This window comes from Macaca nemestrina, chromosome 17 (genome assembly GCF_043159975.1).
Source record: "Macaca nemestrina isolate mMacNem1 chromosome 17, mMacNem.hap1, whole genome shotgun sequence".
Classification (NCBI taxonomy): domain Eukaryota; kingdom Metazoa; phylum Chordata; class Mammalia; order Primates; family Cercopithecidae; genus Macaca; species Macaca nemestrina.
The window spans coordinates 23,773,120-23,834,067 of NC_092141.1; the positions used below are offsets into that span (position 1 = coordinate 23,773,120).

General features: G+C 54.1%; 1 long non-coding RNA gene across 3 annotated transcripts; it reads left to right on the top strand.

Moving 5' to 3' along the window:
- The first annotated feature begins 29,466 nt into the window (after positions 1 to 29,466).
- Positions 29,467 to 58,564, top strand: LOC139359490 (uncharacterized). Of its 3 annotated transcripts, XR_011615528.1 has the most exons (4): positions 29,467 to 29,703; positions 52,504 to 52,629; positions 54,174 to 54,473; positions 57,272 to 58,564. It is a non-coding gene; the product is annotated as an uncharacterized lncRNA (long non-coding RNA). The 3 variants fall into 3 exon arrangements; XR_011615527.1 differs by lacking the exon at positions 52,504 to 52,629 and having other exon boundaries at positions 29,471 to 29,703; XR_011615526.1 differs by lacking the exon at positions 29,467 to 29,703 and having other exon boundaries at positions 52,262 to 52,629.
- Positions 58,565 to 60,948: the final 2,384 nt, after the last annotated feature.

A 60,948-nucleotide genomic window follows, 5' to 3' on the forward strand; every position in this document is an offset into this window, starting at 1 on the left:
TCTTTTCAGAGCTCCTCTGTGAGAAAAGAAGCCACACCACGACACAGGCTGAAAGAGGAAGCCAGGAATGGGAGATGGCCACAATCCCAGTCACTGGAACGCTGGCCTCACTGGACAAGCCACCCGTTTGGCACCCCTCTCCTTCAGCCCGTGGCAGTGGCACGGTGCTGTACCCGGCCTGGGCTCTGGCCTCTGCTCCGTCCTCCCTCTGGCTGTGTATCCCCTGTTTCTCCGGGGCTGACGTGCTTCCTGGTCTGGCTGGATGTCTTCCAGAAGGATCACTTCTCAGTCCATCAGGGAGACGCGTCCTGGAGATCCCTGTCATGATTGTTTCTCTCTGCAAACCTGCTTGGGTTTGCCCGATTTCCAGCGGGGGAGGGGGAGCTTCAGGGCCCCTGCTGGGGACTCAGGACTCCGCTTGGGATCCGATAATGGACACTCCGGGTGAGAAAGCATGGGCTGAGCACATCTCCTGAGGCACGCAGGGTCTCGCTGCAGCCCACAATCATCCCACAGGCCTCAAGGCCTGCTGTCCACTGAAAGTTCACGGCCGCATCTGAGCCCTCTGCCTCCCTCCTCCTTTGAAAGACAGGTCCTTGTCTTCTGGGACAGGTGCTGTCGCATTTCCTCTGCACACCCAGTCTCATTCCTGAGAAGGAGACTCCCCTCTGCTCCTGGGTGGACTGGCCCCCTGAAACTTTTGGCCCGCTGCTAGATCCCAGGCGTTCTTTGATTTTCCCTGGCATTCATGGAAAGGTCACCTGTGCCCCCCTTCCACCGGGCACATGCCTGGACACCATTGTCTCCTTCGGTATCGCCCCGTGGGCCCTCAGTGACACACGTTCACACCATCTGCTCTAGGCTACGCCGGTGCCACGCGTTGGCTCCACCTCGGATTGGCCCCTGGACCTGTTGACACGTGTCCTGGGAAGCGGGATCAGCCTGATGGAGCCCCAGGCCCTTGAGAATCACGGCAGGTCACCGCTCTTTGAAAGGAGGGAGGCAGAGGGCTCACGGGTCAGTGAACTTGCAGCTGACTCCATGCCTTGAGGTCCATGGGATGATTGTGGGCTGCAGCCAGGCCCTGCCTGCCTCAGTCGATGTGCTCAGCCCATCCATTCTCACTCGGAGGGGTCCAGAATTGGATCTGATGGGGGGTCAAGAGATGACCCCAGCAGGCGCCCTGAAGCTGCCGCTCCCCCAGTGGAAATCGGCTCAAGGAGGTCCTGATGACGGGACCCCTGGGGGTTTGATCCTGGGAGGCCGCCCGCGGCCGTCTGTCCCACGCGGCCCCCTACTGATCCCCGGATGCAGCCGCTGGCAAGGCGGCAGCAGGAGAGCCCCTGGAGCCCAGCGGTCACCGTCCTTTAAAGGGGACGCAGCCTGACTGCCGGCAGCGGAGCGCGGGGCGGCCCAGCCAATGCGCATGCGCGAGGGGCGAGCGGGTGCCCGCGTCACAGTGGTTCCCACGGTTGTCAGAGAAACCGCTCCCTGAGGCCTGGCAAACAGGAGCCCTCCGTGGCAGTGCTTGGCTGGCGGGGCTCCGGGGCTCCAGCCTGACCTCTCCACGGGGTGGACAGGACGTTCTCCGGATGCCAGGAGTCGTGGCAAAGGGCTGACCAGGACGTTGAAAGCACAGGCGGGGTCCGGGGGAAGCAGCGCCGCATCCCAGCCTCAGGCCCGCCCGGACGCTGTTCGGGTGAGTCTCCCCAGAAGTCGTGCCCCCGTGATCTCGAGGACGGGTCGGCCTGCAGGCCCGCGGGCTGCTCTCTCAACCGAAGGTCGTTCTGGTCGAGAGCCGAACCCCCTAGCGTCAGCGGCTGCCTGGGGGTGTTTGTTTCCGCGCCACTGCTGTAGGGCTCTCTCTGTGTGTGTATGAGTTTGTGTGTCTCCCATTTTTGCTTCTCTGCCTGTCTCTCACGCTCTGTGAGTTTCTTGCCCTCCCTCTGTCGGCTGGTGTGTGTCTGTGTGTGTGTGTGTGTGTGTGTGTGTGTGAGATTGTGTGTTTGGAGGAAAGTGCCCTGTGCGCCCAAAAGCGATTTCTTGCCTTTCGCCTGTCTTTGGTGAGCCTCCCTCGGCGTCTGTGCCTGGGTCATGTGTCCGCTTGTCAAGCGTTTTCGCGGCGGTTCCACTTTGGGTTTGTGAAGGCCTGGAGCACGTGAGGAGATGCGTGACTCCCGGAGCAGTTGAAATCTCATCCCCATCCGGTGCGGCCTCTTTTCATTGATCAAGACAAACACACTGCAGCCTCGGACAAAAGCCGCAGGGAGCTCATCCTCCTGCAGGAGAGCAGGAGGCCCCCATCACAGAAGAGGCTTGTATCTTTTCAGAGCTCCTCTGTGAGAAAAGAAGCCACACCACGACACAGGCTGAAAGAGGAAGCCAGGAATGGGAGATGGCCACAATCCCAGTCACTGGAACGCTGGCCTCACTGGACAAGCCACCCGTTTGGCACCCCTCTCCTTCAGCCCGTGGCAGTGGCACGGTGCTGTACCCGGCCTGGGCTCTGGCCTCTGCTCCGTCCTCCCTCTGGCTGTGTATCCCCTGTTTCTCCGGGGCTGACGTGCTTCCTGGTCTGGCTGGATGTCTTCCAGAAGGATCACTTCTCAGTCCATCAGGGAGACGCGTCCTGGAGATCCCTGTCATGATTGTTTCTCTCTGCAAACCTGCTTGGGTTTGCCCGATTTCCAGCGGGGGAGGGGGAGCTTCAGGGCCCCTGCTGGGGACTCAGGACTCCGCTTGGGATCCGATAATGGACACTCCGGGTGAGAAAGCATGGGCTGAGCACATCTCCTGAGGCACGCAGGGTCTCGCTGCAGCCCACAATCATCCCACAGGCCTCAAGGCCTGCTGTCCACTGAAAGTTCACGGCCGCATCTGAGCCCTCTGCCTCCCTCCTCCTTTGAAAGACAGGTCCTTGTCTTCTGGGACAGGTGCTGTCGCATTTCCTCTGCACACCCAGTCTCATTCCTGAGAAGGAGACTCCCCTCTGCTCCTGGGTGGACTGGCCCCCTGAAACTTTTGGCCCGCTGCTAGATCCCAGGCGTTCTTTGATTTTCCCTGGCATTCATGGAAAGGTCACCTGTGCCCCCCTTCCACCGGGCACATGCCTGGACACCATTGTCTCCTTCGGTATCGCCCCGTGGGCCCTCAGTGACACACATTCACACCATCTGCTCTAGGCTACGCCGGTGCCACGCGTTGGCTCCACCTCGGATTGGCCCCTGGACCTGTTGACACGTGTCCTGGGAAGCGGGATCAGCCTGATGGAGCCCCAGGCCCTTGAGAATCACGGCAGGTCACCGCTCTTTGAAAGGAGGGAGGCAGAGGGCTCACGGGTCAGTGAACTTGCAGCTGACTCCATGCCTTGAGGTCCATGGGATGATTGTGGGCTGCAGCCAGGCCCTGCCTGCCTCAGTCGATGTGCTCAGCCCATCCATTCTCACTCGGAGGGGTCCAGAATTGGATCTGATGGGGGGTCAAGAGATGACCCCAGCAGGCGCCCTGAAGCTGCCGCTCCCCCAGTGGAAATCGGCTCAAGGAGGTCCTGATGACGGGACCCCTGGGGGTTTGATCCTGGGAGGCCGCCCGCGGCCGTCTGTCCCACGCGGCCCCCTACTGATCCCCGGATGCAGCCGCTGGCAAGGCGGCAGCAGGAGAGCCCCTGGAGCCCAGCGGTCACCGTCCTTTAAAGGGGACGCAGCCTGACTGCCGGCAGCGGAGCGCGGGGCGGCCCAGCCAATGCGCATGCGCGAGTGGCGAGCGGGTGCCCGCGTCACAGTGGTTCCCACGGTTGTCAGAGAAACCGCTCCCTGAGGCCTGGCAAACAGGAGCCCTCCGTGGCAGTGCTTGGCTGGCGGGGCTCCGGGGCTCCAGCCTGACCTCTCCACGGGGTGGACAGGACGTTCTCCGGATGCCAGGAGTCGTGGCAAAGGGCTGACCAGGACGTTGAAAGCACAGGCGGGGTCCGGGGGAAGCAGCGCCGCATCCCAGCCTCAGGCCCGCCCGGACGCTGTTCGGGTGAGTCTCCCCAGAAGTCGTGCCCCCGTGATCTCGAGGACGGGTCGGCCTGCAGGCCCGCGGGCTGCTCTCTCAACCGAAGGTCGTTCTGGTCGAGAGCCGAACCCCCTAGCGTCAGCGGCTGCCTGGGGGTGTTTGTTTCCGCGCCACTGCTGTAGGGCTCTCTCTGTGTGTGTATGAGTTTGTGTGTCTCCCATTTTTGCTTCTCTGCCTGTCTCTCACGCTCTGTGAGTTTCTTGCCCTCCCTCTGTCGGCTGGTGTGTGTCTGTGTGTGTGTGTGTGTGTGTGTGTGTGTGTGTGAGATTGTGTGTTTGGAGGAAAGTGCCCTGTGCGCCCAAAAGCGATTTCTTGCCTTTCGCCTGTCTTTGGTGAGCCTCCCTCGGCGTCTGTGCCTGGGTCATGTGTCCGCTTGTCAAGCGTTTTCGCGGCGGTTCCACTTTGGGTTTGTGAAGGCCTGGAGCACGTGAGGAGATGCGTGACTCCCGGAGCAGTTGAAATCTCATCCCCATCCGGTGCGGCCTCTTTTCATTGATCAAGACAAACACACTGCAGCCGCGGACAAAAGCCGCAGGGAGCTCATCCTCCTGCAGGAGAGCAGGAGGCCCCCATCACAGAAGAGGCTTGTATCTTTTCAGAGCTCCTCTGTGAGAAAAGAAGCCACACCACGACACAGGCTGAAAGAGGAAGCCAGGAATGGGAGATGGCCACAATCCCAGTCACTGGAACGCTGGCCTCACTGGACAAGCCACCCGTTTGGCACCCCTCTCCTTCAGCCCGTGGCAGTGGCACGGTGCTGTACCCGGCCTGGGCTCTGGCCTCTGCTCCGTCCTCCCTCTGGCTGTGTATCCCCTGTTTCTCCGGGGCTGACGTGCTTCCTGGTCTGGCTGGATGTCTTCCAGAAGGATCACTTCTCAGTCCATCAGGGAGACGCGTCCTGGAGATCCCTGTCATGATTGTTTCTCTCTGCAAACCTGCTTGGGTTTGCCCGATTTCCAGCGGGGGAGGGGGAGCTTCAGGGCCCCTGCTGGGGACTCAGGACTCCGCTTGGGATCCGATAATGGACACTCCGGGTGAGAAAGCATGGGCTGAGCACATCTCCTGAGGCAGGCAGGGTCTCGCTGCAGCCCACAATCATCCCACAGGCCTCAAGGCCTGCTGTCCACTGAAAGTTCACGGCCGCATCTGAGCCCTCTGCCTCCCTCCTCCTTTGAAAGACAGGTCCTTGTCTTCTGGGACAGGTGCTGTCGCATTTCCTCTGCACACCCAGTCTCATTCCTGAGAAGGAGACTCCCCTCTGCTCCTGGGTGGACTGGCCCCCTGAAACTTTTGGCCCGCTGCTAGATCCCAGGCGTTCTTTGATTTTCCCTGGCATTCATGGAAAGGTCACCTGTGCCCCCCTTCCACCGGGCACATGCCTGGACACCATTGTCTCCTTCGGTATCGCCCCGTGGGCCCTCAGTGACACACGTTCACACCATCTGCTCTAGGCTACGCCGGTGCCACGCGTTGGCTCCACCTCGGATTGGCCCCTGGACCTGTTGACACGTGTCCTGGGAAGCGGGATCAGCCTGATGGAGCCCCAGGCCCTTGAGAATCACGGCAGGTCACCGCTCTTTGAAAGGAGGGAGGCAGAGGGCTCACGGGTCAGTGAACTTGCAGCTGACTCCATGCCTTGAGGTCCATGGGATGATTGTGGGCTGCAGCCAGGCCCTGCCTGCCTCAGTCGATGTGCTCAGCCCATCCATTCTCACTCGGAGGGGTCCAGAATTGGATCTGATGGGGGGTCAAGAGATGACCCCAGCAGGCGCCCTGAAGCTGCCGCTCCCCCAGTGGAAATCGGCTCAAGGAGGTCCTGATGACGGGACCCCTGGGGGTTTGATCCTGGGAGGCCGCCCGCGGCCGTCTGTCCCACGCGGCCCCCTACTGATCCCCGGATGCAGCCGCTGGCAAGGCGGCAGCAGGAGAGCCCCTGGAGCCCAGCGGTCACCGTCCTTTAAAGGGGACGCAGCCTGACTGCCGGCAGCGGAGCGCGGGGCGGCCCAGCCAATGCGCATGCGCGAGTGGCGAGCGGGTGCCCGCGTCACAGTGGTTCCCACGGTTGTCAGAGAAACCGCTCCCTGAGGCCTGGCAAACAGGAGCCCTCCGTGGCAGTGCTTGGCTGGCGGGGCTCCGGGGCTCCAGCCTGACCTCTCCACGGGGTGGACAGGACGTTCTCCGGATGCCAGGAGTCGTGGCAAAGGGCTGACCAGGACGTTGAAAGCACAGGCGGGGTCCGGGGGAAGCAGCGCCGCATCCCAGCCTCAGGCCCGCCCGGACGCTGTTCGGGTGAGTCTCCCCAGAAGTCGTGCCCCCGTGATCTCGAGGACGGGTCGGCCTGCAGGCCCGCGGGCTGCTCTCTCAACCGAAGGTCGTTCTGGTCGAGAGCCGAACCCCCTAGCGTCAGCGGCTGCCTGGGGGTGTTTGTTTCCGCGCCACTGCTGTAGGGCTCTCTCTGTGTGTGTATGAGTTTGTGTGTCTCCCATTTTTGCTTCTCTGCCTGTCTCTCACGCTCTGTGAGTTTCTTGCCCTCCCTCTGTCGGCTGGTGTGTGTCTGTGTGTGTGTGTGTGTGTGTGTGTGTGTGTGTGAGATTGTGTGTTTGGAGGAAAGTGCCCTGTGCGCCCAAAAGCGATTTCTTGCCTTTCGCCTGTCTTTGGTGAGCCTCCCTCGGCGTCTGTGCCTGGGTCATGTGTCCGCTTGTCAAGCGTTTTCGCGGCGGTTCCACTTTGGGTTTGTGAAGGCCTGGAGCACGTGAGGAGATGCGTGACTCCCGGAGCAGTTGAAATCTCATCCCCATCCGGTGCGGCCTCTTTTCATTGATCAAGACAAACACACTGCAGCCGCGGACAAAAGCCGCAGGGAGCTCATCCTCCTGCAGGAGAGCAGGAGGCCCCCATCACAGAAGAGGCTTGTATCTTTTCAGAGCTCCTCTGTGAGAAAAGAAGCCACACCACGACACAGGCTGAAAGAGGAAGCCAGGAATGGGAGATGGCCACAATCCCAGTCACTGGAACGCTGGCCTCACTGGACAAGCCACCCGTTTGGCACCCCTCTCCTTCAGCCCGTGGCAGTGGCACGGTGCTGTACCCGGCCTGGGCTCTGGCCTCTGCTCCGTCCTCCCTCTGGCTGTGTATCCCCTGTTTCTCCGGGGCTGACGTGCTTCCTGGTCTGGCTGGATGTCTTCCAGAAGGATCACTTCTCAGTCCATCAGGGAGACGCGTCCTGGAGATCCCTGTCATGATTGTTTCTCTCTGCAAACCTGCTTGGGTTTGCCCGATTTCCAGCGGGGGAGGGGGAGCTTCAGGGCCCCTGCTGGGGACTCAGGACTCCGCTTGGGATCCGATAATGGACACTCCGGGTGAGAAAGCATGGGCCGAGCACATCTCCTGAGGCAGGCAGGGTCTCGCTGCAGCCCACAATCATCCCACAGGCCTCAAGGCCTGCTGTCCACTGAAAGTTCACGGCCGCATCTGAGCCCTCTGCCTCCCTCCTCCTTTGAAAGACAGGTCCTTGTCTTCTGGGACAGGTGCTGTCGCATTTCCTCTGCACACCCAGTCTCATTCCTGAGAAGGAGACTCCCCTCTGCTCCTGGGTGGACTGGCCCCCTGAAACTTTTGGCCCGCTGCTAGATCCCAGGCGTTCTTTGATTTTCCCTGGCATTCATGGAAAGGTCACCTGTGCCCCCCTTCCACCGGGCACATGCCTGGACACCATTGTCTCCTTCGGTATCGCCCCGTGGGCCCTCAGTGACACACGTTCACACCATCTGCTCTAGGCTACGCCGGTGCCACGCGTTGGCTCCACCTCGGATTGGCCCCTGGACCTGTTGACACGTGTCCTGGGAAGCGGGATCAGCCTGATGGAGCCCCAGGCCCTTGAGAATCACGGCAGGTCACCGCTCTTTGAAAGGAGGGAGGCAGAGGGCTCACGGGTCAGTGAACTTGCAGCTGACTCCATGCCTTGAGGTCCATGGGATGATTGTGGGCTGCAGCCAGGCCCTGCCTGCCTCAGTCGATGTGCTCAGCCCATCCATTCTCACTCGGAGGGGTCCAGAATTGGATCTGATGGGGGGTCAAGAGATGACCCCAGCAGGCGCCCTGAAGCTGCCGCTCCCCCAGTGGAAATCGGCTCAAGGAGGTCCTGATGACGGGACCCCTGGGGGTTTGATCCTGGGAGGCCGCCCGCGGCCGTCTGTCCCACGCGGCCCCCTACTGATCCCCGGATGCAGCCGCTGGCAAGGCGGCAGCAGGAGAGCCCCTGGAGCCCAGCGGTCACCGTCCTTTAAAGGGGACGCAGCCTGACTGCCGGCAGCGGAGCGCGGGGCGGCCCAGCCAATGCGCATGCGCGAGTGGCGAGCGGGTGCCCGCGTCACAGTGGTTCCCACGGTTGTCAGAGAAACCGCTCCCTGAGGCCTGGCAAACAGGAGCCCTCCGTGGCAGTGCTTGGCTGGCGGGGCTCCGGGGCTCCAGCCTGACCTCTCCACGGGGTGGACAGGACGTTCTCCGGATGCCAGGAGTCGTGGCAAAGGGCTGACCAGGACGTTGAAAGCACAGGCGGGGTCCGGGGGAAGCAGCGCCGCATCCCAGCCTCAGGCCCGCCCGGACGCTGTTCGGGTGAGTCTCCCCAGAAGTCGTGCCCCCGTGATCTCGAGGACGGGTCGGCCTGCAGGCCCGCGGGCTGCTCTCTCAACCGAAGGTCGTTCTGGTCGAGAGCCGAACCCCCTAGCGTCAGCGGCTGCCTGGGGGTGTTTGTTTCCGCGCCACTGCTGTAGGGCTCTCTCTGTGTGTGTATGAGTTTGTGTGTCTCCCATTTTTGCTTCTCTGCCTGTCTCTCACGCTCTGTGAGTTTCTTGCCCTCCCTCTGTCGGCTGGTGTGTGTGTGTGTGTGTGTGTGTGTGTGTGAGATTGTGTGTTTGGAGGAAAGTGCCCTGTGCGCCCAAAAGCGATTTCTTGCCTTTCGCCTGTCTTTGGTGAGCCTCCCTCGGCGTCTGTGCCTGGGTCATGTGTCCGCTTGTCAAGCGTTTTCGCGGCGGTTCCACTTTGGGTTTGTGAAGGCCTGGAGCACGTGAGGAGATGCGTGACTCCCGGAGCAGTTGAAATCTCATCCCCATCCGGTGCGGCCTCTTTTCATTGATCAAGACAAACACACTGCAGCCGCGGACAAAAGCCGCAGGGAGCTCATCCTCCTGCAGGAGAGCAGGAGGCCCCCATCACTGAAGAGGCTTGTATCTTTTCAGAGCTCCTCTGTGAGAAAAGAAGCCACACCACGACACAGGCTGAAAGAGGAAGCCAGGAATGGGAGATGGCCACAATCCCAGTCACTGGAACGCTGGCCTCACTGGACAAGCCACCCGTTTGGCACCCCTTTCCTTCAGCCCGTGGCAGTGGCACGGTGCTGTACCCGGCCTGGGCTCTGGCCTCTGCTCCGTCCTCCCTCTGGCTGTGTATCCCCTGTTTCTCCGGGGCTGACGTGCTTCCTGGTCTGGCTGGATGTCTTCCAGAAGGATCACTTCTCAGTCCATCAGGGAGACGCGTCCTGGAGATCCCTGTCATGATTGTTTCTCTCTGCAAACCTGCTTGGGTTTGCCCGATTTCCAGCGGGGGAGGGGGAGCTTCAGGGCCCCTGCTGGGGACTCAGGACTCCGCTTGGGATCCGATAATGGACACTCCGGGTGAGAAAGCATGGGCTGAGCACATCTCCTGAGGCAGGCAGGGTCTCGCTGCAGCCCACAATCATCCCACAGGCCTCAAGGCCTGCTGTCCACTGAAAGTTCACGGCCGCATCTGAGCCCTCTGCCTCCCTCCTCCTTTGAAAGACAGGTCCTTGTCTTCTGGGACAGGTGCTGTCGCATTTCCTCTGCACACCCAGTCTCATTCCTGAGAAGGAGACTCCCCTCTGCTCCTGGGTGGACTGGCCCCCTGAAACTTTTGGCCCGCTGCTAGATCCCAGGCGTTCTTTGATTTTCCCTGGCATTCATGGAAAGGTCACCTGTGCCCCCCTTCCACCGGGCACATGCCTGGACACCATTGTCTCCTTCGGTATCGCCCCGTGGGCCCTCAGTGACACACGTTCACACCATCTGCTCTAGGCTACGCCGGTGCCACGCGTTGGCTCCACCTCGGATTGGCCCCTGGACCTGTTGACACGTGTCCTGGGAAGCGGGATCAGCCTGATGGAGCCCCAGGCCCTTGAGAATCACGGCAGGTCACCGCTCTTTGAAAGGAGGGAGGCAGAGGGCTCACGGGTCAGTGAACTTGCAGCTGACTCCATGCCTTGAGGTCCATGGGATGATTGTGGGCTGCAGCCAGGCCCTGCCTGCCTCAGTCGATGTGCTCAGCCCATCCATTCTCACTCGGAGGGGTCCAGAATTGGATCTGATGGGGGGTCAAGAGATGACCCCAGCAGGCGCCCTGAAGCTGCCGCTCCCCCAGTGGAAATCGGCTCAAGGAGGTCCTGATGACGGGACCCCTGGGGGTTTGATCCTGGGAGGCCGCCCGCGGCCGTCTGTCCCACGCGGCCCCCTACTGATCCCCGGATGCAGCCGCTGGCAAGGCGGCAGCAGGAGAGCCCCTGGAGCCCAGCGGTCACCGTCCTTTAAAGGGGACGCAGCCTGACTGCCGGCAGCGGAGCGCGGGGCGGCCCAGCCAATGCGCATGCGCGAGTGGCGAGCGGGTGCCCGCGTCACAGTGGTTCCCACGGTTGTCAGAGAAACCGCTCCCTGAGGCCTGGCAAACAGGAGCCCTCCGTGGCAGTGCTTGGCTGGCGGGGCTCCGGGGCTCCAGCCTGACCTCTCCACGGGGTGGACAGGACGTTCTCCGGATGCCAGGAGTCGTGGCAAAGGGCTGACCAGGACGTTGAAAGCACAGGCGGGGTCCGGGGGAAGCAGCGCCGCATCCCAGCCTCAGGCCCGCCCGGACGCTGTTCGGGTGAGTCTCCCCAGAAGTCGTGCCCCCGTGATCTCGAGGACGGGTCGGCCTGCAGGCCCGCGGGCTGCTCTCTCAACCGAAGGTCGTTCTGGTCGAGAGCCGAACCCCCTAGCGTCAGTGGCTGCCTGGGGGTGTTTGTTTCCGCGCCACTGCTGTAGGGCTCTCTCTGTGTGTGTATGAGTTTGTGTGTCTCCCATTTTTGCTTCTCTGCCTGTCTCTCACGCTCTGTGAGTTTCTTGCCCTCCCTCTGTCGGCTGGTGTGTGTCTGTGTCTGTGTGTGTGTGTGTGTGTGTGTGTGTGTGTGTGTGTGTGAGATTGTGTGTTTGGAGGAAAGTGCCCTGTGCGCCCAAAAGCGATTTCTTGCCTTTCGCCTGTCTTTGGTGAGCCTCCCTCGGCGTCTGTGCCTGGGTCATGTGTCCGCTTGTCAAGCGTTTTCGCGGCGGTTCCACTTTGGGTTTGTGAAGGCCTGGAGCACGTGAGGAGATGCGTGACTCCCGGAGCAGTTGAAATCTCATCCCCATCCGGTGCGGCCTCTTTTCATTGATCAAGACAAACACACTGTAGCCGCGGACAAAAGCCGCAGGGAGCTCATCCTCCTGCAGGAGAGCAGGAGGCCCCCATCACAGAAGAGGCTTGTATCTTTTCAGAGCTCCTCTGTGAGAAAAGAAGCCACACCACGACACAGGCTGAAAGAGGAAGCCAGGAATGGGAGATGGCCACAATCCCAGTCACTGGAACGCTGGCCTCACTGGACAAGCCACCCGTTTGGCACCCCTCTCCTTCAGCCCGTGGCAGTGGCACGGTGCTGTACCCGGCCTGGGCTCTGGCCTCTGCTCCGTCCTCCCTCTGGCTGTGTATCCCCTGTTTCTCCGGGGCTGACGTGCTTCCTGGTCTGGCTGGATGTCTTCCAGAAGGATCACTTCTCAGTCCATCAGGGAGACGCGTCCTGGAGATCCCTGTCATGATTGTTTCTCTCTGCAAACCTGCTTGGGTTTGCCCCGATTTCCAGCGGGGGAGGGGGAGCTTCAGGGCCCCTGCTGGGGACTCAGGACTCCGCTTGGGATCCGATAATGGACACTCCGGGTGAGAAAGCATGGGCTGAGCACATCTCCTGAGGCAGGCAGGGTCTCGCTGCAGCCCACAATCATCCCACAGGCCTCAAGGCCTGCTGTCCACTGAAAGTTCACGGCCGCATCTGAGCCCTCTGCCTCCCTCCTCCTTTGAAAGACAGGTCCTTGTCTTCTGGGACAGGTGCTGTCGCATTTCCTCTGCACACCCAGTCTCATTCCTGAGAAGGAGACTCCCCTCTGCTCCTGGGTGGACTGGCCCCCTGAAACTTTTGGCCCGCTGCTAGATCCCAGGCGTTCTTTGATTTTCCCTGGCATTCATGGAAAGGTCACCTGTGCCCCCCTTCCACCGGGCACATGCCTGGACACCATTGTCTCCTTCGGTATCGCCCCGTGGGCCCTCAGTGACACACGTTCACACCATCTGCTCTAGGCTACGCCGGTGCCACGCGTTGGCTCCACCTCGGATTGGCCCCTGGACCTGTTGACACGTGTCCTGGGAAGCGGGATCAGCCTGATGGAGCCCCAGGCCCTTGAGAATCACGGCAGGTCACCGCTCTTTGAAAGGAGGGAGGCAGAGGGCTCACGGGTCAGTGAACTTGCAGCTGACTCCATGCCTTGAGGTCCATGGGATGATTGTGGGCTGCAGCCAGGCCCTGCCTGCCTCAGTCGATGTGCTCAGCCCATCCATTCTCACTCGGAGGGGTCCAGAATTGGATCTGATGGGGGGTCAAGAGATGACCCCAGCAGGCGCCCTGAAGCTGCCGCTCCCCCAGTGGAAATCGGCTCAAGGAGGTCCTGATGACGGGACCCCTGGGGGTTTGATCCTGGGAGGCCGCCCGCGGCCGTCTGTCCCACGCGGCCCCCTACTGATCCCCGGATGCAGCCGCTGGCAAGGCGGCAGCAGGAGAGCCCCTGGAGCCCAGCGGTCACCGTCCTTTAAAGGGGACGCAGCCTGACTGCCGGCAGCGGAGCGCGGGGCGGCCCAGCCAATGCGCATGCGCGAGTGGCGAGCGGGTGCCCGCGTCACAGTGGTTCCCACGGTTGTCAGAGAAACCGCTCCCTGAGGCCTGGCAAACAGGAGCCCTCCGTGGCAGTGCTTGGCTGGCGGGGCTCCGGGGCTCCAGCCTGACCTCTCCACGGGGTGGACAGGACGTTCTCCGGATGCCAGGAGTCGTGGCAAAGGGCTGACCAGGACGTTGAAAGCACAGGCGGGGTCCGGGGGAAGCAGCGCCGCATCCCAGCCTCAGGCCCGCCCGGACGCTGTTCGGGTGAGTCTCCCCAGAAGTCGTGCCCCCGTGATCTCGAGGACGGGTCGGCCTGCAGGCCCGCGGGCTGCTCTCTCAACCGAAGGTCGTTCTGGTCGAGAGCCGAACCCCCTAGCGTCAGCGGCTGCCTGGGGGTGTTTGTTTCCGCGCCACTGCTGTAGGGCTCTCTCTGTGTGTGTATGAGTTTGTGTGTCTCCCATTTTTGCTTCTCTGCCTGTCTCTCACGCTCTGTGAGTTTCTTGCCCTCCCTCTGTCGGCTGGTGTGTGTGTGTGTGTGTGTGTGTGTGTGTGTGTGTGAGATTGTGTGTTTGGAGGAAAGTGCCCTGTGCGCCCAAAAGCGATTTCTTGCCTTTCGCCTGTCTTTGGTGAGCCTCCCTCGCGTCTGTGCCTGGGTCATGTGTCCGCTTGTCAAGCGTTTTCGCGGCGGTTCCACTTTGGGTTTGTGAAGGCCTGGAGCACGTGAGGAGATGCGTGACTCCCGGAGCAGTTGAAATCTCATCCCCATCCGGTGCGGCCTCTTTTCATTGATCAAGACAAACACACTGCAGCCGCGGACAAAAGCCGCAGGGAGCTCATCCTCCTGCAGGAGAGCAGGAGGCCCCCATCACAGAAGAGGCTTGTATCTTTTCAGAGCTCCTCTGTGAGAAAAGAAGCCACACCACGACACAGGCTGAAAGAGGAAGCCAGGAATGGGAGATGGCCACAATCCCAGTCACTGGAACGCTGGCCTCACTGGACAAGCCACCCGTTTGGCACCCCTCTCCTTCAGCCCGTGGCAGTGGCACGGTGCTGTACCCGGCCTGGGCTCTGGCCTCTGCTCCGTCCTCCCTCTGGCTGTGTATCCCCTGTTTCTCCAGGGCTGACGTGCTTCCTGGTCTGGCTGGATGTCTTCCAGAAGGATCACTTCTCAGTCCATCAGGGAGACGCGTCCTGGAGATCCCTGTCATGATTGTTTCTCTCTGCAAACCTGCTTGGGTTTGCCCGATTTCCAGCGGGGGAGGGGGAGCTTCAGGGCCCCTGCTGGGGACTCAGGACTCCGCTTGGGATCCGATAATGGACACTCCGGGTGAGAAAGCATGGGCTGAGCACATCTCCTGAGGCAGGCAGGGTCTCGCTGCAGCCCACAATCATCCCACAGGCCTCAAGGCCTGCTGTCCACTGAAAGTTCACGGCCGCATCTGAGCCCTCTGCCTCCCTCCTCCTTTGAAAGACAGGTCCTTGTCTTCTGGGACAGGTGCTGTCGCATTTCCTCTGCACACCCAGTCTCATTCCTGAGAAGGAGACTCCCCTCTGCTCCTGGGTGGACTGGCCCCCTGAAACTTTTGGCCCGCTGCTAGATCCCAGGCGTTCTTTGATTTTCCCTGGCATTCATGGAAAGGTCACCTGTGCCCCCCTTCCACCGGGCACATGCCTGGACACCATTGTCTCCTTCGGTATCGCCCCGTGGGCCCTCAGTGACACACGTTCACACCATCTGCTCTAGGCTACGCCGGTGCCACGCGTTGGCTCCACCTCGGATTGGCCCCTGGACCTGTTGACACGTGTCCTGGGAAGCGGGATCAGCCTGATGGAGCCCCAGGCCCTTGAGAATCACGGCAGGTCACCGCTCTTTGAAAGGAGGGAGGCAGAGGGCTCACGGGTCAGTGAACTTGCAGCTGACTCCATGCCTTGAGGTCCATGGGATGATTGTGGGCTGCAGCCAGGCCCTGCCTGCCTCAGTCGATGTGCTCAGCCCATCCATTCTCACTCGGAGGGGTCCAGAATTGGATCTGATGGGGGGTCAAGAGATGACCCCAGCAGGCGCCCTGAAGCTGCCGCTCCCCCAGTGGAAATCGGCTCAAGGAGGTCCTGATGACGGGACCCCTGGGGGTTTGATCCTGGGAGGCCGCCCGCGGCCGTCTGTCCCACGCGGCCCCCTACTGATCCCCGGATGCAGCCGCTGGCAAGGCGGCAGCAGGAGAGCCCCTGGAGCCCAGCGGTCACCGTCCTTTAAAGGGGACGCAGCCTGACTGCCGGCAGCGGAGCGCGGGGCGGCCCAGCCAATGCGCATGCGCGAGTGGCGAGCGGGTGCCCGCTTCACAGTGGTTCCCACGGTTGTCAGAGAAACCGCTCCCTGAGGCCTGGCAAACAGGAGCCCTCCGTGGCAGTGCTTGGCTGGCGGGGCTCCGGGGCTCCAGCCTGACCTCTCCACGGGGTGGACAGGACGTTCTCCGGATGCCAGGAGTCGTGGCAAAGGGCTGACCAGGACGTTGAAAGCACAGGCGGGGTCCGGGGGAAGCAGCGCCGCATCCCAGCCTCAGGCCCGCCCGGACGCTGTTCGGGTGAGTCTCCCCAGAAGTCGTGCCCCCGTGATCTCGAGGACGGGTCGGCCTGCAGGCCCGCGGGCTGCTCTCTCAACCGAAGGTCGTTCTGGTCGAGAGCCGAACCCCCTAGCGTCAGCGGCTGCCTGGGGGTGTTTGTTTCCGCGCCTCTCTGCTGTAGGGCTCTCTCTGTGTGTGTATGAGTTTGTGTGTCTCCCATTTTTGCTTCTCTGCCTGTCTCTCACGCTCTGTGAGTTTCTTGCCCTCCCTCTGTCGGCTGGTGTGTGTGTGTGTGTGTGTGTGTGTGTGTGTGTGTGTGAGATTGTGTGTTTGGAGGAAAGTGCCCTGTGCGCCCAAAAGCGATTTCTTGCCTTTCGCCTGTCTTTGGTGAGCCTCCCTCGGCGTCTGTGCCTGGGTCATGTGTCCGCTTGTCAAGCGTTTTCGCGGCGGTTCCACTTTGGGTTTGTGAAGGCCTGGAGCACGTGAGGAGATGCGTGACTCCCGGAGCAGTTGAAATCTCATCCCCATCCGGTGCGGCCTCTTTTCATTGATCAAGACAAACACACTGTAGCCGCGGACAAAAGCCGCAGGGAGCTCATCCTCCTGCAGGAGAGCAGGAGGCCCCCATCACAGAAGAGGCTTGTATCTTTTCAGAGCTCCTCTGTGAGAAAAGAAGCCACACCACGACACAGGCTGAAAGAGGAAGCCAGGAATGGGAGATGGCCACAATCCCAGTCACTGGAACGCTGGCCTCACTGGACAAGCCACCCGTTTGGCACCCCTCTCCTTCAGCCCGTGGCAGTGGCACGGTGCTGTACCCGGCCTGGGCTCTGGCCTCTGCTCCGTCCTCCCTCTGGCTGTGTATCCCCTGTTTCTCCGGGGTTGACGTGCTTCCTGGTCTGGCTGGATGTCTTCCAGAAGGATCACTTCTCAGTCCATCAGGGAGAGGCGTCCTGGAGATCCCTGTCATGATTGTTTCTCTCTGCAAACCTGCTTGGGTTTGCCCCGATTTCCAGCGGGGGAGGGGGAGCTTCAGGGCCCCTGCTGGGGACTCAGGACTCCGCTTGGGATCCGATAATGGACACTCCGGGTGAGAAAGCATGGGCTGAGCACATCTCCTGAGGCAGGCAGGGTCTCGCTGCAGCCCACAATCATCCCACAGGCCTCAAGGCCTGCTGTCCACTGAAAGTTCACGGCCGCATCTGAGCCCTCTGCCTCCCTCCTCCTTTGCAAGACAGGTCCTTGTCTTCTGGGACAGGTGCTGTCGCATTTCCTCTGCACACCCAGTCTCATTCCTGAGAAGGAGACTCCCCTCTGCTCCTGGGTGGACTGGCCCCCTGAAACTTTTGGCCCGCTGCTAGATCCCAGGCGTTCTTTGATTTTCCCTGGCATTCATGGAAAGGTCACCTGTGCCCCCCTTCCACCGGGCACATGCCTGGACACCATTGTCTCCTTCGGTATCGCCCCGTGGGCCCTCAGTGACACACGTTCACACCATCTGCTCTAGGCTACGCCGGTGCCACGCGTTGGCTCCACCTCGGATTGGCCCCTGGACCTGTTGACACGTGTCCTGGGAAGCGGGATCAGCCTGATGGAGCCCCAGGCCCTTGAGAATCACGGCAGGTCACCGCTCTTTGAAAGGAGGGAGGCAGAGGGCTCACGGGTCAGTGAACTTGCAGCAGACTCCATTCCTTGAGGTCCATGGGATGATTGTGGGCTGCAGCCAGGCCCTGCCTGCCTCAGTCGATGTGCTCAGCCCATCCATTCTCACTCGGAGGGGTCCAGAATTGGATCTGATGGGGGGTCAAGAGATGACCCCAGCAGGCGCCCTGAAGCTGCCGCTCCCCCAGTGGAAATCGGCTCAAGGAGGTCCTGATGACGGGACCCCTGGGGGTTTGATCCTGGGAGGCCGCCCGCGGCCGTCTCTCCCACGCGGCCCCCTACTGAACCCCGGATGCAGCCGCTGGCAAGGCGGCAGCAGGAGAGCCCCTGGAGCCCAGCGGTCACCGTCCTTTAAAGGGGACGCAGCCTGACTGCCGGCAGCGGAGCGCGGGGCGGCCCAGCCAATGCGCATGCGCGAGTGGCGAGCGGGTGCCCGCTTCACAGTGGTTCCCACGGTTGTCAGAGAAACCGCTCCCTGAGGCCTGGCAAACAGGAGCCCTCCGTGGCAGTGCTTGGCTGGCGGGGCTCCGGGGCTCCAGCCTGACCTCTCCACGGGGTGGACAGGACGTTCTCCGGATGCCAGGAGTCGTGGCAAAGGGCTGACCAGGACGTTGAAAGCACAGGCGGGGTCCGGGGGAAGCAGCGCCGCATCCCAGCCTCAGGCCCGCCCGGACGCTGTTCGGGTGAGTCTCCCCAGAAGTCGTGCCCCCGTGATCTCGAGGACGGGTCGGCCTGCAGGCCCGCGGGCTGCTCTCTCAACCGAAGGTCGTTCTGGTCGAGAGCCGAACCCCCTAGCGTCAGCGGCTGCCTGGGGGTGTTTGTTTCCGCGCCTCTCTGCTGTAGGGCTCTCTCTGTGTGTGTATGAGTTTGTGTGTCTCCCATTTTTGCTTCTCTGCCTGTCTCTCACGCTCTGTGAGTTTCTTGCCCTCCCTCTGTCGGCTGGTGTGTGTCTGTGTGTGTGTGTGTGTGTGTGTGTGTGAGATTGTGTGTTTGGAGGAAAGTGCCCTGTGCGCCCAAAAGCGATTTCTTGCCTTTCGCCTGTCTTTGGTGAGCCTCCCTCGGCGTCTGTGCCTGGGTCATGTGTCCGCTTGTCAAGCGTTTTCGCGGCGGTTCCACTTTGGGTTTGTGAAGGCCTGGAGCACGTGAGGAGATGCGTGACTCCCGGAGCAGTTGAAATCTCATCCCCATCCGGTGCGGCCTCTTTTCATTGATCAAGACAAACACACTGCAGCCGCGGACAAAAGCCGCAGGGAGCTCATCCTCCTGCAGGAGAGCAGGAGGCCCCCATCACAGAAGAGGCTTGTATCTTTTCAGAGCTCCTCTGTGAGAAAAGAAGCCACACCACGACACAGGCTGAAAGAGGAAGCCAGGAATGGGAGATGGCCACAATCCCAGTCACTGGAACGCTGGCCTCACTGGACAAGCCACCCGTTTGGCACCCCTCTCCTTCAGCCCGTGGCAGTGGCACGGTGCTGTACCCGGCCTGGGCTCTGGCCTCTGCTCCGTCCTCCCTCTGGCTGTGTATCCCCTGTTTCTCCGGGGTTGACGTGCTTCCTGGTCTGGCTGGATGTCTTCCAGAAGGATCACTTCTCAGTCCATCAGGGAGAGGCGTCCTGGAGATCCCTGTCATGATTGTTTCTCTCTGCAAACCTGCTTGGGTTTGCCCCGATTTCCAGCGGGGGAGGGGGAGCTTCAGGGCCCCTGCTGGGGACTCAGGACTCCGCTTGGGATCCGATAATGGACACTCCGGGTGAGAAAGCATGGGCTGAGCACATCTCCTGAGGCAGGCAGGGTCTCGCTGCAGCCCACAATCATCCCACAGGCCTCAAGGCCTGCTGTCCACTGAAAGTTCACGGCCGCATCTGAGCCCTCTGCCTCCCTCCTCCTTTGCAAGACAGGTCCTTGTCTTCTGGGACAGGTGCTGTCGCATTTCCTCTGCACACCCAGTCTCATTCCTGAGAAGGAGACTCCCCTCTGCTCCTGGGTGGACTGGCCCCCTGAAACTTTTGGCCCGCTGCTAGATCCCAGGCGTTCTTTGATTTTCCCTGGCATTCATGGAAAGGTCACCTGTGCCCCCCTTCCACCGGGCACATGCCTGGACACCATTGTCTCCTTCGGTATCGCCCCGTGGGCCCTCAGTGACACACGTTCACACCATCTGCTCTAGGCTACGCCGGTGCCACGCGTTGGCTCCACCTCGGATTGGCCCCTGGACCTGTTGACACGTGTCCTGGGAAGCGGGATCAGCCTGATGGAGCCCCAGGCCCTTGAGAATCACGGCAGGTCACCGCTCTTTGAAAGGAGGGAGGCAGAGGGCTCACGGGTCAGTGAACTTGCAGCAGACTCCATGCCTTGAGGTCCATGGGATGATTGTGGGCTGCAGCCAGGCCCTGCCTGCCTCAGTCGATGTGCTCAGCCCATCCATTCTCACTCGGAGGGGTCCAGAATTGGATCTGATGGGGGGTCAAGAGATGACCCCAGCAGGCGCCCTGAAGCTGCCGCTCCCCCAGTGGAAATCGGCTCAAGGAGGTCCTGATGACGGGACCCCTGGGGGTTTGATCCTGGGAGGCCGCCCGCGGCCGTCTCTCCCACGCGGCCCCCTACTGAACCCCGGATGCAGCCGCTGGCAAGGCGGCAGCAGGAGAGCCCCTGGAGCCCAGCGGTCACCGTCCTTTAAAGGGGACGCAGCCTGACTGCCGGCAGCGGAGCGCGGGGCGGCCCAGCCAATGCGCATGCGCGAGTGGCGAGCGGGTGCCCGCGTCACAGTGGTTCCCACGGTTGTCAGAGAAACCGCTCCCTGAGGCCTGGCAAACAGGAGCCCTCCGTGGCAGTGCTTGGCTGGCGGGGCTCCGGGGCTCCAGCCTGACCTCTCCACGGGGTGGACAGGACGTTCTCCGGATGCCAGGAGTCGTGGCAAAGGGCTGACCAGGACGTTGAAAGCACAGGCGGGGTCCGGGGGAAGCAGCGCCGCATCCCAGCCTCAGGCCCGCCCGGACGCTGTTCGGGTGAGTCTCCCCAGAAGTCGTGCCCCCGTGATCTCGAGGACGGGTCGGCCTGCAGGCCCGCGGGCTGCTCTCTCAACCGAAGGTCGTTCTGGTCGAGAGCCGAACCCCCTAGCGTCAGCGGCTGCCTGGGGGTGTTTGTTTCCGCGCCACTGCTGTAGGGCTCTCTCTGTGTGTGTATGAGTTTGTGTGTCTCCCATTTTTGCTTCTCTGCCTGTCTCTCACGCTCTGTGAGTTTCTTGCCCTCCCTCTGTCGGCTGGTGTGTGTCTGTGTGTGTGTGTGTGTGTGTGTGTGTGAGATTGTGTGTTTGGAGGAAAGTGCCCTGTGCGCCCAAAAGCGATTTCTTGCCTTTCGCCTGTCTTTGGTGAGCCTCCCTCGGCGTCTGTGCCTGGGTCATGTGTCCGCTTGTCAAGCGTTTTCGCGGCGGTTCCACTTTGGGTTTGTGAAGGCCTGGAGCACGTGAGGAGATGCGTGACTCCCGGAGCAGTTGAAATCTCATCCCCATCCGGTGCGGCCTCTTTTCATTGATCAAGACAAACACACTGCAGCCGCGGACAAAAGCCGCAGGGAGCTCATCCTCCTGCAGGAGAGCAGGAGGCCCCCATCACAGAAGAGGCTTGTATCTTTTCAGAGCTCCTCTGTGAGAAAAGAAGCCACACCACGACACAGGCTGAAAGAGGAAGCCAGGAATGGGAGATGGCCACAATCCCAGTCACTGGAACGCTGGCCTCACTGGACAAGCCACCCGTTTGGCACCCCTCTCCTTCAGCCCGTGGCAGTGGCACGGTGCTGTACCCGGCCTGGGCTCTGGCCTCTGCTCTGTCCTCCCTCTGGCTGTGTATCCCCTGTTTCTCCGGGGTTGACGTGCTTCCTGGTCTGGCTGGATGTCTTCCCGAAGGATCACTTCTCAGTCCATCAGGGAGAGGCGTCCTGGAGATCCCTGTCATGATTGTTTCTCTCTGCAAACCTGCTTGGGTTTGCCCCGATTTCCAGCGGGGGAGGGGGAGCTTCAGGGCCCCTGCTGGGGACTCAGGACTCCGCTTGGGATCCGATAATGGACACTCCGGGTGAGAAAGCATGGGCTGAGCACATCTCCTGAGGCAGGCAGGGTCTCGCTGCAGCCCACAATCATCCCACAGGCCTCAAGGCCTGCTGTCCACTGAAAGTTCACGGCCGCATCTGAGCCCTCTGCCTCCCTCCTCCTTTGCAAGACAGGTCCTTGTCTTCTGGGACAGGTGCTGTCGCATTTCCTCTGCACACCCAGTCTCATTCCTGAGAAGGAGACTCCCCTCTGCTCCTGGGTGGACTGGCCCCCTGAAACTTTTGGCCCGCTGCTAGATCCCAGGCGTTCTTTGATTTTCCCTGGCATTCATGGAAAGGTCACCTGTGCCCCCCTTCCACCGGGCACATGCCTGGACACCATTGTCTCCTTCGGTATCGCCCCGTGGGCCCTCAGTGACACACGTTCACACCATCTGCTCTAGGCTACGCCGGTGCCACGCGTTGGCTCCACCTCGGATTGGCCCCTGGACCTGTTGACACGTGTCCTGGGAAGCGGGATCAGCCTGATGGAGCCCCAGGCCCTTGAGAATCACGGCAGGTCACCGCTCTTTGAAAGGAGGGAGGCAGAGGGCTCACGGGTCAGTGAACTTGCAGCAGACTCCATGCCTTGAGGTCCATGGGATGATTGTGGGCTGCAGCCAGGCCCTGCCTGCCTCAGTCGATGTGCTCAGCCCATCCATTCTCACTCGGAGGGGTCCAGAATTGGATCTGATGGGGGGTCAAGAGATGACCCCAGCAGGCGCCCTGAAGCTGCCGCTCCCCCAGTGGAAATCGGCTCAAGGAGGTCCTGATGACGGGACCCCTGGGGGTTTGATCCTGGGAGGCCGCCCGCGGCCGTCTCTCCCACGCGGCCCCCTACTGAACCCCGGATGCAGCCGCTGGCAAGGCGGCAGCAGGAGAGCCCCTGGAGCCCAGCGGTCACCGTCCTTTAAAGGGGACGCAGCCTGACTGCCGGCAGCGGAGCGCGGGGCGGCCCAGCCAATGCGCATGCGCGAGTGGCGAGCGGGTGCCCGCGTCACAGTGGTTCCCACGGTTGTCAGAGAAACCGCTCCCTGAGGCCTGGCAAACAGGAGCCCTCCGTGGCAGTGCTTGGCTGGCGGGGCTCCGGGGCTCCAGCCTGACCTCTCCACGGGGTGGACAGGACGTTCTCCGGATGCCAGGAGTCGTGGCAAAGGGCTGACCAGGACGTTGAAAGCACAGGCGGGGTCCGGGGGAAGCAGCGCCGCATCCCAGCCTCAGGCCCGCCCGGACGCTGTTCGGGTGAGTCTCCCCAGAAGTCGTGCCCCCGTGATCTCGAGGACGGGTCGGCCTGCAGGCCCGCGGGCTGCTCTCTCAACCGAAGGTCGTTCTGGTCGAGAGCCGAACCCCCTAGCGTCAGCGGCTGCCTGGGGGTGTTTGTTTCCGCGCCACTGCTGTAGGGCTCTCTCTGTGTGTGTATGAGTTTGTGTGTCTCCCATTTTTGCTTCTCTGCCTGTCTCTCACGCTCTGTGAGTTTCTTGCCCTCCCTCTGTCGGCTGGTGTGTGTGTGTGTGTGTGTGTGTGTGTGTGTGTGTGTGTGTGAGATTGTGTGTTTGGAGGAAAGTGCCCTGTGCGCCCAAAAGCGATTTCTTGCCTTTCGCCTGTCTTTGGTGAGCCTCCCTCGGCGTCTGTGCCTGGGTCATGTGTCCGCTTGTCAAGCGTTTTCGCGGCGGTTCCACTTTGGGTTTGTGAAGGCCTGGAGCACGTGAGGAGATGCGTGACTCCCGGAGCAGTTGAAATCTCATCCCCATCCGGTGCGGCCTCTTTTCATTGATCAAGACAAACACACTGCAGCCGCGGACAAAAGCCGCAGGGAGCTCATCCTCCTGCAGGAGAGCAGGAGGCCCCCATCACAGAAGAGGCTTGTATCTTTTCAGAGCTCCTCTGTGAGAAAAGAAGCCACACCACGACACAGGCTGAAAGAGGAAGCCAGGAATGGGAGATGGCCACAATCCCAGTCACTGGAACGCTGGCCTCACTGGACAAGCCACCCGTTTGGCACCCCTCTCCTTCAGCCCGTGGCAGTGGCACGGTGCTGTACCCGGCCTGGGCTCTGGCCTCTGCTCCGTCCTCCCTCTGGCTGTGTATCCCCTGTTTCTCCGGGGTTGACGTGCTTCCTGGTCTGGCTGGATGTCTTCCAGAAGGATCACTTCTCAGTCCATCAGGGAGAGGCGTCCTGGAGATCCCTGTCATGATTGTTTCTCTCTGCAAACCTGCTTGGGTTTGCCCCGATTTCCAGCGGGGGAGGGGGAGCTTCAGGGCCCCTGCTGGGGACTCAGGACTCCGCTTGGGATCCGATAATGGACACTCCGGGTGAGAAAGCATGGGCTGAGCACATCTCCTGAGGCAGGCAGGGTCTCGCTGCAGCCCACAATCATCCCACAGGCCTCAAGGCCTGCTGTCCACTGAAAGTTCACGGCCGCATCTGAGCCCTCTGCCTCCCTCCTCCTTTGAAAGACAGGTCCTTGTCTTCTGGGACAGGTGCTGTCGCATTTCCTCTGCACACCCAGTCTCATTCCTGAGAAGGAGACTCCCCTCTGCTCCTGGGTGGACTGGCCCCCTGAAACTTTTGGCCCGCTGCTAGATCCCAGGCGTTCTTTGATTTTCCCTGGCATTCATGGAAAGGTCACCTGTGCCCCCCTTCCACCGGGCACATGCCTGGACACCATTGTCTCCTTCGGTATCGCCCCGTGGGCCCTCAGTGACACACATTCACACCATCTGCTCTAGGCTACGCCGGTGCCACGCGTTGGCTCCACCTCGGATTGGCCCCTGGACCTGTTGACACGTGTCCTGGGAAGCGGGATCAGCCTGATGGAGCCCCAGGCCCTTGAGAATCACGGCAGGTCACCGCTCTTTGAAAGGAGGGAGGCAGAGGGCTCACGGGTCAGTGAACTTGCAGCAGACTCCATGCCTTGAGGTCCATGGGATGATTGTGGGCTGCAGCCAGGCCCTGCCTGCCTCAGTCGATGTGCTCAGCCCATCCATTCTCACTCGGAGGGGTCCAGAATTGGATCTGATGGGGGGTCAAGAGATGACCCCAGCAGGCGCCCTGAAGCTGCCGCTCCCCCAGTGGAAATCGGCTCAAGGAGGTCCTGATGACGGGACCCCTGGGGGTTTGATCCTGGGAGGCCGCCCGCGGCCGTCTCTCCCACGCGGCCCCCTACTGAACCCCGGATGCAGCCGCTGGCAAGGCGGCAGCAGGAGAGCCCCTGGAGCCCAGCGGTCACCGTCCTTTAAAGGGGACGCAGCCTGACTGCCGGCAGCGGAGCGCGGGGCGGCCCAGCCAATGCGCATGCGCGAGTGGCGAGCGGGTGCCCGCGTCACAGTGGTTCCCACGGTTGTCAGAGAAACCGCTCCCTGAGGCCTGGCAAACAGGAGCCCTCCGTGGCAGTGCTTGGCTGGCGGGGCTCCGGGGCTCCAGCCTGACCTCTCCACGGGGTGGACAGGACGTTCTCCGGATGCCAGGAGTCGTGGCAAAGGGCTGACCAGGACGTTGAAAGCACAGGCGGGGTCCGGGGGAAGCAGCGCCGCATCCCAGCCTCAGGCCCGCCCGGACGCTGTTCGGGTGAGTCTCCCCAGAAGTCGTGCCCCCGTGATCTCGAGGACGGGTCGGCCTGCAGGCCCGCGGGCTGCTCTCTCAACCGAAGGTCGTTCTGGTCGAGAGCCGAACCCCCTAGCGTCAGCGGCTGCCTGGGGGTGTTTGTTTCCGCGCCACTGCTGTAGGGCTCTCTCTGTGTGTGTATGAGTTTGTGTGTCTCCCATTTTTGCTTCTCTGCCTGTCTCTCACGCTCTGTGAGTTTCTTGCCCTCCCTCTGTCGGCTGGTGTGTGTGTGTGTGTGTGTGTGTGTGTGTGAGATTGTGTGTTTGGAGGAAAGTGCCCTGTGCGCCCAAAAGCGATTTCTTGCCTTTCGCCTGTCTTTGGTGAGCCTCCCTCGGCGTCTGTGCCTGGGTCATGTGTCCGCTTGTCAAGCGTTTTCGCGGCGGTTCCACTTTGGGTTTGTGAAGGCCTGGAGCACGTGAGGAGATGCGTGACTCCCGGAGCAGTTGAAATCTCATCCCCATCCGGTGCGGCCTCTTTTCATTGATCAAGACAAACACACTGCAGCCGCGGACAAAAGCCGCAGGGAGCTCATCCTCCTGCAGGAGAGCAGGAGGCCCCCATCACAGAAGAGGCTTGTATCTTTTCAGAGCTCCTCTGTGAGAAAAGAAGCCACACCACGACACAGGCTGAAAGAGGAAGCCAGGAATGGGAGATGGCCACAATCCCAGTCACTGGAACGCTGGCCTCACTGGACAAGCCACCCGTTTGGCACCCCTCTCCTTCAGCCCGTGGCAGTGGCACGGTGCTGTACCCGGCCTGGGCTCTGGCCTCTGCTCCGTCCTCCCTCTGGCTGTGTATCCCCTGTTTCTCCGGGGTTGACGTGCTTCCTGGTCTGGCTGGATGTCTTCCAGAAGGATCACTTCTCAGTCCATCAGGGAGAGGCGTCCTGGAGATCCCTGTCATGATTGTTTCTCTCTGCAAACCTGCTTGGGTTTGCCCCGATTTCCAGCGGGGGAGGGGGAGCTTCAGGGCCCCTGCTGGGGACTCAGGACTCCGCTTGGGATCCGATAATGGACACTCCGGGTGAGAAAGCATGGGCTGAGCACATCTCCTGAGGCAGGCAGGGTCTCGCTGCAGCCCACAATCATCCCACAGGCCTCAAGGCCTGCTGTCCACTGAAAGTTCACGGCCGCATCTGAGCCCTCTGCCTCCCTCCTCCTTTGAAAGACAGGTCCTTGTCTTCTGGGACAGGTGCTGTCGCATTTCCTCTGCACACCCAGTCTCATTCCTGAGAAGGAGACTCCCCTCTGCTCCTGGGTGGACTGGCCCCCTGAAACTTTTGGCCCGCTGCTAGATCCCAGGCGTTCTTTGATTTTCCCTGGCATTCATGGAAAGGTCACCTGTGCCCCCCTTCCACCGGGCACATGCCTGGACACCATTGTCTCCTTCGGTATCGCCCCGTGGGCCCTCAGTGACACACGTTCACACCATCTGCTCTAGGCTACGCCGGTGCCACGCGTTGGCTCCACCTCGGATTGGCCCCTGGACCTGTTGACACGTGTCCTGGGAAGCGGGATCAGCCTGATGGAGCCCCAGGCCCTTGAGAATCACGGCAGGTCACCGCTCTTTGAAAGGAGGGAGGCAGAGGGCTCACAGGTCAGTGAACTTGCAGCTGACTCCATGCCTTGAGGTCCATGGGATGATTGTGGGCTGCAGCCAGGCCTTGCCTGCCTCAGTCGATGTGCTCAGCCCATCCATTCTCACTCGGAGGGGTCCAGAATTGGATCTGATGGGGGGTCAAGAGATGACCCCAGCAGGCGCCCTGAAGCTGCCGCTCCCCCAGTGGAAATCGGCTCAAGGAGGTCCTGATGACGGGACCCCTGGGGGTTTGATCCTGGGAGACCGCCCGCGGCCGTCTCTCCCACGCGGCCCCCTACTGAACCCCGGATGCAGCCGCTGGCAAGGCGGCAGCAGGAGAGCCCCTGGAGCCCAGCGGTCACCGTCCTTTAAAGGGGACGCAGCCTGACTGCCGGCAGCGGAGCGCGGGGCGGCCCAGCCAATGCGCATGCGCGAGTGGCGAGCGGGTGCCCGCGTCACAGTGGTTCCCACGGTTGTCAGAGAAACCGCTCCCTGAGGCCTGGCAAACAGGAGCCCTCCGTGGCAGTGCTTGGCTGGCGGGGCTCCGGGGCTCCAGCCTGACCTCTCCACGGGGTGGACAGGACGTTCTCCGGATGCCAGGAGTCGTGGCAAAGGGCTGACCAGGACGTTGAAAGCACAGGCGGGGTCCGGGGGAAGCAGCGCCGCATCCCAGCCTCAGGCCCGCCCGGACGCTGTTCGGGTGAGTCTCCCCAGAAGTCGTGCCCCCGTGATCTCGAGGACGGGTCGGCCTGCAGGCCCGCGGGCTGCTCTCTCAACCGAAGGTCGTTCTGGTCGAGAGCCGAACCCCCTAGCGTCAGCGGCTGCCTGGGGGTGTTTGTTTCCGCGCCACTGCTGTAGGGCTCTCTCTGTGTGTGTATGAGTTTGTGTGTCTCCCATTTTTGCTTCTCTGCCTGTCTCTCACGCTCTGTGAGTTTCTTGCCCTCCCTCTGTCGTCTGGTGTGTGTCTGTGTGTGTGTGTGTGTGTGTGTGTGTGTGAGATTGTGTGTTTGGAGGAAAGTGCCCTGTGCGCCCAAAAGCGATTTCTTGCCTTTCGCCTGTCTTTGGTGAGCCTCCCTCGGCGTCTGTGCCTGGGTCATGTGTCCGCTTGTCAAGCGTTTTCGCGGCGGTTCCACTTTGGGTTTGTGAAGGCCTGGAGCACGTGAGGAGATGCGTGACTCCCGGAGCAGTTGAAATCTCATCCCCATCCGGTGCGGCCTCTTTTCATTGATCAAGACAAACACACTGCAGCCGCGGACAAAAGCCGCAGGGAGCTCATCCTCCTGCAGGAGAGCAGGAGGCCCCCATCACAGAAGAGGCTTGTATCTTTTCAGAGCTCCTCTGTGAGAAAAGAAGCCACACCACGACACAGGCTGAAAGAGGAAGCCAGGAATGGGAGATGGCCACAATCCCAGTCACTGGAACGCTGGCCTCACTGGACAAGCCACCCGTTTGGCACCCCTCTCCTTCAGCCCGTGGCAGTGGCACGGTGCTGTACCCGGCCTGGGCTCTGGCCTCTGCTCCGTCCTCCCTCTGGCTGTGTATCCCCTGTTTCTCCGGGGCTGACGTGCTTCCTGGTCTGGCTGGATGTCTTCCAGAAGGATCACTTCTCAGTCCATCAGGGAGACGCGTCCTGGAGATCCCTGTCATGATTGTTTCTCTCTGCAAACCTGCTTGGGTTTGCCCGATTTCCAGCGGGGGAGGGGGAGCTTCAGGGCCCCTGCTGGGGACTCAGGACTCCGCTTGGGATCCGATAATGGACACTCCGGGTGAGAAAGCATGGGCTGAGCACATCTCCTGAGGCAGGCAGGGTCTCGCTGCAGCCCACAATCATCCCACAGGCCTCAAGGCCTGCTGTCCACTGAAAGTTCACGGCCGCATCTGAGCCCTCTGCCTCCCTCCTCCTTTGAAAGACAGGTCCTTGTCTTCTGGGACAGGTGCTGTCGCATTTCCTCTGCACACCCAGTCTCATGCCTGAGAAGGAGACTCCCCTCTGCTCCTGGGTGGACTGGCCCCCTGAAACTTTTGGCCCGGTGCTAGATCCCAGGCGTTCTTTGATTTTCCCTGGCATTCATGGAAAGGTCACCTGTGCCCCCCTTCCACCGGGCACATGCCTGGACACCATTGTCTCCTTCGGTATCGCCCCATGGGCCCTCAGTGACACACGTTCACACCATCTGCTCTAGGCTACGCCGGTGCCACGCGTTGGCTCCACCTCGGATTGGCCCCTGAACCTGTTGACACGTGTCCTGGGAAGCGGGATCAGCCTGATGGAGCCCCAGGCCCTTGAGAATCACTGCAGGTCACCGCTCTTTGAAAGGAGGGAGGCAAAGGGCTCACGGGTCAGTGAACTTGCAGCTGACTCCATGCCTTGAGGTCCATGGGATGATTGTGGGCTGCAGCCAGGCCCTGCCTGCCTCAGTCGATGTGCTCAGCCCATCCATTCTCACTCGGAGGGGTCCAGAATGGGATCTGATGGGGCGTCATGAGATGACCCCAGCAGGCGCCCTGAAGCTGTCCCTCCCCTGGTGGAAATCGGCTGAAGGAGGTCCTGAAGATGGGACTCCTGATTATTCGCATCTAATTATTCTCAGGAGACATTAATACAGCAATTTTGTAAATTTCCCATTAATTGTTAATCCATGGAAAAAAATTGGACAATGTTTTAAAATTTGAAATGCTTCATATAGTACAAATATCTTCCCACATGTGATTCAGTTTGTATTCATTAAAGCCAGAGAAGTTAATCATTACAAATTGCCAGTGGAAAAAAAAAAAAATCATTCATCATTGAAGTAGCATAGAATGTTTAAAGAGACAAGAATTTGTTATTTGCTTTGGGACAGTTTATGATTTCCAAAGGTTTTTTTTTTGTTTTGTTTTGTTTTGTTTTGTTTTTTTGCTCATGGCTTTCTTTCTCTCTCTTTCTTTCTCATTTCAGTTTCTTTTTATTTCTCCTGCTTAGAAATGTTGAGAGAAATTTGGATGCGGAACGTGGAGGTGGAGGAATATGATGTGGAGGCTTCTCTTGGTCAACACTGCAGGTGCCCAGCAAAGACACTGGTAGTCCACATCCCGGAGGTGTCTCTGAGCCCTAGTGGGCATTGCAGCTGATGATGAAACTTTTGGTGTGGCAGAAGAGTCTCCACAAACTTTGGAAGGTATCCGCTGCTTCCTCCATAGCCGTGTATCCCTGCTGAGGGTGGACTTCTGGGCGGGGGAAGTCCCCCTCATGGGCCAGGGCTGGCTGGCTGGTGACTCTTGCACAGCGCAGCCCCGGCGGTGGTGCAGGCTGCGCGGGCCCCTGGGTTGGGTGAGCCACAGTTGTCCGGATTTACCCAACTCCCTGGGAACACCCAGGTTAATTCCAGGCCCAAGATGGACCTCAGGCCCCACCTGGACACAAGTCCCTAGGTAGATGCATAGGCTCTGGGGAACCTCAAGCCTTAGGTGAAGTTCTAGGCTACAGGTAGACATCTTGCTCCAGTTGGACATCTGGTCCCAGGTGGACATCAGTCTCCAGGTGGAAACAAAGTCTCAAGTTGGACATCAGGCACCAGGAGGATTTCAGCCCTCCAGCGAACACCAGCTCCCAGGCTGACATCAGGGTACAAATGAACACTGGGCATCTGATGTACATCAGGCCCCAAGTTGACACCAAGGGCCCAGATGGACATGTGGCCCCATATGAACACTAGTCCCCAGTCAGCTAGGGCCTGGGTCCACCTGGAGCCTGATGTTTAGCTAGAGACTGGATATCCACCTGAGGCCTAGGTATCTACCCAGGGACTGAAGTCAAACTGGGGCCTGATATCCACCTGGGGACTAGGTATCCACCGGGGGTTGATGTCCACCTCGGGCCAGACGACCTTCTGGGGTCTGATGTTCACCTCAGGTCTGGGTGTCCATCTGGGGCCTGGTGCTGATTTGGATTCCAGCGTCTACCTGGAACCTGGGGCCAGGTTGTTCACTTGGAGCCTGGAGTTTTCCTCTGGGGCCTGGTAGCCACCTGGGCCCTGAGTGTCCACATAGGTTCTGATTTCCACTTTTGGCCTGAGTGTTCTTCTAGGGCCTGAGTGCCACCTGGGTCCTGATGTTCACCAGGAACCTAGGTATCCACTTGGGGCCTGATGTTCACCTGGGGCCTGATGTCCATGTGAGACCTGATATTCACTAAGAGCCTGGGCATCCACCTGTGGCCTGATGTTCAGATGGTGACTAGGAATTCCCCTAAGGCTTGATGTCCACTTGGGGCATAGATAACCACCTGTAGCCTAGTGTCCACCTGGAGCCTAGGTATCAACCTGGGGCATAATGGGCATAATGTCCTTTTGGGGGCCCACTGTCCACCTGAAGACTGGTGTCTGCCTAGGACCTGGCATCCACCTGGGGTCTGGTGTCTGCCTGGGGCCTAGTGTTCACCTGAAGACTGAGTATGAACCTTGGACCTGATGTATGCCTGGGGACTATTTATCCACCTGGGGACTAGCATTCATCTGGGGCCTCATGTCCACCTAAGCCCTGGGTGTCAACCTGGTGCCTAATGGCCACCAGGGATCTATGTACTCACTTGGGGCCTGGTGCTCCCATAGGGCCTAGGTGTACACCTGGGGAATGATGTCCAGGTGGAGGTGGATGTCTTCCTTGGTGTTGGTGTTCACCTGGGGACAAAGGTGTCCCTGGGGACCCGTGTTCACCTGGAGCCTCATGTGCACTTTGGACCTGCTGTCTACCTAGGGCCTGATGTCCATGTTAAGGCTGGTTGTCCACATGGGGCCTAATGTCCACCTAAGACCCAGTGTTCACCTAGGGCCTGGGTGTCCACCTGGAGCCTGATGTTGAGCTGGAGGCTATGCATCCACCTGAGACCTAGGTATCCACCCAGGGTGTAGTGTCAAACTGGGCCCTTATTTCCACCTGAGGACTATCTACCTGAGGCTTGATGTCCACCTGGAGCCCCACCCGGGGCCTGGTGTTCATCTGGGGCCCAGTGCCCACCTGGAACCTGGGTATCAACTTGGGTCTTGGGTGTCCACTTGGAGAGTGATGTGCACCTGGGGCCTGAGTTTCTACCTAGGGCCTGATGATCACCTGAGGCCCAGGTGTCCACCTGGGGTCTGATGTCCACCTGAAGCCTAGGTAACCACCTAGGGCATGGTGTTACCTGTGCCTTGGTTTCCACCTGAGCCCGGTGTACAGCTGAGGCCTGGATGTCCACCCGAGGCCTGATGTACACCTCAAGCCCAGTGTCCACTTGTGGCCTGATGTCAACTTGGAAGCTGATATCCACCTGGGGACGGATGTGCTCCTGGGGCCTCATATCCAACTGGGACCAGATGTTCACCTAAGACCTGGAGTTAATCTGGGACCTGATGGTCACCAGGGTCCCAGGTGTCTACCTAGGGCCTAGTGTCCAACTAGGGCCTGATGTCCACCTCGAGTCTAGTATCCACCTTGGCCCTGATGCTACCTGAGGCTTGGGTGTCTACCTAGAACCTGAATGCCCAATTGGGCCCTGATGTCCACCTGGGGCCTGGTGTCCTGTTAGGGCTTGATAGCTACCTAACGCCTGGGTATCCTCCCGGAGCCTGATGCTCACCTGTAGGCTGGTGTCCTTATGGGGCCTGGGTGTCCACCTGTGAGCCTGATGTACACCTTATGTACCAGAAAAATGGTATATACCTGGGGCCTGATATACACCTGGAACCTGTGTGTCCACTTGACCCCTGATGTCCACCTGGGGCCTGGTGTTTACCTGGCGCCTATATCCACCTGGGGTCTGAGTATCCCCATAGGCCTGGGTATTCTCCTGGAAACTGGTGGCAACCTGGGGCTTAGCTATACACCTGAGACCTGTTATCTGTCAGGGACCTATGTCCACCTTGGGCCTGGTTTTCATCTGAAGCCTCGTGTTCACCTGGGCCGTGGGTGTCAACCTGGGGGTTGATGTTCACCAGGGGCCTTTTTATCCACCTGAGATTTAATGTCTACTTGGGGCCTGATTTCCACCTGGGGTCTGGGAGACCACCTGGGAACTGATGTTCAGCTGGGCCTGGAGTTCACTTGGGGCCTGTTGTCCACCTGGGGCGTGGGTGTCAACCTAGAGCCTGATGTCCACCTCAGGCCTGATGTCTACTTGTGGCCTAAGTGTGCATCTGGGGCCTGTTGTTTGCATGTGTCCAGGATATTCTTCTGGGGCTTGGGTGACTACTTGGTCTCTGATGTCTCCCTGAGGCCTGGGGTGTCCACCTAGAGCTAGATATCCACCTGGCACCTGCATATCCTCCAGTGAGCTGATGTCCACCTACTACCTGGTGTCGATCTGGGGCCTGAAGATCAACCTGGGTCCTGATGTACACCTTGAGTCCAGTGTCCACCTGAGGCCTGATGTTTCCAAGGTGTCTGAAATTCACCTGGGACATGATACAAACCTGGCTCCTGGATTTTTATGTGGGGCCTCATTACATCAAGGGCTTTGGTGCTCCCCTGAGCCTGTGTGTCTCTCAGGGACCTGATGTTTCTCGTGGGTCTAGATTTCCACTTGGGCCTTCTGTCCACATGGGACCTGATGTGCTCCTGAGGTTTGATATTCAGCTGGGGACCAAGTATTCACCTGGAGACTGGTGTTCAGCTGAGGACTGATGTCCAGCTGAGGACTGATGTCCAGCTGGGACCTTATGTTTACTTGGGATTTGGTGTCCACCTGAGGCTTAGGTGTCCCTCTGGGGCCTGAAGGAAATTTGGGGCCTGGTATCTACCTGGGGCCGGATGTTCATCTGTGGACTATCTATCTGGGGATGGATGTCTCCCTGTGGCTTATTGTTCATGCTGGGCATGAGGTCCATTTGAGGCAATGGTATTGACTTGGGGCCTGATGTGGATCTGGGGCTTCAATCTAAGATCAACTTGATTTTTTTTTTGTAAGTGACTTGGTCTTTACACTTGAAGATTCACACATCACATAATTTTTAAGGTTTAATTTTTGTTACAATATATTTTTGAATTTTGTCTCTGGGCCAAAACATTCAGATGTATGATAGGTGCCTCTCAATATGTAAATTCAAATTTTGTTTTATTTCAAGAAAGTGTGTGTGTGTGTGTGCCTGTATGTTAGTACGTGTGTGCCTGTGTGTGTTTATGAGACTGTTATAGTCTTAAAATTAATTCTATTTCAACGTTTCATATTTCCTCAAAGAAAAAAAATGAAAGAAATAAGTTACTCCAATTACACCTCTGCCAGATTCTCCTTGCATATCTTATCTTCCACAGCTATTCCTAATTCTTTTGATAACATTCTTAATTCTGTTTTATTCTCTTAGCTTTGTTTCTATCCCCTATTTCTAACACTATATTTTCAATTAATTCATGCCCTGTCTGAGGAACACTGTAATTTAATCTTAATTTCTGATACACAATTTTTCCCAATTTTTCTCTGAGGCTGATGAGTGTCCACTTTGCATTTTATTTTCCTTTTGTCTAGAACTATCATGAAATTTTGGATTTCTGCTTCAAAATATTCTTCTATCTGCCTTTACATGAACAATCACTGTATTTTAAACATTAGTTGTTTTATGTTGTTTCCTATGCTCCATAGCTGTTTTGATTGTTGTGTGTGTGTGTGAGTGTGTGTGTGTGTGTGTGTGAGAAAACTTCTTAAAATTTTTGAGACTCACTTTCTGTTATTTTTTTATGTCATTGTTGCTGATCTACAACACTTTTTTCTCTTGCTGTTGTATAGTTAAATTTCCAAATAAATTGACACATTGACTTATGTCTGTCTTCTGGATCTTAGCACCTTGTCTCAGTTGCTTTATTATTTCCCTTCAACACAACTTAAAGGGAAAATCACAGGATATCAAAAATGACTTTACAAAGAACGGTTGTAAAGAACAATTGATAAGAAGCTATGTAAATCTTTAACATAAATAAATGTATAACTTTGAAATTTTAAATTAAATGCATAGTATAGGGGAAATAGGTAGAAAATACATTTTAACTAGTCCATTAGTAAGCTGGTTAGTAATGTTGAAAGGACAAAACTAAAAAAGCTAAAAAGGTATAAATAACTTGATCCATAAGCTTTATCTAAAACTATACAAATGTATATCGAACAAATAAAGAATATACATTTTGTTATGTTTTCAAAAGTAGCTCATGAATTAGACAAAGAGAATAATCAATACATTCTAAATAATCAATATCATATTGTGTTTTTCAACCTCAAAGCCAACAACAACAAAAATTTTCATATATTTGGAAATCACTAAGCCCATCATTAAGTATTTCTGAGATTAAAGAGAAAACAATAGGTAAATTAATAAATTTAGACACGTAAAGTTTCCAAGAATAAATTTAAAAGAGGAATTGGAGGTGTATCTAATTTCAAATAAATTTTTAGAAAAAAACAAAAATATAAAAAAGCACTAAATCTTCTACCTGAAAATCTAGAAAGAACATATAAGTAAAATAAAAAGCATAACATATTTAAGAATTTAAACCACTTTAAGAAACAATAGATCATTAAAGATTAAAATTTAAAAATGATTTTTCATATTAGAAATTCTAACTAAGAAGAAAATGAATGCAAATGAAACTGAACTTTGAAAAAGAGATAAGTAGAGATGTGATATAGATTTAAAAATTTGGTCTTAAATTAGAAAAAAATAAGCTTATTTGTTTTACTTTCAGAAATTTCTCCAAACTATCACAGATAAACAGAAAACAACAAATAACAACAAACAAACAGGAAACAGAAAAGCACAACAACAAGGCCTGTTTATTTCATCCTCTCCTAATAGTCTTCTGTTCATGATTTTGCTTTTTCTGTATATGGGACTGCAGAGAGAAAACACACCAGCCATAACAGTCCAAGTAACAAATTTTCATATGTGCATTATCTTTTCCATTGTAAAGTTCCAAAAGAACACCTCATTATGACTGTACATTATGTTCAAAAATTCGAACACTAAAGAAATTGCACTTGATAGTTGGACCCATTCCTTCCATTCATTCAGCAAATGTTTACCAAGTGCCTACCACTATTCTTTTAGGCACCACATATTCAGTGATTAAAAACTCAGTTGAGGTTTCTATTCCCATAAAGTTTTAATTCCAGCATTAGGAGTCAGCTAATAAAAAGGTACATGTAAGCATTGCAAGTGAGAAAAGGGAATGGAATAAGGATGGTTGTGTACAGAGATGGGAATGTTAACTTATGGGAAGTCTTGAGACAAAAATGAGAAAGAATGAATTGAACCACCAGAAAGATGGAGACAATAGAGTCCAAGAACTGGATGGAGACCAGAAGACGCAGGCCCTGATAGGCCATGTGGATAATTTGCAATTAAATTTGGGAAACTCCATCTTCAACACAGTGAGATCAATAGAAGGAGGTTCATTCTGTCAGGTAATGGGAAGTCCGAGGTGGAGGTAGATAGTTTTAATGGCTGAAAAGTCTCAGTGATGTATTCTTTTGGAGCCTCTTAGACTTTACATCACCACTGCAAAATAGTTATGGTTGCTCTGGCCATCACAATTGTACCCCAGATAGGAAACATGAAAGAAAGGGCAACCAGTGTGTGGTAAAACTTGCATCAGGAAAGTCAAAATTCTCGAAGAACTTTCTAGTAGGATTCCATTTCATTACCCAGAATCACAAAGCTGATGACTTCTGGTTGTAAGAAAGATTAGAAATTATGTTGCTGAATGCAGCGGGTTTGGCCTAAGTCAAGTTGCTCACCACACTGAAAGCCAATCATTAAGACAAGGAGTGTTTCCAGAGAAGAAAGGCTTTAATGCAGATGCCATCAGCCAGGACATAGGAGATCAGCTTTAAGTCAGTCTCCCACCCCAACTAAAATTAGAGGTGTATCTAGTGGGACATGAATATAACTACATACAGGAAAATAGGAATCAGGAAGGGGTGAGTAAGAGGAGTTGGTCAACAAGCAGCAGGTGCATCTCATTATCCAATGCACTGTTGGAAAGTTTCAGTTCCTTGATACTATCTGTGAGTCCTGGTGGTTGGTTTTCTAAGAAAGGAATTCAGATAAAACAAATGTAATTTTCTTCAACTTCAGTTGTATGGGAAAGCTGAGCCAGTTTAAATTAGGGTTTTATGTTAACCGCAATTTCTTTTGCACCAACCTGTTAACTAAGCATTACATATTCATGATTCCAGCCCTGAAGGTGTTCTGATAAGAAGGCACAACAGAACGATGGATACTGGATGGGCAGCACTATTAGTCTTTGCCATCTGAGAGTCAGAAGTTCTGATTATATCACATGTGTGTTGGAAGGCCTTTAGTTGGTTTTCATCAGCAAGTAGCATACTTAGATGTAAATGTTACATTGACATTTTGCCTGCTGCATGGAGAGTAAGTTGTAGGCAGGTGGCAGTAGGAGCCAGGACAACTGAGGATGTCACTATAGACATCCAGGTGAGAATCAGTGGTGGCCCGGAACATCATGAAATTAATGGACACAGAGAGAAGTGGAAAGAATAAAAACTATGTTCTGGAGAGATGCAGGACTTATTCATGAAATGAAAATGCAGAGCGAGGGAACAATAGCCCCCAGGGATGAATGAAACCTAAAATTTTGACTTGAGCAGCTCGAAGACCATGGTGCTTGAGATGGGGGGACTTTGGTAGGAATAGGATTGAGGGTGGTGGACATAAGAGTTCTGTAACAATTTGCTATGTAGGAGATGCTCTTAGACATCCAGATGGAGTTACCAGTCAGTAGCCTATCACCCCTGACTCTGGAGGTCTGAGAACAGGACAGGTGGGAGAACATGGCAAGAACTCTGTGAGGAATTAGAGATATAGGAGGTTACACCTTTGACCAAAGTATAACCAGCAAGTCCTGTTCAATCTGCTGAGTTTTAGAGTCAGGCTCAGAAAAGGGCCCAGAGCGTGGGCAGGAGGATCCATAAGCTTCCCAAGGTTCTTCCTGGGCCAGGGCCCCCTGCCCAGCACAGCCTTGGAAGGTTGAGATTAGGGTCCTGCAGTCCACCTCTATGGGTACCTGGAATCGGATGGTCCCACCTGTCATAGTGTAGGTACAGGGGAGTAAGCCCCTACTTTCTCCTTTTTATGATGTGATTTATTTGGAGCATGGAACCACAGGTTTCCATGTACTCAGAAGAATCTGTTGGCCTTGGTTCTTTATGAATGACTGAGTGTGTGCTGAGACACTTGGAAAATGCTTTTTACTCCTGGGGGGTCCTTCAGAGCAGAGAGAGGCTTGGGGGCTTGGGTGATGATTTCAGATAAGACAGAATGTTTCCAGGTACTGGACTCTGTGTCAAAATTCCTGAGACAAGAGCAGGCCACATTGGGTCCGTGAGGTCCTCATTTGGAAGTTAGTGGAAATCGCTGCCCTGGCCAAGGTAAGGATGCATTGAGAATGAGCTGCATACCTCAGGAGCTGGAGGAAAAAAGGGGACAAGAGAGCTTCCAAGGTCCCTCTTAGTGCCCATAGAGCCTGCAGTTTCTGCTCCTTTGCCTCCTGGGACCCTGGAGAGCCACTAAGTTGATGACCCCCTAATGCAGGTGACTGTTGTGTTCTGTGATGCTCCTCCTGGCGACATGGGTAGTGGGAGAGCAGCCTCCTGGGTCCCTGGTGCCCACTGGAGCCAGGAGAAAGTCATGCTGAGGTCATGCACCTCCAGTTCTTATTAATGATCTCCACATTGTGAGGTAGCCAGAAGCAAGAAGGGACGTGTGACACCTTTTTATTGATTCACTCAGCAATTCTGCCCTTAGCACTAGTCCTGTGCCAGGTACCCTGGTGTGCCCAGCATGTGATACTGAAAATGACCAAGTGGTCTCTCAGCTCCAGGTGCCCACAGTCTGAGGACAAGTGGACATCAGGCCCCAAGTAAATACCTAGGACCTGGTGAACATCAGGCCCCAGATGGACACCCAGGTCTAAGTGGACATCAGTTCCCAGATGAAAATCTGGCCCCAGATGTACATCAGGACTTGAGTGGAAACCCAGTACCAGGTGGACATCAGACCCTAGGTTGACACCAGTCCCTGGGTGGATACCCAATGCCCAGATGGACTTCAGGCCCTAGGTGAACACCAAGGCCCAAGATGGACATTAGGCCACAGGTGGAGGCCCAGGTTTTAGGAGAACACAGGGTCCTACAGGGACATCAAGCCCCAGAAGAATACTTAGGTCCCTGGTGAACATCAATTCCTGAGTGGGCACCCAGGTTCCAGATGAACATCAAGGCCCACAATGGACACCCAGGCCTCAAATGGATACCTGGTCCCAAGTAGACGCCATTTTCCTAGTAAGCATCAGTGCCCAGGTGGACAGTAGCCTCCAGGTGTATATCAGGTCTCCAGGTGGACATCCAGGCCCCAGATGTCCAGAGGTGGACATTGGACCACAGGAGGATACCCAGGCCCCAAATAGACATCAGGCCCTAGGTATATAGCAGCCCTAAGTATATAGCAGACCCCAGATGAACACCAGCATCCAGGTGGACATCTGGCTTCAGCTGTACAGCAGTCCCCAGGTAGATACCTAGGTCACTTGTGGATTTAAGGCTCCAAATGTACACTAGGCCGCAGGTCAACAATGGGCCCAAGTGAATATTTAGGCCTCAGGTGGACATCAGGCACCAAGTTGACACCCAGGACCCAGGTGGATATGAGGCCCCAGATGAACACCAGGCCCAAGGTGGGTATAGACCCCAGGTGGATTCCTAAGCCCCAGATGGACATCAGGCCCATGCTGGCCATAGTTAGTGGTGTGGCGCACCTGCTCTTGGTCCACGGAGTTGGAGAAGTTGGACCCATCAAATAGTTCCTCATTGATCTCCTGTGTGGAACTCTGCAGAGAGAGTGCCTAACACCCATTTTTTTGACATTATTGGTGAAATTTAGTTATCCTGTTTATTTCAACTGTCTTTATATTACTATTTTGTGTTTGTGTCATCCAAAAGTGGTGGGTTTTTTTTTTTTTTTTGTCATAGGAAGAAGAATCAGATGGTAGAACATAGTCATAGCTCTATGAGACTATAGTTGGAGCCAGTCCAACCCTGGAGAGTGTGTGGTCCTCAATGGAGAGGCATCCATTTTGACATATTTTGCTGTGGGTCACCAGAAAACCTGGACTAGGTTCTCCTTTCTCCTTCCTTCATAGTTTTGCGCATTTCCCTGTGTGATGGGGTTTGGAGGTAGAGCCTTGGGAAGTGATTAGGTCATGCAGGCAGAGACCTCGTGTATGGGGTTCATGCTCCTATCAAAGGGACCACAGAGAGATCCCTCATCCCATCCCTTCTGTCATGTGAGGACACAGTAGAAACATGGCTGTCTATGAAACAGAAAGCCCGCCCTCACCAGACACGGAATCTGCTGACCACTTGACCTGAGATTTTACCATCTCCAGAACTGTGAGAAGTCAATTTGTTGTTTATTAGTCACCTAGTCTATGGCATTCTGTTTTAACCCCAGATTAGCAAAAATACCAACATATCAACTTGCACACATAACTTTTGGAAAGAAACTGTGATACTAAATCTTTGATGGTAAAAGGTGATCTATCTGCCTGAGAAATGAACCTACATGATCCCTCTTTCCACAATAAACCTGAGGGAGTCAAAACAGGTAAAAGCACAAAAGCACACAACTGTTAGAGGTTTCCAGGATGCCTCAAAAATATCATCTGCAACATTAGGGAGTGAAAGAAGACATTCAAGTTTCAAAAAGTCAAAGTTTATTTAAATGTCATTGTATAAACTTTTAATTCTAACACTATGAATAAAAGTGTTATTTTTTTCATAAATAAATAAATTTCATAAATGGAGGCATGGAGACCCTGATGTGCAGCTGCTGAGTTTGGAAGCTTCCTTTGGAGACACCCCCTGACTCCCTCACCCTTTGCCTGCCTGTCAAGAAGAGCCCATCCCAGGCAGCAAACAGCACAGGTGCCCAGCAGAGGGCAAACCTCCATGCCTGGAGGAGGCCACCTCTGGGACAGGAGGAGCTGCTGGAACCCCTCCTTGCAGGCTTCTTTTCCTGCTCTCTAGCAACTCCTTCAAGCAGGCAAACACACCCAGCAGCAGCAGCAGGCTCTTCGGCAGCAGGGCTGTGGCTCTGCCAAATGAGAGAAGCCCCTCTCTAGCAATGCACAGGATCCCAGACTGCACACCCTGTTCTCTGCCTCCATGGCTCCCACTGTGTCCCGGACTGAGAGTAGCGTGGGAGCTGCTGGCTGGGGCAGTGCTGGCCCAACCCTTCTTGCCAGCTGTAGCTTCAACCATGCTAAAAGCTGAGCGTGGCTAGAGCAAGTGACATGGCTGAGGCCAGTGGCTAGAGCAAGTGACATGAAGTCAGGCAGCTCCTCACTGGGCTAGACTTTGGCAGTCCCAAGGCAGGGACAGGAGGTCTCTGGAGCTGCCTCTAGCTCCACCACTGTCCCTGGAGGGGGTCTTCCCCTGGTGCTGGCACTAACTCAACAGCTGGTGCTGGAAATAACTGTATTTCTGCACATGGAGCAGGAGCTGAGAAAGGAGAATGGTTACCAATGTCACTCACTTTCCACTGGAATTTCCAAACACAAAAACAACCTCACTGAATTTACAGGAATTTTAGCCCCAAAACAGCACTCCCAGATAGTCTTCCAGACTGGAGGTCACCTCATCATGTGCCTGTACATCAGTGGGCTTCAGAGGCTCCAGCTTGTCAAGGACAATGTGCAGATGCAGCCCCATTCATATCAGTGGTGACCCTCAGCCCGGGAGGGCCTGCCCTGGGCTGTCCTGTGATACCTGGGCCTTCTGCCAAATATGCAGAGGCATCTGGGGTGAGGGATGAGCCTTTGTCAGCATCGTCAGAAATGGCTCTTACTCTGGGCCTTCCTGAAGCAGGAGCCTTGAGATGTGGGGATGTAGCACGAGAACATCTTACTCTCTTGATCATCTCCCAGTCAGTGAGCTGGCTACAGGGCTGACTCTAGGATATGGCACCTGGTTACCAGAATCCTAAGTTCTGTTAGGGTCTGTCATCAAGGAAGTGAGGTCACTTCTTTAAGGTTTCATCCCCTCAACCGCTTCCTTCCATAAGACCTACTCAGGACCCCACTGGGCTGCTGACTGCTCACCCTCCCCGCAGGTCAACTCCTTACCTTTACACAGTTATGTCCACCCAGGGCCTGCTTGTAGATCTGTGCCTGGCATTCACCAGGGACCTAGAAATCCACTTGGGGCCTGGGATTCAACAGGGGCCTAATGTTACACTGGGGATTGGATAGTCACCTGAGGACTAGGTATCAACCTGGGGCCTGATGTCCACCTGGGGACTGAGTATTCATCTGGGACCTGATGTGCACCTGGGGCCAAATGTCCTCCTCAGGCCTGAATTCCACCTGGTGGAATTCTGGTGATCACTGGGGCCTGGGTGTCATTTAGGGTCTGATGTGTGCCTGGAACCTGATGTCTACCTAGGGCCTGATGACCACCTGGGGACTGGGTGTCCATCTAACGTCTACCTAGAGCCTAGGTATCTATCTTAGGTATGGCGTCTGCCTGCAGCCTGAGGTCCACATGAGTCTGGTGTTCAGCTGGGGCCTGTGGTCCACTGGGGCCTTGGTGTCCATTTCGGGCCTGGTTGTCAACTTGGGGCCTGATATACAGCCTGAGTCCAGTGTTCACCTGTGGCCTGATGTCTACCTGGTGACTGGTGTCCTCCTGGAAATGGTTTATCCATGCAGGACCTGATGTCCACTTGGAGCTGAATGTCCCTCTGGGGCTAGACATCCGCTTGTGGCCTGATGTCCATCTAGGGCCTGGTGTCCACCTGGAGTATGATGTTCACCTGGGGCTAGGTGTCCACATGGGGCCTGATGTCCATATGAAGACTGGGTGTCCACTAGGACCTGATGTTCACCATGGGCCTAGATATCCACCTGGGGCCTGATATCTACCTGGTGACCTGTGTCCATCTGAGGGCTGGTGTCCACCTGGGCCTGATAGCCACCTAAGATTTGGTGTTTATCTGAGGCCTGGGTGACCACCTGATATCTCATGTTCAGCTGGGGCCCAGAGTTCAACTGGGGACTGTGTGTCAACCTGGTGCACATCTAAGGACTAGGTACCCACCTGGGTGCTGGTGTTCACTGGAGCCTGATGTCCACCTGGGGCCTTGTATTTATCTAGGGCCTAAGCAACCACGTGGGGCCTGAGTGTCTTTATGGGCTCTAGAGTTCTCCTGGAGCTTGGTGCCTGCCTGGAGCTTCGGTGTACATCTGTGACCTGATATCCACCTTGGGATGGATGTGCACCTGGGCACAGATGTCCATGTGGGACTGAGTGTTCGCCTGGTTCCTGATGTCCACCTGGGGCCTGGTGTTCACCTGAAGCTTGATACCCACCTGGGGCATGGACATTTGCCAAAAATCTGACGTTCAGCTGTGGCCTGAAGTTTACATATGCCTGATGTCCACCTAGGGTTCAGAGTTCATCTGGGGCCTGATGCCCACCTGGGGCCTGGGTTTCCACATAGAGCCTGGCATTGACTTGGGATCAAGGTATTTACCTAGGGCCTGGGTGTCCACTTGGGGCCTGACTTCCACTTGGTTCTTGGTGTCAGGCAGAGGCCTGACTGTTCACTTGGGTCCTAGATAAGATCCATATGACTGATGTCCATGTGGGGCCTGAGAACCACTTGAGGCCTGCCATTAACCTAGGGCATATTGTCCACCTGGGGTCTGGGAGTCAAACTGGAATGTGATGTCCACCTGGGGCGTGGAGGTCACCCTGGGTCCTGATTCACTTTTCCAGTCCAGTGTCCAACAGAAGCCTGGTGTAAACCTGGAACCTGATGTCCACCTGTGGCCAGATGACCACCTTGAGTGGGATGTTCATCAAGAGACTAGGTATCCACATGGGACCTGGGGTCCACCTGGGGCCTGATGTCTACCTTAGGCCTGGCATTACCTGGGGTCTGTGTGTACATCTGGGGCCTGATGTTCAGCTGGGCCCTGGTTTCCACCTACAGTTCACCATCTAACTCAGGCCTGATGTCCACTCTGGACCTAGGTATCCATCTGAGGCCTGGTCTTTACCTGGGGCGTGGGAGTCCACCTGGGGCCTCTGTGTCCTTTTGGATTCTGATGTCCACCTGGGGCCTGATGATTACCTGAGGCTTCATGTTCACCTGGGGCCTGGGTGTCCACCTGGAGGCAAATATGCACATAAGGCCTGGCATCCTCCTAGGGCCTTATATTCACCTGTGTCCTGGTGTCCGTCTGGGGCCTGGGTGTCAAACAGGGGTTAATATACACCTGGAGCGCAGTATCCACCTGGGGCCTGATATCCACCTGAGGCCTTGGCGTGCATTTGGCACCTGGTGTCCATCTGCAGCACAGGTGTCCATCTGGTGCTTGGGTGTTCACCCCATGTTCATCAGGGGCCTAGGTATCCATTTGGGGCCTGGTGTCCACCTGGGGCCTGAAGTTCATCTGGAACCTGGTATTCACCTAGGGCATGGGTATCCACCTGGATCCTGATGTTCAGATAGGGACTGGGTATAGACCTGGGACCTGATATCCACCTTGGGTATAGGCATCCACGTGGAGCCTGATATCCGCCTAGTGCCTGTGTGTCAGCCTAGAGCCTGATGCCCACCCGGGAACTAGGTACACAGCTGGCTTTTTTGTTCACTTGAGGCCTGGTGTCCACTTGGGAACTGATGTCGAACTGGGGATTAGGTATCCACCTGAAGACTGGTGTCCAGCTGGGGCTTTATAAATCCCTGGGGCATGTTGTTCACCTGGGCTTGATATATACCTAAGACCTGGGAATCCAACTGAGGCTGATGTCCAGTTAGAGCCTAGGTGTCTACTTAGGGTCTCATATCCATCTGGAGCCTAATGTCCACCTGGGGACTTGTAGCTACCCAGGGTCTTGGGTGTCCACTTGGGGCTTGAGTGTACTCCTGGGGTCTGGGGTTCTCCTGGAACCTGCTGTCTGCTTAAGGCTTGGGAATATAACTGTGGCCTGATATAAACCTATAAATGGATATTCACCTGGGGACAGATGTCCACTTGGGGCCTGAGTGTCCACATGGTGCCTGATGTCTACCTGGGGTCTGGTGTTCACCTGAGGCCTGATATCCACCAGGAGCCTAGGTATCCACCTGAGTCCTGGTTTCTATCTGGGACCTGATGTCCACCTAGGTCTGGTATTCACCTAAGGTGTACTACCCACCTGGTCCTGGATGTTAACTTGCGGACTGATGTAGACCTCAAGTTCAGGGTCCACCTGGGACCTTATGGCAACCTTGAGCCTGACGTTCGCCTGGGGACTGATGTTCACCTTTGACCTAATGTCCACCTGATGACTGGATATTCACCCACAGCCAAATGTCCACCTGAGGCCAGATGGCCAACTGTGGCCAGATGTACAACTGAGGTCTGGGTATTCCCTTGGGACTTGATGTTCAGCTGGGGCCTAAGGTTAACCCAGGCCATGATGTCCACCTGAAGCTTGATGTCCACCTGGGGCCTGGGTATCCACCTGGGGCCTAAGTGTCCTTCTCATGCCACCTGATATCCACCAGTTGGCCTGATGTTCATCTGGAGATGTGGGGTCAACCGGCAGCCTGATGTGGACATAGATTCCAATGTCCTCTCGGGGCCTGATGTACACCTGGGGCCTAGTATCCACTTGGGGCCTGGGATTTTACTGTTGGCCTGATGTTCACCGAGGTCCTAGGAATCTTTCCTGACTGGTGTCCACCTGGGTCCTGATGTTCAGCTTGGGACTTGAGTGCTTAGCTGGGACCTGATGCCCACTTGGGGCATAGGTATTCACCTAGGGCCTGGTGTTCACTTGGGGCCTGGTGTACACCTGGGGCCTGATATCAACCTTGAATCTAGGTGTTCACTTGGGGACTGCTGTCTACCTGGTGCATGGTTATCAACCTAGGACCTGATGCCCACCTGGAGTTCAATGTCCACCTTGGGCCTGTTGTGTACCTGTGTGCCCACTGGCTAATTACTTAAAACTGAGGTTTACCTAGGGCTAGATGTGCACCTGAGACCTGATGTCCACCTGTGGTCTTATGTTCACCTGGGGACTGATGTACATCTGGAGCACAAGTATATCCATGGGGCCTTTTGTCCACCTGGACTGTGTGTGTCAACCTCAGGGCCAATGTCCACCTGGAATCCAGTGTCTAATAGAGCCTAATGTACACATGGGGCTCTGGCAGTCACCTGGGACCTGATATACAGACATGGTCTTGAGTTTACCTGGGGCCTGGTATCTACAGGGCCTTGGTGTACACCTGGAACCAGATACCCCAGGGGGGTACCTGGGTCCCAGATGGTCATTAGGTCCTAGCTGGAAACTCAGGCTCCAGATGCACATCAGGCTGCAAGTGGATACACAGGTCACAGGGTGATACCCAGGTTCCAGGTGGACACTGGGCTCAAGAGGAACACAATGGCCCAGGTGGACATCCAGGCCTGAGGTGGACATCATGCCCCAGATAGACATCTGGCCCCAGCTGGATACCTAGGTCCCAGTCATTGGCCCTAGGTAGATGCAGCCATATGTGACTAAGGTCATCCAGAATCTAATGTCCACCTGGACCCTGGGTGTCCACATAGGGCCATGTATCTGTATGGGGCCTCAGCATCCACCAGGGCCTGATGTTCCCCAAAGGCCTAGATATCCACCTGGAGGCCTGATGTCCACCTGGGGCCTGATGTCCACCTAATACTTGGTGTTTAGCTGGGGCCTGGGTGACATCCTGGGATCTGATGTTCAGCTGAGGGCCAGATTTCAGCTGGCACCTGTGTGTCAACCCAATGCCTGATGCACACCTGCAGATGAGGTATACACCTAGGGTCTGCTGTTCACTGGGGACAGGTGTCCAGCTGTGGCCTGGTGACCACATGGGTCCTAGTGTTCATCAAGTGCCTGGTGTCCACCTGGGACTGGGTTTCCACCTGGGACCTGATGTTGATGGCAGGGGGGAGGCCTGTTGTGTACTTGAGATGTGGGGGGTCCACCTGGGACCTGATGTCCACCTTGGGCCTTGTATTTACGTATGGCCTGGGGAGTCACCCAGAGCTTAAGTGTACCCTTGGGGCTTGGGTATATATATGTGGCCTGATGTCCATTTTGGGACAGATGTCTACCTGGGGACATATGTTCATGTGGGGCCTGATATGGTTTGGCTGTGACCCTACCTAAATCTCATCTTGAATTGTAGCTCCCACAATTTCCATGTGTCATGGGAGGGACCAAATGGGAGGTAACTGAATCACGAGGGTGAGTCTTTCCTGTGCTGTGTTCGTGATAGTGAATAGGTCTCACGAGATCTGATGGTTTTGTAAAGGGCACTTCCCCTAAACAAGCTCTCTTGCCTGCCACCATATAAGATGTGACTTTGCTCCTCATTCAGCTTCAGCCATGGTTGTGAGGCCTCCCCAGCCATGTGGAACTGTGAGTGCATTAAATCTCTTACCTTTATAAATTTCCCATTCTCAGGTATGTCTTTATTAGCAGCATGAAAACAGACTAATACAGTAAATTGGTACCAAGAGTGAGGTGGTGCTGCAAAGATATCCAAAAATGTAAAAACGTCCTTGGAACTGGGTAACAGGCAGAGCTTGGAACAGTTTGGGGGGCTCACAAGAGGACAGGAAGAGGTGGGAATGTTTGGAACTTCCTAGAGACTTGCTGAATGGCAATGGCCTTGATCAAAATGCTGACAGGAACTTGTTGGGAACTGAAATAAAGGTGACTCTTGTTATGTTTTAGAAAAGAGGCTGGCAGCATTTTGACCCTGCCCTAGAGATTGGTGGAACTTTGGGCTTGAGAGAGTTGATTTAAGGCATCTAGTGGAAGAAATCTCTAAGTGGTAAAGTGTTCAAATGGTGTATTGGGTACTGTTAAAGGCACTCAGTTTTATGTATTCAAAAATATATGGTTTGTAATTGGAAATTACATTTAAAAGGGAAGCAGAGCATAGAAGTTTGGAAAAAATTTCCAGCCTGATGATACGATAGAAAAGAAAAACCCATTTTTTGAGGAGAAATTCAAGCTGGAAGCAGAAATTTGCATAAGTAACAAGGAGTCAAATGTTAATTACCAATATAATGGGGGAAAATGTCTCCAGGGCATGTCAGAGGTCTTCACAGCAGCCCCTCCCATCAAATGCCTGGAGACCTAGGAAGAACAAATGGTTCCATGGGCCTGGCCCAAGACCTTGCTGCTTTGCGCAGTCTCAAGACTTGGTGCCCCACATCCCAGGTATGGCTAAAAGAGGCCAATGTAGCATTCAAGCCATTGCTTCAGAGGGTGCAAGCCCCAAGCCTTGGTGGTTTACACGTGTTGTTGGGCCTGCAGGTGCACAGAAATCAAGAACTGAGATTTGGGAACCTCCTCCTAGATTTCAGAGGATGTATAGAAATGGCTGGATGTCCATGCAGAGGTGAGCTGCAGGAATGAAGCTCTCATGGAGAACCTCTGCCACGGTGGTATAGAAGGAAAATGTGAGATGCGAGCCCCCACACAGAGTCCCCACTGGGGCACTGCCTAGTGGAGCTGTGAGAAGATGGCCACCATCCTCCAAACCCCAGAATAGTACATCCACTGACAGCTTGCACTGTTTGCCTGAAAAAGCCAGACACTTGACACCAGCCCGCGAGATCAGCCAGGAGGGGTGGTTGTGCCCTGCAAAGCCACAGCGGCAGAGCTGCTTAAGGCCATGGGGACCCACTTCTTGCATGAGCATGTCCTGGATGTGAGACATGAAGTCAAAGAAAATCATTTTGCAGCTTTAAGACATGGGCAAGGACTTCATTTTTAAAACACCAAAAGCAACGGCCCCAGGGGTACACCAGATTCCTGGTAGGCATAAGGCCCCAGGAGGACACTAGAATCCAGGTGTACATAAAGCCACCTGTTGACACCAAGCCCTCAGATGAATACCAGGCCAACTGGTAGACATTAGGCACATGAGAATACTTGGGCACCAGGTGGGTATCAGGCCCCAGGTGAACATCAAACTTCAGGTGGACATCATTCTCCAAGTAAACTCTAGCCCCAGCTAAACATCAGGCTCCAGGTGGAAGCCCAGACTCCAGACTCCAGGTGCACTTCTGGCCACGGTTCAACATCTGTGCCCAGCTGAACATCAGACCATGGATGGATAGCTAGTCCCCAGGTGGACATCAGGTCAAAAGTGAATATAAGTCTCGAGGAAGACATCTGGCCCCAGGTGGATACTGAACTAGAGGTTTACATCAGACCCTACGTTGACAGCAAGACCCAGGTAGACAGCAGGCCCCAGGTGAAGACCAGGCCCAGATGAATACTGAACTAGAGGTTTACATCAGACCCTAGATTGACATTCAGTACCCAGGTGGTCATGACACCTTAACTAGACACCAAGTCTTCAGGTTGATACCCAAGTCCCAGGTGGACACCAGGTCAAAGATGAACACAAGACCTAAGGTTGACATTCAAGCCCCAAGTGGACACCAGGCCCTAGGTGAATAATATGACCCAGGGAATCATTAGGACCCAGCTGCATACCAGTCCCCAGGTTTACACGAAGCTCCCAGTGGTTTCCTAAGCTCTAGTTGGACATGAGGTCTCTAGTAGACACCCAGGACTAAGGTGGACATCAAGCATCAGATGGACATCTGGCCACAGATTAACATCAAGCCTCACAGTATCTAAAGAAGCTCTTTAGTTTAATTAGATTCCATTTGTCAATTTTGGATTTTGTGTCCACCTGGTGTCTAATGTCTAACTGGGTCCTGGTGTTTCTCTGAGGCCTTATATCCATCTGGGGCCTGGGCATCCATTTGAGGCCTGATGTCTACCTAAGACTTGGTGTTTAATTGGGGCACAGATTTCTTCCTGGAGCCTGATGTTCATATGGAGCCTGAAGTTCACCTGTGCCTGTTGTCTACCTGAGGCCTATGTGTCAACCTGGGGCCTGATGACCACCTTGAGTTCAGTGTTCACCTGGGGCCTGACGTCTGCCTGGAGTCTGGGTGTCCACATAGGGCCTGATGTTGGCTTGGGACTGAAGTATTTACCTAGGGCCTGGGTGTCTACTTAGAGCCTGACTTCTACCTGGTTCAGTGTGTCAACCTGGGGCCTGATGTCCACTTAGGGCCTAGGTAAGCTCCTTATGACTAAAGTCCACATGGGGGCTGAAACCATGTCAGATCTTGTGTTAACCTAGGGAGGGCCTAGTGTCTACCTGGGGCCTGCCTGTGACCTGGGTGGGGTCAAGGTATCCACCTTGGGCCTGATGACCAATTGGGGCTTAAGGATCTACCTAGAGACTGATGTCAATTTGGAGCCTGATGTCCACTTGGGGTCTGGTGTACACCTTGGGCCTGATGTTCACCTGGGCATGGGTGTACACTTTGGGCCCAGTGTGCCCCTGAAACCTGGGTGTCAACCTGGGTCTTGATGCACACCTTTAGTCAAGTGTTTAACTGGGGCCTGATGAAATAGTGGGGCCTGATTTACACCTGTAGACTGGGTATCCACCTGAGGCCTGATGTCCACCTGCAGCCAGATGTCCACCTGGCACCAGATATCTACCTGGAGTCTGGTCTTTGCCTTGAACATGACGTATTCCAAGAGACTAGGCATGCACATTGGGCCTGGGGTCCTGATGTCTACCTGAGGCTGGTATTGAACTGGGGCCTGTGTGTTCACTTGGAGTCTGATGTTCATTTGGAACCTGGTGTTCACTTAGGACATGGGTATCCACCTGGATCCTGATTTTCAAGTGGGGAGTGGATATAGACCTGGGACCTGATGGCCACTTATGGTATATGTAACCTAACCACCTGGGGCCTGGTGTTCACCTGAGGCCTGATATCCACCTGGTACCTGTGTGTCAATCTAGTGCCTGGTGTCTGCTTGAAAACTAGGTAGACACCTGGGCCTTGGTGTTCACCTGGGGCATGGTGTTCATCTTGCACCAAGTGTCCACCTGGATCCTGTGAATCAACCTGTGGCCTACGTGGCCACTTGGAGCTTTATGTGCACCTGCGGCCTGAAAGTTTCCTAGGATCTGATGACCACTGGGGCACAGGTATCCACGTGGGGCATCAGGCTCCAGGTGTACACCCAGGCTCCATGTGGACACCAGGCCAGGAGAACTCCAGCCCTTATCTGAACATCAGGTCCTAGGTAGATGGCCAGGCCCCATGTGTACAGCAGGCCCCAGGTATGCACTGGACTCCAGGTGGACACCAGCACTCAGTTGGATACACACACTCAAGGTGGAAACCAGGCCCCAGGTGAACTGCTACACTCCAGGTGAACATCACGTCTCAGGTGGACACCTGGACCCCACGTGGGTACTAGGCTCTAAATTAATACCAGGCCTCAGGTGGTCCTCAGGAACCATGTGGACCTTAGTCATCAGGAGGTAACCTAGGCCCAAAGTGTATATCAGGTTCCATGTTGACACAAGAACTACTCGGAAGTCAGGCCCTGGGTAGACACCCAGGCCCTAGGTCCCAAGTTGACACCAGGCCTTATGTGAATACTTATAACTCAGGTCATCATCACACCTCAGGTGGACATCTGAGTTCATCTGGAACCTGGTGTTACAGGCCCCATGTAAACGCCAAGCCATAGGTGGATACCCAATCCCTAGGTGGACATCAGAGCTCAGATTGACACAAAGACCCCAGTAGACATGATGTACCCCTGAATATCCAGGCCCCAGCTAAATACCCAGGCCCCAAATTGACACCAGGGTCTATGAGGACACACAGGACTCAGACAGAAAACAGGCCCAAGGTGGACACTGGACTGTAAATCAGGTCCTAGGTTGACAACCATGCTTCAAGTTGATACCAGGCCCCAAGTGAACATCTGGCCCCAGCTGGACACTAGTCCCCTGGTGAATACCTAGGCTCAAGGTTGACATCAGGCCCCACGTGAACACTAGACCCCAAATACACACTTATGCCCTAAGTGGACATCAGGTCTCAGGTGTTTACCCAGTCCCAAGGTGAATATCAGGACACAGATGGGCACCAGTTATCAAGTGGATTCCTAGTCTCCAGGTGAATATCAGGCCCTAGGTGGATACCAGGATCCTGGTAGACATCAGGCCCCAAGAGGACACTAGAACCCAGGAGTACATTAGGCCACAGGTCAACACCAAGGCACCAGATGAATACCAGGCCAACTTGTGGACATTAGGCCCGAGAAGGGTCCTCAGGCCTCAGGTGGATATCAGGCCCCAGGTGAACATCCAGCACCCAGATGAACATCAAGCTTCAGGTAGACATCATGCCTCAGTGGAACTCCAGGCTCCAGCTGAACATCAGGCTCCAGGTGGATGCCCAGCTTCCAGGTGCACATCTGGCCACAGTTGGACATTCAACCCCAAGTGACCCTCAGGCCATGGGTGAATACACAGCTTCCAGGTGGACATGAGATCAAAGGTGAACATCAGTCCCCCAGTGGACATCAGGCCCAAGGTGGATACCCAGGCTCCCAGTGAATTTCAGACACCAGGTTGACATTCAGACCCCCAGTGGTCATCTGGCCTCATGCGAACACTCAGACCTCAGGTGCACCTGATGTCTCAACTGGACACCAACTCCTGGTTTGATACCCAAGTCCCAGGTGGACACCAGGTGCAAGGCTGGCACTCAAGCCCTAAGTGAACACCACACTCTAGGTGAATAATTCAACCCAGGTGGTCATTACGACCTAGCTGGATACCAGGCCCCAGGTTAACACAAGGCCCCCGGTGGGTATCTAGGCACCAGCGGGACATCAGGCCCTAAGTAAACACCCCAGTCCCAGGTGAACACCATGCCCCAGGTGGGCATTAGGCCCTAGGTGAACATGGGGCCACAGGTGGACATCTAGCCCCTGGGCGACATCCAGCCCCAGGTGGACATAACCGTTTCCATGCATAAACCATTCCCAGGTGGACATCAGGCCTCAAGAGGATGACAGTCACCAGGTAGACATCAGGCCTCAGTTGGACACCAAGGTCCCAGATGTACAGCAGGCCCCAGCTGAAACCCAGACTCATGTGGACATCAGGCCACAGGTAGACACCATGCCTTAGGTAGATACCCAACTTCAGGTTGACATCAGACCCAAGGTGGACATCCAGTCCCCAGATGGACATTCAGGCCCTAGGCACACATCAGGCCTTAAGTGGACACCCAGGCCCCAGGTTGATATCCAGCTTCCAGGTGATCACCAGGCCTCAGGTGGGCACCAGACCTTAGGTGAACAACAGGATGCAGTAGGTCATCAGGACACAGCTGGATACAAGTCCCTGGTGAATGCAAGGCCCTAGTGGGACATAGATCTAAGGCAGACATCAGGTCCCAGGTGGACATACAGACCCGAGGTGGAATTCATCCTGAGGGGGACATTCGGCCCCAGGTGCACATAGGGCCCCAGGTGAATACCCAGTTCCCAGGTGGACATCAGCCCACAGGTCAACCACAGTCCCCAGGTTGATACCTGGTCCCCAGGAGGCTACCCAGTCTGCAGGGTAACATTAGGCCCCTGTAGGATTCCAGGCCCCAAGTGGATTCCTAGGCCCATGGTGAACATCAGGTGCAGGTGTCCAAGAGGCCCTGGGTGGACATAACTGTGTACAGGTAAGGAGTTGACCTGTGGGGAGGGTGAGCAGTCAGCAGCCCAGTGGGGTCCTGAGTAGGTCTTCTGGAAGGAGGAGACTGAGGGGATGGAAACTTAAAGAAGTAACCTCACTTCCTTGGCGATAGACCTAAGGGAACTTAGAATTTTGGTAAACAGGCCAAGTGGCTCACACCTGCAATCTCAGCACTTTGGGAGGCTGAGGTGGGCAGATCATGAGGTCAGGAGTTTGAGACCAGCCTGATCAAAATGGTAAAACCCCCATCTCTACTAAAAATACAAAAAAATTAAAAATTAGAAAAAATCTAGCTGAGTGTGGTGGTGCGCGCCTCGTGCCTGTAATCTCAGCTACTCAGGAGACTGAGGCAGGAGAATTGATTGAACCCAGGAGGTGGAGGTTGCAGTGAGCTGAGATCGTGCCACTGCACTCCAGCCTGGGCAACAGAATGAGACTCTATCTCAAAAAAAAAAAAAAAAGAATTCTGGTAACCAGGAACCCACATCCTAGAGTCAGCCCCGTAGCCTGTTCACTTGGTGGGAGATACTCAAGAGAGCAAGATGTAATCGTGCTGCATCCCCACATCTCGAGGCTCCTGCTTCAGGAATGGTGGGAGTGAGCGCCTTTCTTTTCCAGCGATGCCCATGTATGCTCATCCCTCACTCCAGATGCCTCTGGCCATTTGGCAGAAGCCCCCCAGGCCCCAGGTAGCACAGGACAGGAGTCACCAGGTAGACATCAGGCTCGCAGGTGCAATCGTGGTGTGCTATAGCCTTGAACTGCTAGGCTCAAGTCATCCTCCTGCCTCAGCCTCCCAAGTAGCTGGGAGTACAGGTGCATGCCACCACGCCTAACTACAAATCCAGATTCTTATAGTGACAGTTGATTAGATGGTTCTCTTCTAGAAATAGAAGCTCAAAGATTGCACATGCATCTCCTGGAAATATTTCTTTTGTCTTTTTTTTTTTTTTTTTTTTTTTTAGATGGAATCTCACTCTGTCGCCCATGTTGGAGTGCAATGGCACAATCTTGGCTCACTCCAACCTCCACCTCCCAGGTTCAAGTGATTTTTCTGCCTCAGCCTCCTGAGTAGCTGGGACTACAGGCGCTTGCCACCACGCCTGGCTAATTTTTATATTTTTAGTAGAGACAGTATTTCACCATGTTGGTTAGGATGGTCTCGAACTCCTGACTGCATGATCCACCCACCTCGGCCTCCCAAAGTGCTGGGATTACAAGCGCACCACCATGGCCGGCCTCCTGGAAACATTTCTAAAACCCAGGTGAATACGCCTCCTAAGTTTTCCAAGCTGACAAAAACTCTGGGATAAGTAACAGATGGATTTGGGAAATTGCAAAAGTGTAGCACAAAGCTAGTGTAATTTATGCCTTATAAAAGACTGGCTCAAAGTAGTTTTCCCTTTAATTAAATATTTATGTTATAGCCAGAAACAGCAAGTGGTCTTTGTGTGGTCAGGACTGGCTTGCAATATGTCTATTTAAAAAAGAAAATGAATGGCCATGAAATAGTAATTCTTTACATGTTAACAGTAGATTCTGCTCTTTCCCTGCCTGAAGGCAAACAGAATGGCTAGAGATAACCAATCAGCTGCATTTGGAAACATACTTTAATAAAAAGACTGGGAGGACAGGTTCAATTAGGAAGTGGATCCGAGGTTTTAGTGAAGCCAGATGATGAGAAATACTCAGCCCTTTACCATTTATCTGGGGGCCGCGAAGGTGAACTTTTTTACTTTAGTTGCATTTTCTCATCTTTAGAATGGGGAAAATAACATGAGATGACCAATTTTTCCACGAAGCTTAGATTACTAACTGCTGTATCAATTTTCCAAACTCGTATATGACCCTTGCAAAGGATAATCTGTTGTAGCAAACTAATCTCAAGTATAATTTTGTGTTTTTAGTTTTTCTTCAGTCTGAAAATTTAGAAATGATCATGAACCAGAGCATGTAAATTCCTCTTATTTAGTTTTGTTATCTTTTATTATAAAAATTTACTTTTTTAGAGATGGGGTCTTGTGATGTTGCCCAGGCTGGAGTGGAGTGGCATGATCATGGCTCACTGCAACCTCCGCCTCCTGGGCTCAAATGATCCTCCCACCTCAGTCTCCTGAGTAGCTTGGACTACAGGTGCACACCCCCCTGCCTGGCTAATTTTGGTATTTTTTGTAAAGACAAGGTTTCACTATGTTGCTCAGGCTGGTCTCCAACTCTTGGGCTCAAGTGATCTGCCTGCCTCAGCCTCCTAAAGTGCTGGGATTAGAGGCGTAAGCTACTGCACCCGGCCTAGATCAGTGTTTTAATAACCTGCACTTAATAGCTTAAAGTTATTCCCTGAACTTTATTAAGTTTCATTTGCCTGAACTGCTAGAGCAACACTGCAATATCAATTATTGTTGGAATTAAATACACGTGTATGTATGTATGTATGTAACGAAAGGCAAAATTTGTACTTGGGTTTGGAGCTCAGAAAACTTCTCAGGGCAAAGGCCATGAAAATACAAATACATACTAATTAATTTTTTAAAAAGGGGTGTTGAAAAAAGTCTAATTCTGAAATTTAAATTAATCTCCCAAATTTGAGAACCTAGAACAAAGTTCATTCCAAGAGGTACCCTCTTAACCACGTTAATAATGAAACTACAGTCGTCCAATAAAAGAGAAAAAGTAAAGAGATGAGAAAAATACGGCATTCTTTGATGTTGAGTCTAGAGCACATGGGTTCTAAAACTGCCGAATTGGAAAGGCATCTGCTCTCAAGACATTGTAAACAATGCCAAGTGCTAAATATTTAAAAGGTAATTAGGATATCTAAACCTAGGCTTGGAAACATTTTTAAAGCTTAAACACCTAAGTAAAGAATAATAACTGTTTTAAAATAACCACTTAGATAGAAAGTACGAGTGAAAAAAAAAATCCCATGAGATTTAGGCCAGAAATTAGTTACCCCACAATATAAGATTTTAGTTAGCTTTGGAAGGAAGCTTTCCTGATATATTCATGCACTTTGCATGAACAACTTTTTTGTCTCTTAACACACAATTCACAACAGTTTAGGGTCTCCTATAGGAAACACACAATTTCTTTTTCTTTTTCTTTTTTTCTTTTTTTCTTTTTTTACACACAGTCTTGCTCTGTCGCAAGGCTGCAGTGCAGGGGTGCAATCTTGGATCACTGCAACCTTCGCCTGCCTAGTTCAAATGATTCCCCTGCCTCAGCCTCCTAACTAGCTGGGATTACAGGCATGTGTCACCACACCCAGCTATTTTTTATTTTTTTAATTTTTTTAGTAGAGACAGGGTTTCATCATGTTGGCCAGGATGGTCTAGATCTCCTGACTTCATGATCCACCTGCCTTGGCCTCCCAAAGTGCTGGGTTTACAGGCATGAGCCATCACACCTGGCCTTTTCTTTTCTTGAGACTAAGTTTCACGCTGTCACCCAGTCTGTTGCCCAGGCTGGAGTGCAGTGGTGTGATCTGCTCACTGCAACCTCTGCTTCCCGGGTTCAAGCAATTCTTCTTCCTCAGCCTCCTGAATAGCTGGGACTATAGGCACAAGCTACCATGCCCAACTAAGTTTTGTATTTTTAGTAGAGATGAGGTTTCACCATATTGGTCAAGCTGGTCTCAAATTCTTGACCTCATGATATACCCACTTTGACCTCCCAAAGTGCTGGGGTTATAGGCGTGAGCCACCATGCCTGGCCCTTCTTTCTTCTTTCCTTCTTTTCTTTTCTTTTCTTTTCCTTTCTTTCTTTCTTTCTTTCTTTAAAGAATTCTGCTATTTCAAGAATTCTGAAATAGCTACCTTTAAAGAATTCAAGAATTCTGAAATAGCTACCTTTAAAGAATTCAAGAATTCTGCTATTTCAAGAATTCTGAAATAGCTACCTTTAAAGAATTCTGCTATTTACAATAAAAGTGAGATCTCCCTCCTCCATCCTGTGTTGCACAGCTTGGGATTGCACCCTTGTTCCTGGCACCTTTGCATTTCAGGAGCCTGCCTTTGACTTTCTTTCCTCTCTGCACATCTTCTATTCTTGCTGCTTCTCTTTACAGAAAGTGCTGAGCTTCTTGGCGAGTGTCCCTCCCAACAGATGAATATTCAGCAGAGAATGGAGAGCTTTCTACTGGAAGAATCAGGATGTGGCTGTTTATAAAGTTATTGCATTTTTTTTTGAAGAGTGGCTGCAATTAGTTTTGGTGTTAGGCAGCAAAAACCCCAAAATGTTCTTTTTGATTTCACATTGCTTGCATAATACAGATACCCATTTACTGGAAGAAATCTTTGTGGGTAAGTGTATGAGTGTGTATGCATAAGTATGTGTGTGTGTGTGTGTGTGTGTGTGTGTGTGTGTGTGTGTGTGTGAGACTCCACATATATTTCTGGAGTGCCTTCTATGTTCCAGGCATGGTGTTAGTCAACATATGTAATTGAGAGTAAAACAGTCATGATCTCTGCTCTTAACCAATTTACAATCTAGGATAAAAGAGACTTTCCATGTTCAAATCCACAATGACATTAATTGCAATATGATCATTGTTGTGTTTGAAGAATAGCTAAGAAAAGCACAAGGAACTTACAAGATGGCTTAACAGAAGAACTTCATCTAGCTTACAAGTATGGATAGCCCCTTTCTAAGAAAGCGGTATGAGTAAGGGTGAATAGGAATAGGCCAGATAAAATACTAAGCCAGGAGTTGGAGGTGGACACGGGGGAGGGAGGTGACATAGTACTGACAGAGAGGTGTAGAGAGCTGAGGAGGCTGATGAATGTAGAGAAAGTAGAAGTGTCACTGGATTGCAGTTCTTGATAGGTAGAAATGTTGTATGAGGGGACGAAAACAAGGCCATTGGAAAGGGAAGCTGAAGGTGGTGGTGGTGGTCTTTGTGAAGGTATTCATATTATTGCAAAATTATCTGAAGTGCAGTTTCCAATGTTGACCAAATTCATGGTATGACTGTGGAAGTTGGTGCTTGGGGTGAATGATGACAACTATCAGTGGGTATCAGGGTAAGGAACTGCTGGTCAAGGTGTTGATGGTGCATCCAAGTGATGTTAAATCTGCTTAGCATGATGGTAAGGTTGGGTGAAAAGACGATCAGTTGGGTGCTAAATTCTTTAAGGAGTGATCAAATGATTAAGTGAGGACTGGAGGGAGAAGAGGCTCTTATTGTCAACTACTCAAAGGAGCAGCTTACAAAAGAGAGTGCAGTTATTTGTCTGCAAGTGGCATTGGGTAGTCAGGAGGACACTGCCTTGGTTCTGATACTGGGATATTTCGAGTTTGATGGAAAACATCTCCCAGCCCCTGCTTGAGAGGAGAAGCAGTATCCTTAGGTGACAGTGGGTTTCAGTGATGTCAAGAAAGTGTGTGGTGTGTGTGTGTGTGTGTGTGACAACTTTGAGATAATTATGGGTTAGAAACATGTGGATTAAGGTAAGAAGAGACTACCCTCAGGCATTCATCCAAACTTTGAATTTCTTCTAGAAACCTCCTCTCAAGTCACAGTCAAGTGACTGTGATTGATTGATCCAGCAATTGCAAAATCACTCTCTTCTAATGCATACCATTTAATTTAAAATGTAAGTTTTATTTTCTTTTTGGATGGGGTCTTGACTGCATCCTGAAAACATAGCTGATGTTTTTATTACCTTAGTGTAAGCTGTGTAGTCAAAAGAATAGTGGGAATGGTCACCGTGTGTGGATATTGTTGTTCCTGAGGTAAATTCTGTCCTAGCTACTAACCAAAGGATCTTTCAGAAATGCTCTCCCAAACCACTGCCCATTGGATAGCAAACGCAGTATCTATTTTAGAGAAAATGATTGCATCAGATTAAAATGGTTAAATTGTCTTAACATGCCAGGATGTTATCTTTTCATGAAAACATTTTTTATTAACTTTTTTTTAAAGGAGGACAACTGCTCTTCAGATTTTTTCCATGAGAACTGGAGATTAAACTTTGATTTTTCTCCTTTTATCCTCCCCAACAGAAGCTGTATGTTTTGAGGATAACCACTTGGTTTAAAGCAAAATAGCCTTAAATAAACATACATACCTTAAAATGAATGAGCATTTCTGGTATAGTCTTAGATTTCACAGTGTCATACTGACTGGGTTGAGAAAGCCACCAGAATTTCATAGCTCAAAGTTCAGGTTTTATACAAGATTTATACGTCCTGTAGAATATTTTGTTTGCTGCAGTTTGAAATGATAGTATCTTCTTCTCTAGGAAACTAATGTTTAACAAGTAAGTACAACTGGATTTGCTAACAGGAGATGGAGAAAAAAAATGTCACTATTTTGAATGGGGTTTGTGTTTACCAGTACACAAAATGTATGCTTGTATTATCGATTATGTGAAAATATCTATAATTGTTAGAAAGATAAAATCCATGTTTGACAAGAAAATCAATTTTTTCCCTATCTCTCTTTGTGCACTGTGGTTTTAAAATTTCCTTTTCATTTTGAATGGTGTTTTCTGTTTAGAAAGCTTATTTGAAAAAATTAAACAAAAATTATATACATTTATTGTGTACAATGTAATATTTTAAAATATGCATACATTTGGAATGGCTAAATGTAACTAATTATCATATGCATACTTATGATTTTTGTGGTGAGGACACTTAAAATCTACTCTTTTAGAAATTTTCCAGAATACAATACTGTCCAATGTTATTAACTGTAGTCACCATATTGCACAATAGATCTCTTGGACTTACTACTCCTGTCCAGTTGAAGTTTTGCATACTTTGACAAACATCTCTCCAATCTCCACCTTTCTCCCCACCAGTCCCTTGTAACCACCATTCTACTTTCTGCTTCTGTGAGTTCAACTTCTTTAGATTCCACATGTGATATTTGTCTTTCTGTGCTTGGCTTATTTCTTTTTTTTTTTTTTTTTTTTTTTTGAGACGGAGTCTCGCTCTGTCACCCAGGCTGCAGTGCAGTGGCCGGATCTCAGCTCACTGCAAGCTCCGCCTCCCGGGTTCACGCCATTCTCCTGCCTCAGCCTCCCGAGTAGCTGGGACTACAGGCGCCCGCCACCTCGCCCGGCTAGTTTTTTGTATTTTTTAGTAGAGACGGGGTTTCACCGTGTTAGCCAGGATGGTCTCGATCTCCTGACGTCGTGATCCACCCGTCTCGGCCTCCCAAAGTGCTGGGATTACAGGCTTGAGCCACCGCGCCCGGCGGCTTGTTTCACTTAACATAATGTCCTCCAGGTTCAGCCATGTTTCACATATGACAGGGTTTCTTCTTTAAGGCTGAATAGTATTCCATTGCGCATGTATATCACATTTCCTTTATCCATCCCTCCATTTTTGGACATTTAGGCTGATTCCATCTCTTGGCTATTATGAATAATGCTGCAATTAACATGGGAGTGCAGATACCTCTTTGACACATGGATTTCGTTTCCATTGGATATATGTGGTATGCTCAGAGGTGCGATTGGTGGATCATATGGTAGTTCTTTTCAAATTTTTTTGAAGAATCTCCATATGGATTTCCATAATGGATGTACCAATTTACATTCCCATGTGCATTGTTTTCTGACGTTGATAAAGCAGTAGATCTATTCGTTTCACAAACCTTTATTGCGTGCTGACTATGCATCAGCATAATGGGAGACGCAGTTGATACAAATAAAAGGCACAGCCTTACTCGGAAGCAGATATGATAACTATTGATTAAACAAAGATGGCAGAAGTGGGCAACTGACCGCATGT